Source organism: Accipiter gentilis, chromosome 26 (genome assembly GCF_929443795.1).
Source record: "Accipiter gentilis chromosome 26, bAccGen1.1, whole genome shotgun sequence".
Classification (NCBI taxonomy): domain Eukaryota; kingdom Metazoa; phylum Chordata; class Aves; order Accipitriformes; family Accipitridae; genus Astur; species Astur gentilis.
The window spans coordinates 8,073,231-8,143,487 of record NC_064905.1 but is presented as its reverse complement, the minus strand read 5'-3'; positions in this window follow the sequence as shown (position 1 = coordinate 8,143,487).

Genomic DNA, 70,257 nt, shown 5'->3' with positions numbered 1-70,257 from the left:
TCTGGCTCCTTCTCCCACAAGGAAGGTGCTAGCCCTGAAAGATCTTGCTGGTATTCACTATCCCTCTGCAGCCTATCCACAGGCACAACAGCTTTGGGGATCTCTGCTTTCCCAGAGACTCAGCATGTCACGGTGCTCGCTCTCGGCAGAAGCTTTTTTCTGAAAAGGCAAACTTACGGCTCCTTCTCCCACAAGGAAGGTGCTAGCCCTGAAAGATCTTGCTGGTATTCACTATCCCTCTGCAGCCTATCCACAGGCACAACAGCTTTGGGGATCTCTGCTTTCCCAGAGACTCAGCATGTCACGGTGCTCGTTCTCGGCAGAAGCTTTTTTCTGAGAAGGCAAAAGTGTGGCTCCTTCTCCCACAAGGAAGGTGCTAGCCCTGAAAGATCTTGCTGGTATTCACTATCCCTCTGCAGCCTATCCACAGGCACAACAGCTTTGGGGATCTCTGCTTTCCCAGAGACTCAGCATGTCACGGTGCTCGTTCTCGGCAGAAGCTTTTTTCTGAGAAGGCAAATGTGTGGCTCCTTCTCCCACAAGGAAGGTGCTAGCCCTGAAAGATCTTGCTGGTATTCACTATCCCTCTGCAGCCTATCCACAGGCACAACAGCTTTGGGGATCTCTGCTTTCCCAGAGACTCAGCATGTCACGGTGCTCGCTCTCGGCAGAAGCTTTTTTCTGAAAAGGCAAACTTACGGCTCCTTCTCCCACAAGGAAGGTGCTAGCCCTGAAAGATCTTGCTGGTATTCACTATCCCTCTGCAGCCTATCCACAGGCACAACAGCTTTGGGGATCTCTGCTTTCCCAGAGACTCAGCATGTCACGGTGCTCGTTCTCGGCAGAAGCTTTTTTCTGAAAAGGCAAACGTCTGGCTCCTTCTCCCACAAGGAAGGTGCTAGCCCTGAAAGATCTTGCTGGTATTCACTATCCCTCTGCAGCCTATCCACAGGCACAACAGCTTTGGGGATCTCTGCTTTCCCAGAGACTCAGCATTTCATGGTGCTCTTTCTAGGCAGAAACTTTTTCTGAAAAGGCAAACGTCTGGCTCCTTCTACCGAAAGAAAAGTGCCAGCCCTGAAGATTTTGTGGTCTTCACCGCCCCCTCCAGCCTATCCACAGGCACAACAGCACTGGGGATCTCTGCTTCCCCAGAGACTCAGCATGTCACGGTGCTCGTTCTCGGCAGAAGCTTTTTTCTGAGAAGGCAAAAGTGTGGCTCCTTCTCCCACAAGGAAGGTGCTAGCCCTGAAAGATCTTGCTGGTATTCACTATCCCTCTGCAGCCTATCCACAGGCACAACAGCTTTGGGGATCTCTGCTTTCCCAGAGACTCAGCATGTCACGGTGCTTGCTCTCGGCAGAAGCTTTTTTCTGAAAAGGCAAACTTACGGCTCCTTCTCCCACAAGGAAGGTGCCAGCCCTGAAAGATCTTGCTGGTATTCACTATCCCTCTGCAGCCTATCCACAGGCACAACAGCTTTGGGGATCTCTGCTTTCCCAGAGACTCAGCATGTCACGGTGCTCGTTCTCGGCAGAAGCTTTTTCTGAGAAGGCAAACGTCTGGCTCCTTCTCCCACAAGGAAGGTGCTATCCCTGAAAGATCTTGCTGGTATTCACTATCCCTCTGCAGCCTATCCACAGGCACAACAGCTTTGGGGATCTCTGCTTTCCCAGAGACTCAGCATGTCACGGTGCTCGTTCTCGGCAGAAGCTTTTTTCTGAGAAGGCAAAAGTGTGGCTCCTTCTCCCACAAGGAAGGTGCTAGCCCTGAAAGATCTTGCTGGTATTCACTATCCCTCTGCAGCCTATCCACAGGCACAACAGCTTTGGGGATCTCTGCTTTCCCAGAGACTCAGCATGTCACGGTGCTCGCTCTCGGCAGAAGCTTTTTTCTGAGAAGGCAAAAGTGTGGCTCCTTCTCCCACAAGGAAGGTGCTAGCCCTGAAAGATCTTGCTTGTATTCACTATCCCTCTGCAGCCTATCCACAGGCACAACAGCTTTGGGGATCTCTGCTTTCCCAGAGACTCAGCATGTCACGGTGCTCGCACTCGGCAGAAGCTTTTTTCTGAAAAGGCAAAAGTGTGGCTCCTTCTCCCACAAGGAAGGTGCTAGCCCTGAAAGATCTTGCTGGTATTCACTATCCCTCTGCAGCCTATCCACAGGCACAACAGCTTTGGGGATCTCTGCTTTCCCAGAGACTCAGCATGTCACGGTGCTCGCTCTCGGCAGAAGCTTTTTTCTGAAAAGGCAAACTTACGGCTCCTTCTCCCACAAGGAAGGTGCCAGCCCTGAAAGATCTTGCTGGTATTCACTATCCCTCTGCAGCCTATCCACAGGCACAACAGCTTTGGGGATCTCTGCTTTCCCAGAGACTCAGCATGTCACGGTGCTCGTTCTCGGCAGAAGCTTTTTTCTGAGAAGGCAAAAGTGTGGCTCCTTCTCCCACAAGGAAGGTGCTAGCCCTGAAAGATCTTGCTGGTATTCACTATCCCTCTGCAGCCTATCCACAGGCACAACAGCTTTGGGGATCTCTGCTTTCCCAGAGACTCAGCATGTCACGGTGCTCGCTCTCGGCAGAAGCTTTTTTCTGAGAAGGCAAAAGTGTGGCTCCTTCTCCCACAAGGAAGGTGCTAGCCCTGAAAGATCTTGCTGGTATTCACTATCCCTCTGCAGCCTATCCACAGGCACAACAGCTTTGGGGATCTCTGCTTTCCCAGAGACTCAGCATGTCACGGTGCTCGTTCTCGGCAGAAGCTTTTTCTGAGAAGGTAAACTTACGGCTCCTTCTCCCACAAGGAAGGTGCTAGCCCTGAAAGATCTTGCTGGTATTCACTATCCCTCTGCAGCCTATCCACAGGCACAACAGCATTGGGGATCTCTGCTTTCCCAGAGACTCAGCATGTCACGGTGCTCGTTCTCGGCAGAAGCTTTTTCTGAGAAGGCAAACGTCTGGCTCCTTCTCCCACAAGGAAGGTGCTAGCCCTGAAAGATCTTGCTGGTATTCACTATCCCTCTGCAGCCTATCCACAGGCACAACAGCTTTGGGGATCTCTGCTTTCCCAGAGACTCAGCATGTCACGGTGCTCGCTCTCGGCAGAAGCTTTTTTCTGAAAAGGCAAACTTACGGCTCCTTCTCCCACAAGGAAGGTGCTAGCCCTGAAAGATCTTGCTGGTATTCACTATCCCTCTGCAGCCTATCCACAGGCACAACAGCTTTGGGGATCTCTGCTTTCCCAGAGACTCAGCATGTCACGGTGCTCGTTCTCGGCAGAAGCTTTTTTCTGAGAAGGCAAAAGTGTGGCTCCTTCTCCCACAAGGAAGGTGCTAGCCCTGAAAGATCTTGCTGGTATTCACTATCCCTCTGCAGCCTATCCACAGGCACAACAGCTTTGGGGATCTCTGCTTTCCCAGAGACTCAGCATGTCACGGTGCTCGTTCTCGGCAGAAGCTTTTTTCTGAAAAGGCAAAAGTGTGGCTCCTTCTCCCACAAGGAAGGTGCTAGCCCTGAAAGATCTTGCTGGTATTCACTATCCCTCTGCAGCCTATCCACAGGCACAACAGCTTTGGGGATCTCTGCTTTCCCAGAGACTCAGCATGTCACGGTGCTCGTTCTCGGCAGAAGCTTTTTTCTGAAAAGGCAAACGTCTGGCTCCTTCTCCCACAAGGAAGGTGCTATCCCTGAAAGATCTTGCTGGTATTCACTATCCCTCTGCAGCCTATCCACAGGCACAACAGCTTTGGGGATCTCTGCTTTCCCAGAGACTCAGCATTTCATGGTGCTCTTTCTAGGCAGAAACTTTTTCTGAAAAGGCAAACGTCTGGCTCCTTCTACCGAAAGAAAAGTGCCAGCCCTGAAGATTTTGTGGTCTTCACCGCCCCCTCCAGCCTATCCACAGGCACAACAGCACTGGGGATCTCTGCTTCCCCAGAGACTCAGCATGTCACGGTGCTCGTTCTCGGCAGAAGCTTTTTTCTGAGAAGGCAAAAGTGTGGCTCCTTCTCCCACAAGGAAGGTGCTAGCCCTGAAAGATCTTGCTGGTATTCACTATCCCTCTGCAGCCTATCCACAGGCACAACAGCTTTGGGGATCTCTGCTTTCCCAGAGACTCAGCATGTCACGGTGCTCGTTCTCGGCAGAAGCTTTTTCTGAGAAGGTAAACTTACGGCTCCTTCTCCCACAAGGAAGGTGCTAGCCCTGAAAGATCTTGCTGGTATTCACTATCCCTCTGCAGCCTATCCACAGGCACAACAGCATTGGGGATCTCTGCTTTCCCAGAGACTCAGCATGTCACGTTGCTCGTTCTCGGCAGAAGCTTTTTCTGAGTAGGCAAACGTCTGGCTCCTTCTCCCACAAGGAAGGTGCTAGCCCTGAAAGATCTTGCTGGTATTCACTATCCCTCTGCAGCCTATCCACAGGCACAACAGCTTTGGGGATCTCTGCTTTCCCAGAGACTCAGCATGTCACGGTGCTCGCTCTCGGCAGAAGCTTTTTTCTGAAAAGGCAAACTTACGGCTCCTTCTCCCACAAGGAAGGTGCTAGCCCTGAAAGATCTTGCTGGTATTCACTATCCCTCTGCAGCCTATCCACAGGCACAACAGCTTTGGGGATCTCTGCTTTCCCAGAGACTCAGCATGTCACGGTGCTCGTTCTCGGCAGAAGCTTTTTTCTGAGAAGGCAAAAGTGTGGCTCCTTCTCCCACAAGGAAGGTGCTAGCCCTGAAAGATCTTGCTGGTATTCACTATCCCTCTGCAGCCTATCCACAGGCACAACAGCTTTGGGGATCTCTGCTTTCCCAGAGACTCAGCATGTCACGGTGCTCGTTCTCGGCAGAAGCTTTTTTCTGAAAAGGCAAAAGTGTGGCTCCTTCTCCCACAAGGAAGGTGCTAGCCCTGAAAGATCTTGCTGGTATTCACTATCCCTCTGCAGCCTATCCACAGGCACAACAGCTTTGGGGATCTCTGCTTTCCCAGAGACTCAGCATGTCACGGTGCTCGTTCTCGGCAGAAGCTTTTTTCTGAAAAGGCAAACGTCTGGCTCCTTCTCCCACAAGGAAGGTGCTATCCCTGAAAGATCTTGCTGGTATTCACTATCCCTCTGCAGCCTATCCACAGGCACAACAGCTTTGGGGATCTCTGCTTTCCCAGAGACTCAGCATTTCATGGTGCTCTTTCTAGGCAGAAACTTTTTCTGAAAAGGCAAACGTCTGGCTCCTTCTACCGAAAGAAAAGTGCCAGCCCTGAAGATTTTGTGGTCTTCACCGCCCCCTCCAGCCTATCCACAGGCACAACAGCACTGGGGATCTCTGCTTCCCCAGAGACTCAGCATGTCACGGTGCTCGTTCTCGGCAGAAGCTTTTTTCTGAGAAGGCAAAAGTGTGGCTCCTTCTCCCACAAGGAAGGTGCTAGCCCTGAAAGATCTTGCTGGTATTCACTATCCCTCTGCAGCCTATCCACAGGCACAACAGCTTTGGGGATCTCTGCTTTCCCAGAGACTCAGCATGTCACGGTGCTTGCTCTCGGCAGAAGCTTTTTTCTGAAAAGGCAAACTTACGGCTCCTTCTCCCACAAGGAAGGTGCCAGCCCTGAAAGATCTTGCTGGTATTCACTATCCCTCTGCAGCCTATCCACAGGCACAACAGCTTTGGGGATCTCTGCTTTCCCAGAGACTCAGCATGTCACGGTGCTCGTTCTCGGCAGAAGCTTTTTCTGAGAAGGTAAACTTACGGCTCCTTCTCCCACAAGGAAGGTGCTAGCCCTGAAAGATCTTGCTGGTATTCACTATCCCTCTGCAGCCTATCCACAGGCACAACAGCATTGGGGATCTCTGCTTTCCCAGAGACTCAGCATGTCACGGTGCTCGTTCTCGGCAGAAGCTTTTTCTGAGAAGGCAAACGTCTGGCTCCTTCTCCCACAAGGAAGGTGCTAGCCCTGAAAGATCTTGCTGGTATTCACTATCCCTCTGCAGCCTATCCACAGGCACAACAGCTTTGGGGATCTCTGCTTTCCCAGAGACTCAGCATGTCACGGTGCTCGCTCTCGGCAGAAGCTTTTTTCTGAAAAGGCAAACTTACGGCTCCTTCTCCCACAAGGAAGGTGCTAGCCCTGAAAGATCTTGCTGGTATTCACTATCCCTCTGCAGCCTATCCACAGGCACAACAGCTTTGGGGATCTCTGCTTTCCCAGAGACTCAGCATGTCACGGTGCTCGTTCTCGGCAGAAGCTTTTTTCTGAGAAGGCAAAAGTGTGGCTCCTTCTCCCACAAGGAAGGTGCTAGCCCTGAAAGATCTTGCTGGTATTCACTATCCCTCTGCAGCCTATCCACAGGCACAACAGCTTTGGGGATCTCTGCTTTCCCAGAGACTCAGCATGTCACGGTGCTCGCTCTCGGCAGAAGCTTTTTTCTGAAAAGGCAAACTTACGGCTCCTTCTCCCACAAGGAAGGTGCTAGCCCTGAAAGATCTTGCTGGTATTCACTATCCCTCTGCAGCCTATCCACAGGCACAACAGCTTTGGGGATCTCTGCTTTCCCAGAGACTCAGCATGTCACGGTGCTCGTTCTCGGCAGAAGCTTTTTTCTGAAAAGGCAAACGTCTGGCTCCTTCTCCCACAAGGAAGGTGCTATCCCTGAAAGATCTTGCTGGTATTCACTATCCCTCTGCAGCCTATCCACAGGCACAACAGCTTTGGGGATCTCTGCTTTCCCAGAGACTCAGCATTTCATGGTGCTCTTTCTAGGCAGAAACTTTTTCTGAAAAGGCAAACGTCTGGCTCCTTCTACCGAAAGAAAAGTGCCAGCCCTGAAGATTTTGTGGTCTTCACCGCCCCCTCCAGCCTATCCACAGGCACAACAGCACTGGGGATCTCTGCTTCCCCAGAGACTCAGCATGTCACGGTGCTCGTTCTCGGCAGAAGCTTTTTTCTGAGAAGGCAAAAGTGTGGCTCCTTCTCCCACAAGGAAGGTGCTAGCCCTGAAAGATCTTGCTGGTATTCACTATCCCTCTGCAGCCTATCCACAGGCACAACAGCTTTGGGGATCTCTGCTTTCCCAGAGACTCAGCATGTCACGGTGCTTGCTCTCGGCAGAAGCTTTTTTCTGAAAAGGCAAACTTACGGCTCCTTCTCCCACAAGGAAGGTGCCAGCCCTGAAAGATCTTGCTGGTATTCACTATCCCTCTGCAGCCTATCCACAGGCACAACAGCTTTGGGGATCTCTGCTTTCCCAGAGACTCAGCATGTCACGGTGCTCGTTCTCGGCAGAAGCTTTTTCTGAGAAGGCAAACGTCTGGCTCCTTCTCCCACAAGGAAGGTGCTATCCCTGAAAGATCTTGCTGGTATTCACTATCCCTCTGCAGCCTATCCACAGGCACAACAGCTTTGGGGATCTCTGCTTTCCCAGAGACTCAGCATGTCACGGTGCTCGTTCTCGGCAGAAGCTTTTTTCTGAGAAGGCAAAAGTGTGGCTCCTTCTCCCACAAGGAAGGTGCTAGCCCTGAAAGATCTTGCTGGTATTCACTATCCCTCTGCAGCCTATCCACAGGCACAACAGCTTTGGGGATCTCTGCTTTCCCAGAGACTCAGCATGTCACGGTGCTCGCTCTCGGCAGAAGCTTTTTTCTGAGAAGGCAAAAGTGTGGCTCCTTCTCCCACAAGGAAGGTGCTAGCCCTGAAAGATCTTGCTGGTATTCACTATCCCTCTGCAGCCTATCCACAGGCACAACAGCTTTGGGGATCTCTGCTTTCCCAGAGACTCAGCATGTCACGGTGCTCGCTCTCGGCAGAAGCTTTTTTCTGAAAAGGCAAACTTACGGCTCCTTCTCCCACAAGGAAGGTGCCAGCCCTGAAAGATCTTGCTGGTATTCACTATCCCTCTGCAGCCTATCCACAGGCACAACAGCTTTGGGGATCTCTGCTTTCCCAGAGACTCAGCATGTCACGGTGCTCGTTCTCGGCAGAAGCTTTTTCTGAGAAGGTAAACTTACGGCTCCTTCTCCCACAAGGAAGGTGCTAGCCCTGAAAGATCTTGCTGGTATTCACTATCCCTCTGCAGCCTATCCACAGGCACAACAGCATTGGGGATCTCTGCTTTCCCAGAGACTCAGCATGTCACGGTGCTCGTTCTCGGCAGAAGCTTTTTCTGAGAAGGCAAACGTCTGGCTCCTTCTCCCACAAGGAAGGTGCTAGCCCTGAAAGATCTTGCTGGTATTCACTATCCCTCTGCAGCCTATCCACAGGCACAACAGCTTTGGGGATCTCTGCTTTCCCAGAGACTCAGCATGTCACGGTGCTCGCTCTCGGCAGAAGCTTTTTTCTGAAAAGGCAAACTTACGGCTCCTTCTCCCACAAGGAAGGTGCTAGCCCTGAAAGATCTTGCTGGTATTCACTATCCCTCTGCAGCCTATCCACAGGCACAACAGCTTTGGGGATCTCTGCTTTCCCAGAGACTCAGCATGTCACGGTGCTCGTTCTCGGCAGAAGCTTTTTTCTGAGAAGGCAAAAGTGTGGCTCCTTCTCCCACAAGGAAGGTGCTAGCCCTGAAAGATCTTGCTGGTATTCACTATCCCTCTGCAGCCTATCCACAGGCACAACAGCTTTGGGGATCTCTGCTTTCCCAGAGACTCAGCATGTCACGGTGCTCGTTCTCGGCAGAAGCTTTTTTCTGAAAAGGCAAAAGTGTGGCTCCTTCTCCCACAAGGAAGGTGCTAGCCCTGAAAGATCTTGCTGGTATTCACTATCCCTCTGCAGCCTATCCACAGGCACAACAGCTTTGGGGATCTCTGCTTTCCCAGAGACTCAGCATGTCACGGTGCTCGTTCTCGGCAGAAGCTTTTTTCTGAAAAGGCAAACGTCTGGCTCCTTCTCCCACAAGGAAGGTGCTATCCCTGAAAGATCTTGCTGGTATTCACTATCCCTCTGCAGCCTATCCACAGGCACAACAGCTTTGGGGATCTCTGCTTTCCCAGAGACTCAGCATTTCATGGTGCTCTTTCTAGGCAGAAACTTTTTCTGAAAAGGCAAACGTCTGGCTCCTTCTACCGAAAGAAAAGTGCCAGCCCTGAAGATTTTGTGGTCTTCACCGCCCCCTCCAGCCTATCCACAGGCACAACAGCACTGGGGATCTCTGCTTCCCCAGAGACTCAGCATGTCACGGTGCTCGTTCTCGGCAGAAGCTTTTTTCTGAGAAGGCAAAAGTGTGGCTCCTTCTCCCACAAGGAAGGTGCTAGCCCTGAAAGATCTTGCTGGTATTCACTATCCCTCTGCAGCCTATCCACAGGCACAACAGCTTTGGGGATCTCTGCTTTCCCAGAGACTCAGCATGTCACGGTGCTTGCTCTCGGCAGAAGCTTTTTTCTGAAAAGGCAAACTTACGGCTCCTTCTCCCACAAGGAAGGTGCCAGCCCTGAAAGATCTTGCTGGTATTCACTATCCCTCTGCAGCCTATCCACAGGCACAACAGCTTTGGGGATCTCTGCTTTCCCAGAGACTCAGCATGTCACGGTGCTCGTTCTCGGCAGAAGCTTTTTCTGAGAAGGTAAACTTACGGCTCCTTCTCCCACAAGGAAGGTGCTAGCCCTGAAAGATCTTGCTGGTATTCACTATCCCTCTGCAGCCTATCCACAGGCACAACAGCTTTGGGGATCTCTGCTTTCCCAGAGACTCAGCATGTCACGGTGCTCATTCTCGGCAGAAGCTTTTTCTGAGAAGGCAAACGTCTGGCTCCTTCTCCCACAAGGAAGGTGCTAGCCCTGAAAGATCTTGCTGGTATTCACTATCCCTCTGCAGCCTATCCACAGGCACAACAGCTTTGGGGATCTCTGCTTTCCCAGAGACTCAGCATGTCACGGTGCTCGCTCTCGGCAGAAGCTTTTTTCTGAAAAGGCAAACTTACGGCTCCTTCTCCCACAAGGAAGGTGCTAGCCCTGAAAGATCTTGCTGGTATTCACTATCCCTCTGCAGCCTATCCACAGGCACAACAGCTTTGGGGATCTCTGCTTTCCCAGAGACTCAGCATGTCACGGTGCTCGTTCTCGGCAGAAGCTTTTTTCTGAGAAGGCAAAAGTGTGGCTCCTTCTCCCACAAGGAAGGTGCTAGCCCTGAAAGATCTTGCTGGTATTCACTATCCCTCTGCAGCCTATCCACAGGCACAACAGCTTTGGGGATCTCTGCTTTCCCAGAGACTCAGCATGTCACGGTGCTCGTTCTCGGCAGAAGCTTTTTTCTGAGAAGGCAAATGTGTGGCTCCTTCTCCCACAAGGAAGGTGCTAGCCCTGAAAGGTCTTGCTGGTATTCACTATCCCTCTGCAGCCTATCCACAGGCACAACAGCTTTGGGGATCTCTGCTTTCCCAGAGACTCAGCATGTCACGGTGCTCGCTCTCGGCAGAAGCTTTTTTCTGAAAAGGCAAACTTACGGCTCCTTCTCCCACAAGGAAGGTGCTAGCCCTGAAAGATCTTGCTGGTATTCACTATCCCTCTGCAGCCTATCCACAGGCACAACAGCTTTGGGGATCTCTGCTTTCCCAGAGACTCAGCATGTCACAGTGCTCGTTCTCGGCAGAAGCTTTTTTCTGAAAAGGCAAACGTCTGGCTCCTTCTCCCACAAGGAAGGTGCTAGCCCTGAAAGATCTTGCTGGTATTCACTATCCCTCTGCAGCCTATCCACAGGCACAACAGCTTTGGGGATCTCTGCTTTCCCAGAGACTCAGCATTTCATGGTGCTCTTTCTAGGCAGAAACTTTTTCTGAAAAGGCAAACGTCTGGCTCCTTCTACCGAAAGAAAAGTGCCAGCCCTGAAGATTTTGTGGTCTTCACCGCCCCCTCCAGCCTATCCACAGGCACAACAGCACTGGGGATCTCTGCTTCCCCAGAGACTCAGCATGTCACGGTGCTCGTTCTCGGCAGAAGCTTTTTTCTGAGAAGGCAAAAGTGTGGCTCCTTCTCCCACAAGGAAGGTGCTAGCCCTGAAAGATCTTGCTGGTATTCACTATCCCTCTGCAGCCTATCCACAGGCACAACAGCTTTGGGGATCTCTGCTTTCCCAGAGACTCAGCATGTCACGGTGCTTGCTCTCGGCAGAAGCTTTTTTCTGAAAAGGCAAACTTACGGCTCCTTCTCCCACAAGGAAGGTGCCAGCCCTGAAAGATCTTGCTGGTATTCACTATCCCTCTGCAGCCTATCCACAGGCACAACAGCTTTGGGGATCTCTGCTTTCCCAGAGACTCAGCATGTCACGGTGCTCGTTCTCGGCAGAAGCTTTTTCTGAGAAGGCAAACGTCTGGCTCCTTCTCCCACAAGGAAGGTGCTATCCCTGAAAGATCTTGCTGGTATTCACTATCCCTCTGCAGCCTATCCACAGGCACAACAGCTTTGGGGATCTCTGCTTTCCCAGAGACTCAGCATGTCACGGTGCTCGTTCTCGGCAGAAGCTTTTTTCTGAGAAGGCAAAAGTGTGGCTCCTTCTCCCACAAGGAAGGTGCTAGCCCTGAAAGATCTTGCTGGTATTCACTATCCCTCTGCAGCCTATCCACAGGCACAACAGCTTTGGGGATCTCTGCTTTCCCAGAGACTCAGCATGTCACGGTGCTCGCTCTCGGCAGAAGCTTTTTTCTGAGAAGGCAAAAGTGTGGCTCCTTCTCCCACAAGGAAGGTGCTAGCCCTGAAAGATCTTGCTTGTATTCACTATCCCTCTGCAGCCTATCCACAGGCACAACAGCTTTGGGGATCTCTGCTTTCCCAGAGACTCAGCAAGTCACGGTGCTCGCACTCGGCAGAAGCTTTTTTCTGAAAAGGCAAAAGTGTGGCTCCTTCTCCCACAAGGAAGGTGCTAGCCCTGAAAGATCTTGCTGGTATTCACTATCCCTCTGCAGCCTATCCACAGGCACAACAGCTTTGGGGATCTCTGCTTTCCCAGAGACTCAGCATGTCACGGTGCTCGCTCTCGGCAGAAGCTTTTTTCTGAAAAGGCAAAAGTGTGGCTCCTTCTCCCACAAGGAAGGTGCTAGCCCTGAAAGATCTTGCTGGTATTCACTATCCCTCTGCAGCCTATCCACAGGCACAACAGCTTTGGGGATCTCTGCTTTCCCAGAGACTCAGCATGTCACGGTGCTCGCTCTCGGCAGAAGCTTTTTTCTGAAAAGGCAAACTTACGGCTCCTTCTCCCACAAGGAAGGTGCCAGCCCTGAAAGATCTTGCTGGTATTCACTATCCCTCTGCAGCCTATCCACAGGCACAACAGCTTTGGGGATCTCTGCTTTCCCAGAGACTCAGCATGTCACGGTGCTCGCTCTCGGCAGAAGCTTTTTCTGAGAAGGCAAACGTCTGGCTCCTTCTCCCACAAGGAAGGTGCTATCCCTGAAAGATCTTGCTGGTATTCACTATCCCTCTGCAGCCTATCCACAGGCACAACAGCTTTGGGGATCTCTGCTTTCCCAGAGACTCAGCATGTCACGGTGCTCGCTCTCGGCAGAAGCTTTTTTCTGAGAAGGCAAAAGTGTGGCTCCTTCTCCCACAAGGAAGGTGCTAGCCCTGAAAGATCTTGCTTGTATTCACTATCCCTCTGCAGCCTATCCACAGGCACAACAGCTTTGGGGATCTCTGCTTTCCCAGAGACTCAGCATGTCACGGTGCTCGCACTCGGCAGAAGCTTTTTTCTGAAAAGGCAAAAGTGTGGCTCCTTCTCCCACAAGGAAGGTGCTAGCCCTGAAAGATCTTGCTGGTATTCACTATCCCTCTGCAGCCTATCCACAGGCACAACAGCTTTGGGGATCTCTGCTTTCCCAGAGACTCAGCATGTCACGGTGCTCGCTCTCGGCAGAAGCTTTTTTCTGAAAAGGCAAAAGTGTGGCTCCTTCTCCCACAAGGAAGGTGCTAGCCCTGAAAGATCTTGCTGGTATTCACTATCCCTCTGCAGCCTATCCACAGGCACAACAGCTTTGGGGATCTCTGCTTTCCCAGAGACTCAGCATGTCACGGTGCTCGCTCTCGGCAGAAGCTTTTTTCTGAAAAGGCAAACTTACGGCTCCTTCTCCCACAAGGAAGGTGCCAGCCCTGAAAGATCTTGCTGGTATTCACTATCCCTCTGCAGCCTATCCACAGGCACAACAGCTTTGGGGATCTCTGCTTTCCCAGAGACTCAGCATGTCACGGTGCTCGCTCTCGGCAGAAGCTTTTTTCTGAAAAGGCAAAAGTGTGGCTCCTTCTCCCACAAGGAAGGTGCTATCCCTGAAAGATCTTGCTGGTATTCACTATCCCTCTGCAGCCTATCCACAGGCACAACAGCTTTGGGGATCTCTGCTTTCCCAGAGACTCAGCATGTCACGGTGCTCGCTCTCGGCTGAAGCTTTTTTCTGAAAAGGCAAACTTACGGCTCCTTCTCCCACAAGGAAGGTGCTAGCCCTGAAAGATCTTGCTGGTATTCACTATCCCTCTGCAGCCTATCCACAGGCACAACAGCTTTGGGGATCTCTGCTTTCCCAGAGACTCAGCATTTCATGGTGCTCTTTCTAGGCAGAAACTTTTTCTGAAAAGGCAAACGTCTGGCTCCTTCAACCGAAAGAAAAGTGCCAGCCCTGAAGATTTTGTGGTCTTCACCGCCCCCTCCAGCCTATCCACAGGCACAACAGCACTGGGGATCTCTGCTTCCCCAGAGACTCAGCATGTCACGGTGCTCGTTCTCGGCAGAAGCTTTTTTCTGAGAAGGCAAAAGTGTGGCTCCTTCTCCCACAAGGAAGGTGCTAGCCCTGAAAGATCTTGCTGGTATTCACTATCCCTCTGCAGCCTATCCACAGGCACAACAGCTTTGGGGATCTCTGCTTTCCCAGAGACTCAGCATGTCACGGTGCTCGTTCTCGGCAGAAGCTTTTTTCTGAGAAGGCAAAAGTGTGGCTCCTTCTCCCACAAGGAAGGTGCTAGCCCTGAAAGATCTTGCTGGTATTCACTATCCCTCTGCAGCCTATCCACAGGCACAACAGCTTTGGGGATCTCTGCTTTCCCAGAGACTCAGCATGTCACGGTGCTCGCTCTCGGCAGAAGCTTTTTTCTGAGAAGGCAAAAGTGTGGCTCCTTCTCCCACAAGGAAGGTGCTAGCCCTGAAAGATCTTGCTGGTATTCACTATCCCTCTGCAGCCTATCCACAGGCACAACAGCTTTGGGGATCTCTGCTTTCCCAGAGACTCAGCATGTCACGGTGCTCGTTCTCGGCAGAAGCTTTTTTCTGAGAAGGCAAAAGTGTGGCTCCTTCTCCCACAAGGAAGGTGCTAGCCCTGAAAGATCTTGCTGGTATTCACTATCCCTCTGCAGCCTATCCACAGGCACAACAGCTTTGGGGATCTCTGCTTTCACAGAGACTCAGCATGTCACGGTGCTCGTTCTCGGCAGAAGCTTTTTTCTGAGAAGGCAAATGTGTGGCTCCTTCTCCCACATGGAAGGTGCTAGCCCTGAAAGATCTTGCTGGTATTCACTATCCCTCTGCAGCCTATCCACAGGCACAACAGCTTTGGGGATCTCTGCTTTCCCAGAGACTCAGCATGTCACGGTGCTCGCTCTCGGCAGAAGCTTTTTTCTGAAAAGGCAAACTTACGGCTCCTTCTCCCACAAGGAAGGTGCTAGCCCTGAAAGATCTTGCTGGTATTCACTATCCCTCTGCAGCCTATCCACAGGCACAACAGCTTTGGGGATCTCTGCTTTCCCAGAGACTCAGCATGTCACGGTGCTCGTTCTCGGCAGAAGCTTTTTTCTGAAAAGGCAAACGTCTGGCTCCTTCTCCCACAAGGAAGGTGCTAGCCCTGAAAGATCTTGCTGGTATTCACTATCCCTCTGCAGCCTATCCACAGGCACAACAGCTTTGGGGATCTCTGCTTTCCCAGAGACTCAGCATTTCATGGTGCTCTTTCTAGGCAGAAACTTTTTCTGAAAAGGCAAACGTCTGGCTCCTTCTACCGAAAGAAAAGTGCCAGCCCTGAAGATTTTGTGGTCTTCACCGCCCCCTCCAGCCTATCCACAGGCACAACAGCACTGGGGATCTCTGCTTCCCCAGAGACTCAGCATGTCACGGTGCTCGTTCTCGGCAGAAGCTTTTTTCTGAGAAGGCAAAAGTGTGGCTCCTTCTCCCACAAGGAAGGTGCTAGCCCTGAAAGATCTTGCTGGTATTCACTATCCCTCTGCAGCCTATCCACAGGCACAACAGCTTTGGGGATCTCTGCTTTCCCAGAGACTCAGCATGTCACGGTGCTTGCTCTCGGCAGAAGCTTTTTTCTGAAAAGGCAAACTTACGGCTCCTTCTCCCACAAGGAAGGTGCCAGCCCTGAAAGATCTTGCTGGTATTCACTATCCCTCTGCAGCCTATCCACAGGCACAACAGCTTTGGGGATCTCTGCTTTCCCAGAGACTCAGCATGTCACGGTGCTCGTTCTCGGCAGAAGCTTTTTCTGAGAAGGCAAACGTCTGGCTCCTTCTCCCACAAGGAAGGTGCTATCCCTGAAAGATCTTGCTGGTATTCACTATCCCTCTGCAGCCTATCCACAGGCACAACAGCTTTGGGGATCTCTGCTTTCCCAGAGACTCAGCATGTCACGGTGCTCGCTCTCGGCAGAAGCTTTTTTCTGAGAAGGCAAAAGTGTGGCTCCTTCTCCCACAAGGAAGGTGCTAGCCCTGAAAGATCTTGCTTGTATTCACTATCCCTCTGCAGCCTATCCACAGGCACAACAGCTTTGGGGATCTCTGCTTTCCCAGAGACTCAGCATGTCACGGTGCTCGCACTCGGCAGAAGCTTTTTTCTGAAAAGGCAAAAGTGTGGCTCCTTCTCCCACAAGGAAGGTGCTAGCCCTGAAAGATCTTGCTGGTATTCACTATCCCTCTGCAGCCTATCCACAGGCACAACAGCTTTGGGGATCTCTGCTTTCCCAGAGACTCAGCATGTCACGGTGCTCGCTCTCGGCAGAAGCTTTTTTCTGAAAAGGCAAAAGTGTGGCTCCTTCTCCCACAAGGAAGGTGCTAGCCCTGAAAGATCTTGCTGGTATTCACTATCCCTCTGCAGCCTATCCACAGGCACAACAGCTTTGGGGATCTCTGCTTTCCCAGAGACTCAGCATGTCACGGTGCTCGCTCTCGGCAGAAGCTTTTTTCTGAAAAGGCAAACTTACGGCTCCTTCTCCCACAAGGAAGGTGCCAGCCCTGAAAGATCTTGCTGGTATTCACTATCCCTCTGCAGCCTATCCACAGGCACAACAGCTTTGGGGATCTCTGCTTTCCCAGAGACTCAGCATGTCACGGTGCTCGCTCTCGGCAGAAGCTTTTTCTGAGAAGGCAAACGTCTGGCTCCTTCTCCCACAAGGAAGGTGCTATCCCTGAAAGATCTTGCTGGTATTCACTATCCCTCTGCAGCCTATCCACAGGCACAACAGCTTTGGGGATCTCTGCTTTCCCAGAGACTCAGCATGTCACGGTGCTCGTTCTCGGCAGAAGCTTTTTTCTGAGAAGGCAAAAGTGTGGCTCCTTCTCCCACAAGGAAGGTGCTAGCCCTGAAAGATCTTGCTGGTATTCACTATCCCTCTGCAGCCTATCCACAGGCACAACAGCTTTGGGGATCTCTGCTTTCCCAGAGACTCAGCATGTCACGGTGCTCGCTCTCGGCAGAAGCTTTTTTCTGAGAAGGCAAAAGTGTGGCTCCTTCTCCCACAAGGAAGGTGCTAGCCCTGAAAGATCTTGCTTGTATTCACTATCCCTCTGCAGCCTATCCACAGGCACAACAGCTTTGGGGATCTCTGCTTTCCCAGAGACTCAGCATGTCACGGTGCTCGCACTCGGCAGAAGCTTTTTTCTGAAAAGGCAAAAGTGTGGCTCCTTCTCCCACAAGGAAGGTGCTAGCCCTGAAAGATCTTGCTGGTATTCACTATCCCTCTGCAGCCTATCCACAGGCACAACAGCTTTGGGGATCTCTGCTTTCCCAGAGACTCAGCATGTCACGGTGCTCGCTCTCGGCAGAAGCTTTTTTCTGAAAAGGCAAAAGTGTGGCTCCTTCTCCCACAAGGAAGGTGCTAGCCCTGAAAGATCTTGCTGGTATTCACTATCCCTCTGCAGCCTATCCACAGGCACAACAGCTTTGGGGATCTCTGCTTTCCCAGAGACTCAGCATGTCACGGTGCTCGCTCTCGGCAGAAGCTTTTTTCTGAAAAGGCAAACTTACGGCTCCTTCTCCCACAAGGAAGGTGCCAGCCCTGAAAGATCTTGCTGGTATTCACTATCCCTCTGCAGCCTATCCACAGGCACAACAGCTTTGGGGATCTCTGCTTTCCCAGAGACTCAGCATGTCACGGTGCTCGCTCTCGGCAGAAGCTTTTTTCTGAAAAGGCAAAAGTGTGGCTCCTTCTCCCACAAGGAAGGTGCTATCCCTGAAAGATCTTGCTGGTATTCACTATCCCTCTGCAGCCTATCCACAGGCACAACAGCTTTGGGGATCTCTGCTTTCCCAGAGACTCAGCATGTCACGGTGCTCGCTCTCGGCTGAAGCTTTTTTCTGAAAAGGCAAACTTACGGCTCCTTCTCCCACAAGGAAGGTGCTAGCCCTGAAAGATCTTGCTGGTATTCACTATCCCTCTGCAGCCTATCCACAGGCACAACAGCTTTGGGGATCTCTGCTTTCCCAGAGACTCAGCATTTCATGGTGCTCTTTCTAGGCAGAAACTTTTTCTGAAAAGGCAAACGTCTGGCTCCTTCAACCGAAAGAAAAGTGCCAGCCCTGAAGATTTTGTGGTCTTCACCGCCCCCTCCAGCCTATCCACAGGCACAACAGCACTGGGGATCTCTGCTTCCCCAGAGACTCAGCATGTCACGGTGCTCGTTCTCGGCAGAAGCTTTTTTCTGAGAAGGCAAAAGTGTGGCTCCTTCTCCCACAAGGAAGGTGCTAGCCCTGAAAGATCTTGCTGGTATTCACTATCCCTCTGCAGCCTATCCACAGGCACAACAGCTTTGGGGATCTCTGCTTTCCCAGAGACTCAGCATGTCACGGTGCTCGTTCTCGGCAGAAGCTTTTTTCTGAGAAGGCAAAAGTGTGGCTCCTTCTCCCACAAGGAAGGTGCTAGCCCTGAAAGATCTTGCTGGTATTCACTATCCCTCTGCAGCCTATCCACAGGCACAACAGCTTTGGGGATCTCTGCTTTCCCAGAGACTCAGCATGTCACGGTGCTCGCTCTCGGCAGAAGCTTTTTTCTGAGAAGGCAAAAGTGTGGCTCCTTCTCCCACAAGGAAGGTGCTAGCCCTGAAAGATCTTGCTGGTATTCACTATCCCTCTGCAGCCTATCCACAGGCACAACAGCTTTGGGGATCTCTGCTTTCCCAGAGACTCAGCATGTCACGGTGCTCGTTCTCGGCAGAAGCTTTTTTCTGAGAAGGCAAAAGTGTGGCTCCTTCTCCCACAAGGAAGGTGCTAGCCCTGAAAGATCTTGCTGGTATTCACTATCCCTCTGCAGCCTATCCACAGGCACAACAGCTTTGGGGATCTCTGCTTTCCCAGAGACTCAGCTTGTCAGGGTGCTCGTTCTCGGCAGAAGCTTTTTTCTGAGAAGGCAAATGTGTGGCTCCTTCTCCCACAAGGAAGGTGCTAGCCCTGAAAGATCTTGCTGGTATTCACTATCCCTCTGCAGCCTATCCACAGGCACAACAGCTTTGGGGATCTCTGCTTTCCCAGAGACTCAGCATGTCACGGTGCTCGCTCTCGGCAGAAGCTTTTTTCTGAAAAGGCAAACTTACGGCTCCTTCTCCCACAAGGAAGGTGCTAGCCCTGAAAGATCTTGCTGGTATTCACTATCCCTCTGCAGCCTATCCACAGGCACAACAGCTTTGGGGATCTCTGCTTTCCCAGAGACTCAGCATGTCACGGTGCTCGTTCTCGGCAGAAGCTTTTTTCTGAAAAGGCAAACGTCTGGCTCCTTCTCCCACAAGGAAGGTGCTATCCCTGAAAGATCTTGCTGGTATTCACTATCCCTCTGCAGCCTATCCACAGGCACAACAGCTTTGGGGATCTCTGCTTTCCCAGAGACTCAGCATTTCATGGTGCTCTTTCTAGGCAGAAACTTTTTCTGAAAAGGCAAACGTCTGGCTCCTTCTACCGAAAGAAAAGTGCCAGCCCTGAAGATTTTGTGGTCTTCACCGCCCCCTCCAGCCTATCCACAGGCACAACAGCACTGGGGATCTCTGCTTCCCCAGAGACTCAGCATGTCACGGTGCTCGCTCTCGGCAGAAGCTTTTTTCTGAGAAGGCAAAAGTGTGGCTCCTTCTCCCACAAGGAAGGTGCTAGCCCTGAAAGATCTTGCTGGTATTCACTATCCCTCTGCAGCCTATCCACAGGCACAACAGCTTTGGGGATCTCTGCTTTCCCAGAGACTCAGCATGTCACGGTGCTTGCTCTCGGCAGAAGCTTTTTTCTGAAAAGGCAAACTTACGGCTCCTTCTCCCACAAGGAAGGTGCCAGCCCTGAAAGATCTTGCTGGTATTCACTATCCCTCTGCAGCCTATCCACAGGCACAACAGCTTTGGGGATCTCTGCTTTCCCAGAGACTCAGCATGTCACGGTGCTCGTTCTCGGCAGAAGCTTTTTCTGAGAAGGCAAACGTCTGGCTCCTTCTCCCACAAGGAAGGTGCTATCCCTGAAAGATCTTGCTGGTATTCACTATCCCTCTGCAGCCTATCCACAGGCACAACAGCTTTGGGGATCTCTGCTTTCCCAGAGACTCAGCATGTCACGGTGCTCGTTCTCGGCAGAAGCTTTTTTCTGAGAAGGCAAAAGTGTGGCTCCTTCTCCCACAAGGAAGGTGCTAGCCCTGAAAGATCTTGCTGGTATTCACTATCCCTCTGCAGTCTATCCACAGGCACAACAGCTTTGGGGATCTCTGCTTTCCCAGAGACTCAGCATGTCACGGTGCTCGTTCTCGGCAGAAGCTTTTTTCTGAAAAGGCAAAAGTGTGGCTCCTTCTCCCACAAGGAAGGTGCTAGCCCTGAAAGATCTTGCTGGTATTCACTATCCCTCTGCAGCCTATCCACAGGCACAACAGCTTTGGGGATCTCTGCTTTCCCAGAGACTCAGCATGTCACGGTGCTCGTTCTCGGCAGAAGCTTTTTTCTGAAAAGGCAAACGTCTGGCTCCTTCTCCCACAAGGAAGGTGCTATCCCTGAAAGATCTTGCTGGTATTCACTATCCCTCTGCAGCCTATCCACAGGCACAACAGCTTTGGGGATCTCTGCTTTCCCAGAGACTCAGCATTTCATGGTGCTCTTTCTAGGCAGAAACTTTTTCTGAAAAGGCAAACGTCTGGCTCCTTCTACCGAAAGAAAAGTGCCAGCCCTGAAGATTTTGTGGTCTTCACCGCCCCCTCCAGCCTATCCACAGGCACAACAGCACTGGGGATCTCTGCTTCCCCAGAGACTCAGCATGTCACGGTGCTCGTTCTCGGCAGAAGCTTTTTTCTGAGAAGGCAAAAGTGTGGCTCCTTCTCCCACAAGGAAGGTGCTAGCCCTGAAAGATCTTGCTGGTATTCACTATCCCTCTGCAGCCTATCCACAGGCACAACAGCTTTGGGGATCTCTGCTTTCCCAGAGACTCAGCATGTCACGGTGCTTGCTCTCGGCAGAAGCTTTTTTCTGAAAAGGCAAACTTACGGCTCCTTCTCCCACAAGGAAGGTGCCAGCCCTGAAAGATCTTGCTGGTATTCACTATCCCTCTGCAGCCTATCCACAGGCACAACAGCTTTGGGGATCTCTGCTTTCCCAGAGACTCAGCATGTCACGGTGCTCGTTCTCGGCAGAAGCTTTTTCTGAGAAGGTAAACTTACGGCTCCTTCTCCCACAAGGAAGGTGCTAGCCCTGAAAGATCTTGCTGGTATTCACTATCCCTCTGCAGCCTATCCACAGGCACAACAGCATTGGGGATCTCTGCTTTCCCAGAGACTCAGCATGTCACGGTGCTCATTCTCGGCAGAAGCTTTTTCTGAGAAGGCAAACGTCTGGCTCCTTCTCCCACAAGGAAGGTGCTAGCCCTGAAAGATCTTGCTGGTATTCACTATCCCTCTGCAGCCTATCCACAGGCACAACAGCTTTGGGGATCTCTGCTTTCCCAGAGACTCAGCATGTCACGGTGCTCGCTCTCGGCAGAAGCTTTTTTCTGAAAAGGCAAACTTACGGCTCCTTCTCCCACAAGGAAGGTGCTAGCCCTGAAAGATCTTGCTGGTATTCACTATCCCTCTGCAGCCTATCCACAGGCACAACAGCTTTGGGGATCTCTGCTTTCCCAGAGACTCAGCATGTCACGGTGCTCGTTCTCGGCAGAAGCTTTTTTCTGAGAAGGCAAAAGTGTGGCTCCTTCTCCCACAAGGAAGGTGCTAGCCCTGAAAGATCTTGCTGGTATTCACTATCCCTCTGCAGCCTATCCACAGGCACAACAGCTTTGGGGATCTCTGCTTTCCCAGAGACTCAGCATGTCACGGTGCTCGTTCTCGGCAGAAGCTTTTTTCTGAGAAGGCAAATGTGTGGCTCCTTCTCCCACAAGGAAGGTGCTAGCCCTGAAAGATCTTGCTGGTATTCACTATCCCTCTGCAGCCTATCCACAGGCACAACAGCTTTGGGGATCTCTGCTTTCCCAGAGACTCAGCATGTCACGGTGCTCGCTCTCGGCAGAAGCTTTTTTCTGAAAAGGCAAACTTACGGCTCCTTCTCCCACAAGGAAGGTGCTAGCCCTGAAAGATCTTGCTGGTATTCACTATCCCTCTGCAGCCTATCCACAGGCACAACAGCTTTGGGGATCTCTGCTTTCCCAGAGACTCAGCATGTCACGGTGCTCGCTCTCGGCAGAAGCTTTTTTCTGAGAAGGCAAAAGTGTGGCTCCTTCTCCCACAAGGAAGGTGCTAGCCCTGAAAGATCTTGCTGGTATTCACTATCCCTCTGCAGCCTATCCACAGGCACAACAGCTTTGGGGATCTCTGCTTTCCCAGAGACTCAGCATGTCACGGTGCTCGTTCTCGGCAGAAGCTTTTTTCTGAGAAGGCAAAAGTGTGGCTCCTTCTCCCACAAGGAAGGTGCTAGCCCTGAAAGATCTTGCTGGTATTCACTATCCCTCTGCAGCCTATCCACAGGCACAACAGCTTTGGGGATCTCTGCTTTCCCAGAGACTCAGCATGTCACGGTGCTCGTTCTCGGCAGAAGCTTTTTTCTGAGAAGGCAAATGTGTGGCTCCTTCTCCCACAAGGAAGGTGCTAGCCCTGAAAGATCTTGCTGGTATTCACTATCCCTCTGCAGCCTATCCACAGGCACAACAGCTTTGGGGATCTCTGCTTTCCCAGAGACTCAGCATGTCACGGTGCTCGCTCTCGGCAGAAGCTTTTTTCTGAAAAGGCAAACTTACGGCTCCTTCTCCCACAAGGAAGGTGCTAGCCCTGAAAGATCTTGCTGGTATTCACTATCCCTCTGCAGCCTATCCACAGGCACAACAGCTTTGGGGATCTCTGCTTTCCCAGAGACTCAGCATGTCACGGTGCTCGTTCTCGGCAGAAGCTTTTTTCTGAGAAGGCAAAAGTGTGGCTCCTTCTCCCACAAGGAAGGTGCTAGCCCTGAAAGATCTTGCTGGTATTCACTATCCCTCTGCAGCCTATCCACAGGCACAACAGCTTTGGGGATCTCTGCTTTCCCAGAGACTCAGCATGTCACGGTGCTCGCTCTCGGCAGAAGCTTTTTTCTGAGAAGGCAAAAGTGTGGCTCCTTCTCCCACAAGGAAGGTGCTAGCCCTGAAAGATCTTGCTTGTATTCACTATCCCTCTGCAGCCTATCCACAGGCACAACAGCTTTGGGGATCTCTGCTTTCCCAGAGACTCAGCATGTCACGGTGCTCGCACTCGGCAGAAGCTTTTTTCTGAAAAGGCAAAAGTGTGGCTCCTTCTCCCACAAGGAAGGTGCTAGCCCTGAAAGATCTTGCTGGTATTCACTATCCCTCTGCAGCCTATCCACAGGCACAACAGCTTTGGGGATCTCTGCTTTCCCAGAGACTCAGCATGTCACGGTGCTCGCTCTCGGCAGAAGCTTTTTTCTGAAAAGGCAAAAGTGTGGCTCCTTCTCCCACAAGGAAGGTGCTAGCCCTGAAAGATCTTGCTGGTATTCACTATCCCTCTGCAGCCTATCCACAGGCACAACAGCTTTGGGGATCTCTGCTTTCCCAGAGACTCAGCATGTCACGGTGCTCGCTCTCGGCAGAAGCTTTTTTCTGAAAAGGCAAACTTACGGCTCCTTCTCCCACAAGGAAGGTGCCAGCCCTGAAAGATCTTGCTGGTATTCACTATCCCTCTGCAGCCTATCCACAGGCACAACAGCTTTGGGGATCTCTGCTTTCCCAGAGACTCAGCATGTCACGGTGCTCGCTCTCGGCAGAAGCTTTTTTCTGAAAAGGCAAAAGTGTGGCTCCTTCTCCCACAAGGAAGGTGCTATCCCTGAAAGATCTTGCTGGTATTCACTATCCCTCTGCAGCCTATCCACAGGCACAACAGCTTTGGGGATCTCTATTTTCCCAGAGACTCAGCATGTCACGGTGCTCGCTCTCGGCTGAAGCTTTTTTCTGAAAAGGCAAACTTACGGCTCCTTCTCCCACAAGGAAGGTGCTAGCCCTGAAAGATCTTGCTGGTATTCACTATCCCTCTGCAGCCTATCCACAGGCACAACAGCTTTGGGGATCTCTGCTTTCCCAGAGACTCAGCATTTCATGGTGCTCTTTCTAGGCAGAAACTTTTTCTGAAAAGGCAAACGTCTGGCTCCTTCAACCGAAAGAAAAGTGCCAGCCCTGAAGATTTTGTGGTCTTCACCGCCCCCTCCAGCCTATCCACAGGCACAACAGCACTGGGGATCTCTGCTTCCCCAGAGACTCAGCATGTCACGGTGCTCGTTCTCGGCAGAAGCTTTTTTCTGAGAAGGCAAAAGTGTGGCTCCTTCTCCCACAAGGAAGGTGCTAGCCCTGAAAGATCTTGCTGGTATTCACTATCCCTCTGCAGCCTATCCACAGGCACAACAGCTTTGGGGATCTCTGCTTTCCCAGAGACTCAGCATGTCACGGTGCTCGTTCTCGGCAGAAGCTTTTTTCTGAGAAGGCAAAAGTGTGGCTCCTTCTCCCACAAGGAAGGTGCTAGCCCTGAAAGATCTTGCTGGTATTCACTATCCCTCTGCAGCCTATCCACAGGCACAACAGCTTTGGGGATCTCTGCTTTCCCAGAGACTCAGCATGTCACGGTGCTCGCTCTCGGCAGAAGCTTTTTTCTGAGAAGGCAAAAGTGTGGCTCCTTCTCCCACAAGGAAGGTGCTAGCCCTGAAAGATCTTGCTGGTATTCACTATCCCTCTGCAGCCTATCCACAGGCACAACAGCTTTGGGGATCTCTGCTTTCCCAGAGACTCAGCATGTCACGGTGCTCGTTCTCGGCAGAAGCTTTTTTCTGAGAAGGCAAAAGTGTGGCTCCTTCTCCCACAAGGAAGGTGCTAGCCCTGAAAGATCTTGCTGGTATTCACTATCCCTCTGCAGCCTATCCACAGGCACAACAGCTTTGGGGATCTCTGCTTTCCCAGAGACTCAGCATGTCACGGTGCTCGTTCTCGGCAGAAGCTTTTTTCTGAGAAGGCAAATGTGTGGCTCCTTCTCCCACAAGGAAGGTGCTAGCCCTGAAAGATCTTGCTGGTATTCACTATCCCTCTGCAGCCTATCCACAGGCACAACAGCTTTGGGGATCTCTGCTTTCCCAGAGACTCAGCATGTCACGGTGCTCGCTCTCGGCAGAAGCTTTTTTCTGAAAAGGCAAACTTACGGCTCCTTCTCCCACAGGGAAGGTGCTAGCCCTGAAAGATCTTGCTGGTATTCACTATCCCTCTGCAGCCTATCCACAGGCACAACAGCTTTGGGGATCTCTGCTTTCCCAGAGACTCAGCATGTCACGGTGCTCGTTCTCGGCAGAAGCTTTTTTCTGAAAAGGCAAACGTCTGGCTCCTTCTCCCACAAGGAAGGTGCTATCCCTGAAAGATCTTGCTGGTATTCACTATCCCTCTGCAGCCTATCCACAGGCACAACAGCTTTGGGGATCTCTGCTTTCCCAGAGACTCAGCATTTCATGGTGCTCTTTCTAGGCAGAAACTTTTTCTGAAAAGGCAAACGTCTGGCTCCTTCTACCGAAAGAAAAGTGCCAGCCCTGAAGATTTTGTGGTCTTCACCGCCCCCTCCAGCCTATCCACAGGCACAACAGCACTGGGGATCTCTGCTTCCCCAGAGACTCAGCATGTCACGGTGCTCGCTCTCGGCAGAAGCTTTTTTCTGAGAAGGCAAAAGTGTGGCTCCTTCTCCCACAAGGAAGGTGCTAGCCCTGAAAGATCTTGCTGGTATTCACTATCCCTCTGCAGCCTATCCACAGGCACAACAGCTTTGGGGATCTCTGCTTTCCCAGAGACTCAGCATGTCACGGTGCTTGCTCTCGGCAGAAGCTTTTTTCTGAAAAGGCAAACTTACGGCTCCTTCTCCCACAAGGAAGGTGCCAGCCCTGAAAGATCTTGCTGGTATTCACTATCCCTCTGCAGCCTATCCACAGGCACAACAGCTTTGGGGATCTCTGCTTTCCCAGAGACTCAGCATGTCACGGTGCTCGTTCTCGGCAGAAGCTTTTTCTGAGAAGGCAAACGTCTGGCTCCTTCTCCCACAAGGAAGGTGCTATCCCTGAAAGATCTTGCTGGTATTCACTATCCCTCTGCAGCCTATCCACAGGCACAACAGCTTTGGGGATCTCTGCTTTCCCAGAGACTCAGCATGTCACGGTGCTCGTTCTCGGCAGAAGCTTTTTTCTGAGAAGGCAAAAGTGTGGCTCCTTCTCCCACAAGGAAGGTGCTAGCCCTGAAAGATCTTGCTGGTATTCACTATCCCTCTGCAGCCTATCCACAGGCACAACAGCTTTGGGGATCTCTGCTTTCCCAGAGACTCAGCATGTCACGGTGCTCGCTCTCGGCAGAAGCTTTTTTCTGAGAAGGCAAAAGTGTGGCTCCTTCTCCCACAAGGAAGGTGCTAGCCCTGAAAGATCTTGCTTGTATTCACTATCCCTCTGCAGCCTATCCACAGGCACAACAGCTTTGGGGATCTCTGCTTTCCCAGAGACTCAGCATGTCACGGTGCTCGCTCTCGGCAGAAGCTTTTTTCTGAAAAGGCAAAAGTGTGGCTCCTTCTCCCACAAGGAAGGTGCTAGCCCTGAAAGATCTTGCTGGTATTCACTATCCCTCTGCAGCCTATCCACAGGCACAACAGCTTTGGGGATCTCTGCTTTCCCAGAGACTCAGCATGTCACGGTGCTCGCTCTCGGCAGAAGCTTTTTTCTGAAAAGGCAAAAGTGTGGCTCCTTCTCCCACAAGGAAGGTGCTAGCCCTGAAAGATCTTGCTGGTATTCACTATCCCTCTGCAGCCTATCCACAGGCACAACAGCTTTGGGGATCTCTGCTTTCCCAGAGACTCAGCATTTCATGGTGCTCTTTCTAGGCAGAAACTTTTTCTGAAAAGGCAAACGTCTGGCTCCTTCTACCGAAAGAAAAGTGCCAGCCCTGAAGATTTTGTGGTCTTCACCGCCCCCTCCAGCCTATCCACAGGCACAACAGCACTGGGGATCTCTGCTTCCCCAGAGACTCAGCATGTCACGGTGCTCGCTCTCGGCAGAAGCTTTTTTCTGAAAAGGCAAACTTACGGCTCCTTCTCCCACAAGGAAGGTGCCAGCCCTGAAATATCTTGCTGGTCTTCACTATCCCTCTGCAGCCTATCCACAGGCACAACAGCTTTGGGGATCTCTGCTTTCCCAGAGACTCAGCATGTCACGGTGCTTGCTCTCGGCAGAAGCTTTTTTCTGAAAAGGCAAACTTACGGCTCCTTCTCCCACAAGGAAGGTGCCAGCCCTGAAAGATCTTGCTGGTATTCACTATCCCTCTGCAGCCTATCCACAGGCACAACAGCTTTGGGGATCTCTGCTTTCCCAGAGACTCAGCATGTCACGGTGCTCGCTCTCGGCTGAAGCTTTTTTCTGAAAAGGCAAACTTACGGCTCCTTCTCCCACAAGGAAGGTGCTAGCCCTGAAAGATCTTGCTGGTATTCACTATCCCTCTGCAGCCTATCCACAGGCACAACAGCTTTGGGGATCTCTGCTTTCCCAGAGACTCAGCATTTCATGGTGCTCTTTCTAGGCAGAAACTTTTTCTGAAAATGCAAACGTCTGGCTCCTTCAACCGAAAGAAAAGTGCCAGCCCTGAAGATTTTGTGGTCTTCACCGCCCCCTCCAGCCTATCCACAGGCACAACAGCACTGGGGATCTCTGCTTCCCCAGAGACTCAGCATGTCACGGTGCTCGTTCTCGGCAGAAGCTTTTTTCTGAGAAGGCAAAAGTGTGGCTCCTTCTCCCACAAGGAAGGTGCTAGCCCTGAAAGATCTTGCTGGTATTCACTATCCCTCTGCAGCCTATCCACAGGCACAACAGCTTTGGGGATCTCTGCTTTCCCAGAGACTCAGCATGTCACGGTGCTCGTTCTCGGCAGAAGCTTTTTTCTGAGAAGGCAAAAGTGTGGCTCCTTCTCCCACAAGGAAGGTGCTAGCCCTGAAAGATCTTGCTGGTATTCACTATCCCTCTGCAGCCTATCCACAGGCACAACAGCTTTGGGGATCTCTGCTTTCCCAGAGACTCAGCATGTCACGGTGCTCGCTCTCGGCAGAAGCTTTTTTCTGAGAAGGCAAAAGTGTGGCTCCTTCTCCCACAAGGAAGGTGCTAGCCCTGAAAGATCTTGCTGGTATTCACTATCCCTCTGCAGCCTATCCACAGGCACAACAGCTTTGGGGATCTCTGCTTTCCCAGAGACTCAGCATGTCACGGTGCTCGTTCTCGGCAGAAGCTTTTTTCTGAGAAGGCAAAAGTATGGCTCCTTCTCCCACAAGGAAGGTGCTAGCCCTGAAAGATCTTGCTGGTATTCACTATCCCTCTGCAGCCTATCCACAGGCACAACAGCTTTGGGGATCTCTGCTTTCCCAGAGACTCAGCATGTCACGGTGCTCGCTCTCGGCAGAAGCTTTTTTCTGAGAAGGCAAAAGTGTGGCTCCTTCTCCCACAAGGAAGGTGCTAGCCCTGAAAGATCTTGCTGGTATTCACTATCCCTCTGCAGCCTATCCACAGGCACAACAGCTTTGGGGATCTCTGCTTTCCCAGAGACTCAGCATGTCACGGTGCTTGCTCTCGGCAGAAGCTTTTTTCTGAAAAGGCAAACTTACGGCTCCTTCTCCCACAAGGAAGGTGCCAGCCCTGAAAGATCTTGCTGGTATTCACTATCCCTCTGCAGCCTATCCACAGGCACAACAGCTTTGGGGATCTCTGCTTTCCCAGAGACTCAGCATGTCACGGTGCTCGTTCTCCGCAGAAGCTTTTTCTGAGAAGGCAAAAGTGTGGCTCCTTCTCCCACAAGGAAGGTGCTATCCCTGAAAGATCTTGCTGGATTCACTATCCCTCTGCAGCCTATCCACAGGCACAACAGCTTTGGGGATCTCTGCTTTCCCAGAGACTCAGCATGTCACGGTGCTCGCTCTCGGCAGAAGCTTTTTTCTGAAAAGGCAAACTTACGGCTCCTTCTCCCACAAGGAAGGTGCTAGCCCTGAAAGATCTTGCTGGTATTCACTATCCCTCTGCAGCCTATCCACAGGCACAACAGCTTTGGGGATCTCTGCTTTCCCAGAGACTCAGCATGTCACGGTGCTCGTTCTCGGCAGAAGCTTTTTTCTGAGAAGGCAAAAGTGTGGCTCCTTCTCCCACAAGGAAGGTGCTAGCCCTGAAAGATCTTGCTGGTATTCACTATCCCTCTGCAGCCTATCCACAGGCACAACAGCTTTGGGGATCTCTGCTTTCCCAGAGACTCAGCATGTCACGGTGCTCGCTCTCGGCAGAAGCTTTTTTCTGAAAAGGCAAACTTACGGCTCCTTCTCCCACAAGGAAGGTGCCAGCCCTGAAATATCTTGCTGGTCTTCACTATCCCCCTGCAGCCTATCTTTAGGCACAACAGCATTGGGGATCTCTGCTTTCCCAGAGACTCAGCATGTCACGGTGCTCGTTCTCGGCAGAAGCTTTTTCTGAGAAGGCAAACGTCTGGCTCCTTCTCCCACAAGGAAGGTGCTAGCCCTGAAAGATCTTGCTGGTATTCACTATCCCTCTGCAGCCTATCCACAGGCACAACAGCTTTGGGGATCTCTGCTTTCCCAGAGACTCAGCATGTCACGGTGCTCGTTCTCGGCAGAAGCTTTTTTCTGAGAAGGCAAAAGTGTGGCTCCTTCTCCCACAAGGAAGGTGCTAGCCCTGAAAGATCTTGCTGGTATTCACTATCCCTCTGCAGCCTATCCACAGGCACAACAGCTTTGGGGATCTCTGCTTTCCCAGAGACTCAGCATGTCACGGTGCTCGCTCTCGGCAGAAGCTTTTTTCTGAAAAGGCAAAAGTGTGGCTCCTTCTCCCACAAGGAAGGTGCTAGCCCTGAAAGATCTTGCTGGTATTCACTATCCCTCTGCAGCCTATCCACAGGCACAACAGCTTTGGGGATCTCTGCTTTCCCAGAGACTCAGCATGTCACGGTGCTTGCTCTCGGCAGAAGCTTTTTTCTGAAAAGGCAAACTTACGGCTCCTTCTCCCACAAGGAAGGTGCCAGCCCTGAAAGATCTTGCTGGTATTCACTATCCCTCTGCAGCCTATCCACAGGCACAACAGCTTTGGGGATCTCTGCTTTCCCAGAGACTCAGCATGTCACGGTGCTCGCTCTCGGCAGAAGCTTTTTTCTGAGAAGGCAAAAGTGTGGCTCCTTCTCCCACAAGGAAGGTGCTAGCCCTGAAAGATCTTGCTGGTATTCACTATCCCTCTGCAGCCTATCCACAGGCACAACAGCTTTGGGGATCTCTGCTTTCCCAGAGACTCAGCATGTCACGGTGCTCGTTCTCGGCAGAAGCTTTTTCTGAGAAGGCAAAAGTGTGGCTCCTTCTCCCACAAGGAAGGTGCTAGCCCTGAAAGATCTTGCTGGTATTCACTATCCCTCTGCAGCCTATCCACAGGCACAACAGCTTTGGGGATCTCTGCTTTCCCAGAGACTCAGCATGTCACGGTGCTCGCTCTCGGCAGAAGCTTTTTTCTGAAAAGGCAAACTTACGGCTCCTTCTCCCACAAGGAAGGTGCTAGCCCTGAAAGATCTTGCTGGTATTCACTATCCCTCTGCAGCCTATCCACAGGCACAACAGCTTTGGGGATCTCTGCTTTCCCAGAGACTCAGCATGTCACGGTGCTCGTTCTCCGCAGAAGCTTTTTCTGAGAAGGCAAAAGTGTGGCTCCTTCTCCCACAAGGAAGGTGCTATCCCTGAAAGATCTTGCTGGATTCACTATCCCTCTGCAGCCTATCCACAGGCACAACAGCTTTGGGGATCTCTGCTTTCCCAGAGACTCAGCATGTCACGGTGCTCGCTCTCGGCAGAAGCTTTTTTCTGAAAAGGCAAACTTACGGCTCCTTCTCCCACAGGGAAGGTGCTAGCCCTGAAAGATCTTGCTGGTATTCACTATCCCTCTGCAGCCTATCCACAGGCACAACAGCTTTGGGGATCTCTGCTTTCCCAGAGACTCAGCATGTCACGGTGCTCGTTCTCGGCAGAAGCTTTTTTCTGAGAAGGCAAAAGTGTGGCTCCTTCTCCCACAAGGAAGGTGCTAGCCCTGAAAGATCTTGCTGGTATTCACTATCCCTCTGCAGCCTATCCACAGGCACAACAGCTTTGGGGATCTCTGCTTTCCCAGAGACTCAGCATGTCACGGTGCTCGCTCTCGGCAGAAGCTTTTTTCTGAAAAGGCAAACTTACGGCTCCTTCTCCCACAAGGAAGGTGCCAGCCCTGAAATATCTTGCTGGTCTTCACTATCCCCCTGCAGCCTATCTTTAGGCACCACAGCATTGGGGATCTCTGCTTTCCCAGAGACTCAGCATGTCACGGTGCTCGTTCTCGGCAGAAGCTTTTTCTGAGAAGGCAAACGTCTGGCTCCTTCTCCCACAAGGAAGGTGCTAGCCCTGAAAGATCTTGCTGGTATTCACTATCCCTCTGCAGCCTATCCACAGGCACAACAGCTTTGGGGATCTCTGCTTTCCCAGAGACTCAGCATGTCACGGTGCTCGTTCTCGGCAGAAGCTTTTTTCTGAGAAGGCAAAAGTGTGGCTCCTTCTCCCACAAGGAAGGTGCTAGCCCTGAAAGATCTTGCTGGTATTCACTATCCCTCTGCAGCCTATCCACAGGCACAACAGCTTTGGGGATCTCTGCTTTCCCAGAGACTCAGCATGTCACGGTGCTCGCTCTCGGCAGAAGCTTTTTTCTGAAAAGGCAAAAGTGTGGCTCCTTCTCCCACAAGGAAGGTGCTAGCCCTGAAAGATCTTGCTGGTATTCACTATCCCTCTGCAGCCTATCCACAGGCACAACAGCTTTGGGGATCTCTGCTTTCCCAGAGACTCAGCATGTCACGGTGCTCGTTCTCGGCAGAAGCTTTTTTCTGAAAAGGCAAAAGTGTGGCTCCTTCTCCCACAAGGAAGGTGCTAGCCCTGAAAGATCTTGCTGGTATTCACTATCCCTCTGCAGCCTATCCACAGGCACAACAGCTTTGGGGATCTCTGCTTTCCCAGAGACTCAGCATGTCACGGTGCTTGCTCTCGGCAGAAGCTTTTTTCTGAAAAGGCAAACTTACGGCTCCTTCTCCCACAAGGAAGGTGCCAGCCCTGAAAGATCTTGCTGGTATTCACTATCCCTCTGCAGCCTATCCACAGGCACAACAGCTTTGGGGATCTCTGCTTTCCCAGAGACTCAGCATGTCACGGTGCTCGTTCTCGGCAGAAGCTTTTTTCTGAGAAGGCAAAAGTGTGGCTCCTTCTCCCACAAGGAAGGTGCTAGCCCTGAAAGATCTTGCTGGTATTCACTATCCCTCTGCAGCCTATCCACAGGCACAACAGCTTTGGGGATCTCTGCTTTCCCAGAGACTCAGCATGTCACGGTGCTCGTTCTCGGCAGAAGCTTTTTCTGAGAAGGCAAAAGTGTGGCTCCTTCTCCCACAAGGAAGGTGCTAGCCCTGAAAGATCTTGCTGGTATTCACTATCCCTCTGCAGCCTATCCACAGGCACAACAGCTTTGGGGATCTCTGCTTTCCCAGAGACTCAGCATGTCACGGTGCTCGCTCTCGGCAGAAGCTTTTTTCTGAAAAGGCAAACTTACGGCTCCTTCTCCCACAAGGAAGGTGCTAGCCCTGAAAGATCTTGCTGGTATTCACTATCCCTCTGCAGCCTATCCACAGGCACAACAGCTTTGGGGATCTCTGCTTTCCCAGAGACTCAGCATGTCACGGTGCTCGCTCTCGGCAGAAGCTTTTTTCTGAAAAGGCAAACTTACGGCTCCTACTCCCACAGGGAAGGTGCCAGCCCTGAAAGATCTTGCTGGTCTTCACTATCCCCCTGCAGCCTATCTTTAGGCACCACAGCATTGGGGATCTCTGCTTTCCCAGAGACTCAGCATGTCACGGTGCTCGTTCTCGGCAGAAGCTTTTTCTGAGAAGGCAAACGTCTGGCTCCTTCTCCCACAAGGAAGGTGCTAGCCCTTGAAGATCTTGCTGGTATTTACTATCCCTGTGCAGCCTGTCCACAGGCACAACAGCATTGGGGATCTCTGCTTTCCCAGAGACTCAGCATTTCATGGTGCTCTTTCTAGGCAGAAACTTTTTCTGAAAAGGCAAACGTCTGGCTCCTTCTACCGAAAGAAAAGTGCCAGCCCTGAAGATTTTGTGGTCTTCACCGCCCCCTCCAGCCTATCCACAGGCACAACAGCACTGGGGATCTCTGCTTCCCCAGAGACTCAGCATGTCACGGTGCTCGTTCTCGGCAGAAGCTTTTTCTGAGAAGGCAAACTTACGGCTCCTTCTCCCACAAGGAAGGTGCCAGCCCTGAAAGATCTTGCTGGTATTCACTATCCCACTGCAGCCTATCTTTAGCCGCAACAGCATTGGGGATCTCTGCTTTCCCAGAGACTCAGCATGTCACGGTGCTCGTTCTCGGCAGAAGCTTTTTTCTGAGAAGGCAAACTTACGGCTCCTTCTCCCACAAGGAAGGTGCTAGCCCTGAAAGATCTTGCTGGTATTCACTATCCCTCTGCAGCCTATCCACAGGCACAACAGCTTTGGGCATCTCTGCTTTCCCAGAGACTCAGCATGTCACGGTGCTCGCTCTCGGCAGAAGCTTTTTTCTGAAAAGGCAAACTTACGGCTCCTTCTCCCACAAGGAAGGTGCCAGCCCTGAAAGATCTTGCTGGTATTCACTATCCCTCTGCAGCCTATCCACAGGCACAACAGCTTTGGGGATCTCTGCTTTCCCAGAGACTCAGCATGTCACGGTGCTCGCTCTCGGCAGAAGCTTTTTTCTGAGAAGGCAAAAGTGTGGCTCCTTCTCCCACAAGGAAGGTGCTAGCCCTGAAAGATCTTGCTGGTATTCACTATCCCTCTGCAGCCTATCCACAGGCACAACAGCTTTGGGGATCTCTGCTTTCCCAGAGACTCAGCATGTCACGGTGCTCGTTCTCGGCAGAAGCTTTTTTCTGAAAAGGCAAAAGTGTGGCTCCTTCTCCCACAAGGAAGGTGCTAGCCCTGAAAGATCTTGCTGGTATTCACTATCCCTCTGCAGCCTATCCACAGGCACAACAGCTTTGGGGATCTCTGCTTTCACAGAGACTCAGCATGTCACGGTGCTTGCTCTCGGCAGAAGCTTTTTTCTGAAAAGGCAAACTTACGGCTCCTTCTCCCACAAGGAAGGTGCCAGCCCTGAAAGATCTTGCTGGTATTCACTATCCCTCTGCAGCCTATCCACAGGCACAACAGCTTTGGGGATCTCTGCTTTCCCAGAGACTCAGCATGTCACGGTGCTCGTTCTCGGCAGAAGCTTTTTTCTGAGAAGGCAAAAGTGTGGCTCCTTCTCCCACAAGGAAGGTGCTAGCCCTGAAAGATCTTGCTGGTATTCACTATCCCTCTGCAGCCTATCCACAGGCACAACAGCTTTGGGGATCTCTGCTTTCCCAGAGACTCAGCATGTCACGGTGCTTGCTCTCGGCAGAAGCTTTTTTCTGAAAAGGCAAACTTACGGCTCCTTCTCCCACAAGGAAGGTGCCAGCCCTGAAAGATCTTGCTGGTATTCACTATCCCTCTGCAGCCTATCCACAGGCACAACAGCTTTGGGGATCTCTGCTTTCCCAGAGACTCAGCATGTCACGGTGCTCGTTCTCGGCAGAAGCTTTTTTCTGAGAAGGCAAAAGTGTGGCTCCTTCTCCCACAAGGAAGGTGCTAGCCCTGAAAGATCTTGCTGGTATTCACTATCCCTCTGCAGCCTATCCACAGGCACAACAGCTTTGGGGATCTCTGCTTTCCCAGAGACTCAGCATGTCACGGTGCTCGTTCTCGGCAGAAGCTTTTTCTGAGAAGGCAAAAGTGTGGCTCCTTCTCCCACAAGGAAGGTGCTAGCCCTGAAAGATCTTGCTGGTATTCACTATCCCTCTGCAGCCTATCCACAGGCACAACAGCTTTGGGGATCTCTGCTTTCCCAGAGACTCAGCATGTCACGGTGCTCGCTCTCGGCAGAAGCTTTTTTCTGAAAAGGCAAAAGTGTGGCTCCTTCTCCCACAAGGAAGGTGCTAGCCCTGAAAGATCTTGCTGGTATTCACTATCCCTCTGCAGCCTATCCACAGGCACAACAGCTTTGGGGATCTCTGCTTTCCCAGAGACTCAGCATGTCACGGTGCTCGTTCTCGGCAGAAGCTTTTTTCTGAAAAGGCAAAAGTGTGGCTCCTTCTCCCACAAGGAAGGTGCTAGCCCTGAAAGATCTTGCTGGTATTCACTATCCCTCTGCAGCCTATCCACAGGCACAACAGCTTTGGGGATCTCTGCTTTCACAGAGACTCAGCATGTCACGGTGCTTGCTCTCGGCAGAAGCTTTTTTCTGAAAAGGCAAACTTACGGCTCCTTCTCCCACAAGGAAGGTGCCAGCCCTGAAAGATCTTGCTGGTATTCACTATCCCTCTGCAGCCTATCCACAGGCACAACAGCTTTGGGGATCTCTGCTTTCCCAGAGACTCAGCTTGTCACGGTGCTCGCTCTCGGCAGAAGCTTTTTTCTGAGAAGGCAAAAGTGTGGCTCCTTCTCCCACAAGGAAGGTGCTAGCCCTGAAAGATCTTGCTGGTATTCACTATCCCTCTGCAGCCTATCCACAGGCACAACAGCTTTGGGGATCTCTGCTTTCCCAGAGACTCAGCATGTCACGGTGCTCGTTCTCGGCAGAAGCTTTTTTCTGAAAAGGCAAAAGTGTGGCTCCTTCTCCCACAAGGAAGGTGCTAGCCCTGAAAGATCTTGCTGGTATTCACTATCCCTCTGCAGCCTATCCACAGGCACAACAGCTTTGGGGATCTCTGCTTTCACAGAGACTCAGCATGTCACGGTGCTCGCTCTCGGCAGAAGCTTTTTTCTGAAAAGGCAAACTTACGGCTCCTTCTCCCACAAGGAAGGTGCCAGCCCTGAAAGATCTTGCTGGTATTCACTATCCCTCTGCAGCCTATCCACAGGCACAACAGCTTTGGGGATCTCTGCTTTCCCAGAGACTCAGCATGTCACGGTGCTCGTTCTCGGCAGAAGCTTTTTTCTGAGAAGGCAAAAGTGTGGCTCCTTCTCCCACAAGGAAGGTGCTAGCCCTGAAAGATCTTGCTGGTATTCACTATCCCTCTGCAGCCTATCCACAGGCACAACAGCTTTGGGGATCTCTGCTTTCCCAGAGACTCAGCATGTCACGGTGCTTGCTCTCGGCAGAAGCTTTTTTCTGAAAAGGCAAACTTACGGCTCCTTCTCCCACAAGGAAGGTGCCAGCCCTGAAAGATCTTGCTGGTATTCACTATCCCTCTGCAGCCTATCCACAGGCACAACAGCTTTGGGGATCTCTGCTTTCCCAGAGACTCAGCATGTCACGGTGCTCGTTCTCGGCAGAAGCTTTTTTCTGAGAAGGCAAAAGTGTGGCTCCTTCTCCCACAAGGAAGGTGCTAGCCCTGAAAGATCTTGCTGGTATTCACTATCCCTCTGCAGCCTATCCACAGGCACAACAGCTTTGGGGATCTCTGCTTTCCCAGAGACTCAGCATGTCACGGTGCTCGCTCTCGGCAGAAGCTTTTTTCTGAAAAGGCAAACTTACGGCTCCTTCTCCCACAAGGAAGGTGCTAGCCCTGAAAGATCTTGCTGGTATTCACTATCCCTCTGCAGCCTATCCACAGGCACAACAGCTTTGGGGATCTCTGCTTTCCCAGAGACTCAGCATGTCACGGTGCTCGCTCTCGGCAGAAGCTTTTTTCTGAAAAGGCAAACTTACGGCTCCTTCTCCCACAGGGAAGGTGCTAGCCCTGAAAGATCTTGCTGGTATTCACTATCCCTCTGCAGCCTATCCACAGGCACAACAGCTTTGGGGATCTCTGCTTTCCCAGAGACTCAGCATGTCACGGTGCTCGCTCTCGGCAGAAGCTTTTTTCTGAAAAGGCAAACTTACGGCTCCTTCTCCCACAGGGAAGGTGCCAGCCCTGAAAGATCTTGCTGGTCTTCACTATCCCCCTGCAGCCTATCTTTAGGCACCACAGCATTGGGGATCTCTGCTTTCCCAGAGACTCAGCATGTCACGGTGCTCGTTCTCGGCAGAAGCTTTTTCTGAGAAGGCAAACGTCTGGCTCCTTCTCCCACAAGGAAGGTGCTAGCCCTTGAAGATCTTGCTGGTATTTACTATCCCTGTGCAGCCTGTCCACAGGCACAACAGCATTGGGGATCTCTGCTTTCCCAGAGACTCAGCATTTCATGGTGCTCTTTCTAGGCAGAAACTTTTTCTGAAAAGGCAAACGTCTGGCTCCTTCTACCGAAAGAAAAGTGCCAGCCCTGAAGATTTTGTGGTCTTCACCGCCCCCTCCAGCCTATCCACAGGCACAACAGCACTGGGGATCTCTGCTTCCCCAGAGACTCAGCATGTCACGGTGCTCGTTCTCGGCAGAAGCTTTTTCTGAGAAGGCAAACTTACGGCTCCTTCTCCCACAAGGAAGGTGCCAGCCCTGAAAGATCTTGCTGGTCTTCACTATCCCCCTGCAGCCTATCTTTAGCCGCAACAGCATTGGGGATCTCTGCTTTCCCAGAGACTCAGCATGTCACGGTGCTCGTTCTCGGCAGAAGCTTTTTTCTGAGAAGGCAAACTTACGGCTCCTTCTCCCACAAGGAAGGTGCTAGCCCTGAAAGATCTTGCTGGTATTCACTATCCCTCTGCAGCCTATCCACAGGCACAACAGCTTTGGGGATCTCTGCTTTCCCAGAGACTCAGCATGTCACGGTGCTCGCTCTCGGCAGAAGCTTTTTTCTGAGAAGGCAAAAGTGTGGCTCCTTCTCCCACAAGGAAGGTGCTAGCCCTGAAAGATCTTGCTGGTATTCACTATCCCTCTGCAGCCTATCCACAGGCACAACAGCTTTGGGGATCTCTGCTTTCCCAGAGACTCAGCATGTCACGGTGCTCGTTCTCGGCAGAAGCTTTTTTCTGAGAAGGCAAAAGTGTGGCTCCTTCTCCCACAAGGAAGGTGCTAGCCCTGAAAGATCTTGCTGGTATTCACTATCCCTCTGCAGCCTATCCACAGGCACAACAGCTTTGGGGATCTCTGCTTTCCCAGAGACTCAGCATGTCACGGTGCTCGTTCTCGGCAGAAGCTTTTTTCTGAAAAGGCAAAAGTGTGGCTCCTTCTCCCACAAGGAAGGTGCTAGCCCTGAAAGATCTTGCTGGTATTCACTATCCCTCTGCAGCCTATCCACAGGCACAACAGCTTTGGGGATCTCTGCTTTCCCAGAGACTCAGCATGTCACGGTGCTCGTTCTCGGCAGAAGCTTTTTTCTGAAAAGGCAAAAGTGTGGCTCCTTCTCCCACAAGGAAGGTGCAAGCCCTGAAAGATCTTGCTGGTATTCACTATCCCTCTGCAGCCTATCCACAGGCACAACAGCTTTGGGGATCTCTGCTTTCCCAGAGACTCAGCATGTCACGGTGCTTGCTCTCGGCAGAAGCTTTTTTCTGAAAAGGCAAACTTACGGCTCCTTCTCCCACAAGGAAGGTGCCAGCCCTGAAAGATCTTGCTGGTATTCACTATCCCTCTGCAGCCTATCCACAGGCACAACAGCTTTGGGGATCTCTGCTTTCCCAGAGACTCAGCATGTCACGGTGCTCGTTCTCGGCAGAAGCTTTTTTCTGAGAAGGCAAAAGTGTGGCTCCTTCTCCCACAAGGAAGGTGCTAGCCCTGAAAGATCTTGCTGGTATTCACTATCCCTCTGCAGCCTATCCACAGGCACAACAGCTTTGGGGATCTCTGCTTTCCCAGAGACTCAGCATGTCACGGTGCTCGTTCTCGGCAGAAGCTTTTTCTGAGAAGGCAAAAGTGTGGCTCCTTCTCCCACAAGGAAGGTGCTAGCCCTGAAAGATCTTGCTGGTATTCACTATCCCTCTGCAGCCTATCCACAGGCACAACAGCTTTGGGGATCTCTGCTTTCCCAGAGACTCAGCATGTCACGGTGCTCGCTCTCGGCAGAAGCTTTTTTCTGAAAAGGCAAACTTACGGCTCCTTCTCCCACAAGGAAGGTGCTAGCCCTGAAAGATCTTGCTGGTATTCACTATCCCTCTGCAGCCTATCCACAGGCACAACAGCTTTGGGGATCTCTGCTTTCCCAGAGACTCAGCATGTCACGGTGCTCGCTCTCGGCAGAAGCTTTTTTCTGAAAAGGCAAACTTACGGCTCCTTCTCCCACAGGGAAGGTGCCAGCCCTGAAAGATCTTGCTGGTCTTCACTATCCCCCTGCAGCCTATCTTTAGGCACCACAGCATTGGGGATCTCTGCTTTCCCAGAGACTCAGCATGTCACGGTGCTCGTTCTCGGCAGAAGCTTTTTCTGAGAAGGCAAACGTCTGGCTCCTTCTCCCACAAGGAAGGTGCTAGCCCGTGAAGATCTTGCTGGTATTTACTATCCCTGTGCAGCCTGTCCACAGGCACAACAGCATTGGGGATCTCTGCTTTCCCAGAGACTCAGCATTTCATGGTGCTCTTTCTAGGCAGAAACTTTTTCTGAAAAGGCAAACGTCTGGCTCCTTCTACCGAAAGAAAAGTGCCAGCCCTGAAGATTTTGTGGTCTTCACCGCCCCCTCCAGCCTATCCACAGGCACAACAGCACTGGGGATCTCTGCTTCCCCAGAGACTCAGCATGTCACGGTGCTCGTTCTCGGCAGAAGCTTTTTCTGAGAAGGCAAACTTACGGCTCCTTCTCCCACAAGGAAGGTGCCAGCCCTGAAAGATCTTGCTGGTCTTCACTATCCCCCTGCAGCCTATCTTTAGCCGCAACAGCATTGGGGATCTCTGCTTTCCCAGAGACTCAGCATGTCACGGTGCTCGTTCTCGGCAGAAGCTTTTTTCTGAGAAGGCAAACTTACGGCTCCTTCTCCCACAAGGAAGGTGCTAGCCCTGAAAGATCTTGCTGGTATTCACTATCCCTCTGCAGCCTATCCACAGGCACAACAGCTTTGGGGATCTCTGCTTTCCCAGAGACTCAGCATGTCACGGTGCTCGCTCTCGGCAGAAGCTTTTTTCTGAAAAGGCAAACTTACGGCTCCTTCTCCCACAAGGAAGGTGCCAGCCCTGAAAATTTATGCAGGTCTTCACTATCCCTCTGCAGCCTATCTTTAGCCGCAACAGCATTGGGGATCTCTGCTTTCCCAGAGACTCAGCATGTCACGGTGCTCGCTCTCGGCAGAAGCTTTTTTCTGAGAAGGCAAACTTACGGCTCCTTCTCCCACAAGGAAGGTGCCAGCCCTGAAATATCTTGCTGGTCTTCACTATCCCCCTGCAGCCTATCTTTAGCCGCAACAGCATTGGGGATCTCTGCTTTCCCAGAGACTCAGCATGTCACGGTGTTCATTCTCGGCAGAAGCTTTTTCTGAGAAGACAAAAGTGTGGCTCCTTCTCCCACAAGGAAGGTGCTAGCCCTGAAAGATCTTGCTGGTATTCACTATCCCTCTGCAGCCTATCCACAGGCACAACAGCTTTGTGGATCTCTGCTTTCCCAGAGACTCAGCATGTCACGGTGCTCGCTCTCGGCAGAAGCTTTTTTCTGAAAAGGCAAAAGTGTGGCTCCTTCTCCCACAAGGAAGGTGCTAGCCCTGAAAGATCTTGCTGGTATTCACTATCCCTCTGCAGCCTATCCACAGGCACAACAGCTTTGGGGATCTCTGCTTTCCCAGAGACTCAGCATGTCACGGTGCTCGCTCTCGGCAGAAGCTTTTTTTCTGAAAAGGCAAAAGTGTGGCTCCTTCTCCCACAAGGAAGGTGCTAGCCCTGAAAGATCTTGCTGGTATTCACTATCCCTCTGCAGCCTATCCACAGGCACAACAGCTTTGGGGATCTCTGCTTTTCCCAGAGACTCAGCATGTCACGGTGCTCGTTCTCGGCAGAAGCTTTTTTCTGAGAAGGCAAAAGTGTGGCTCCTTCTCCCACAAGGAAGGTGCTATCCCTGAAAGATCTTGCTGGTATTCACTATCCCTCTGCAGCCTATCCACAGGCACAACAGCTTTGGGGATCTCTGCTTTCCCAGAGACTCAGCATGTCACGGTGCTCGCTCTCGGCAGAAGCTTTTTTCTGAAAAGGCAAACTTACGGCTCCTTCTCCCACAAGGAAGGTGCCAGCCCTGAAAGATCTTGCTGGTATTCACTATCCCTCTGCAGCCTATCCACAGGCACAACAGCTTTGGGGATCTCTGCTTTCCCAGAGACTCAGCATGTCACGGTGCTCGCTCTCGGCAGAAGCTTTTTTCTGAGAAGGCAAAAGTGTGGTTCCTTCTCCCACAAGGAAGGTGCCAGCCCTGAAATATCTTGCTGGTCTTCACTATCCCCCTGCAGCCTATCCACAGGCACAACAGCATTGGGGATCTCTGCTTTCCCAGAGACTCAGCATGTCACGGTGCTCATTCTCGGCAGAAGCTTTTTCTGAGAAGGCAAAAGTATGGCTCCTTCTCCCACAAGGAAGGTGCTATCCCTGAAAGATCTTGCTGGTATTCACTATCCCTCTGCAGCCTATCCACAGGCACAACAGCTTTGGGGATCTCTGCTTTCCCAGAGACTCAGCATTTCATGGTGCTCTTTCTAGGCAGAAACTTTTTCTGAAAAGGCAAACGTCTGGCTCCTTCTACCGAAAGAAAAGTGCCAGCCCTGAAGATTTTGTGGTCTTCACCGCCCCCTCCAGCCTATCCACAGGCACAACAGCACTGGGGATCTCTGCTTCCCCAGAGACTCAGCATGTCACGGTGCTCGCTCTCGGCAGAAGCTTTTTTCTGAGAAGGCAAAAGTGTGGCTCCTTCTCCCACAAGGAAGGTGCTAGCCCTGAAAGATCTTGCTGGTATTCACTATCCCTCTGCAGCCTATCCACAGGCACAACAGCTTTGGGGATCTCTGCTTTCCCAGAGACTCAGCATGTCACGGTGCTTGCTCTCGGCAGAAGCTTTTTTCTGAAAAGGCAAACTTACGGCTCCTTCTCCCACAAGGAAGGTGCCAGCCCTGAAAGATCTTGCTGGTATTCACTATCCCTCTGCAGCCTATCCACAGGCACAACAGCACTGGGGATCTCTGCTTCCCCAGAGACTCAGCATGTCACGGTGCTCGTTCTCGGCAGAAGCTTTTTTCTGAGAAGGCAAAAGTGTGGCTCCTTCTCCCACAAGGAAGGTGCTATCCCTGAAAGATCTTGCTGGTATTCACTATCCCTCTGCAGCCTATCCACAGGCACAACAGCTTTGGGGATCTCTGCTTTCCCAGAGACTCAGCATGTCACGGTGCTCGCTCTCGGCAGAAGCTTTTTTCTGAGAAGGCAAAAGTGTGGCTCCTTCTCCCACAAGGAAGGTGCTAGCCCTGAAAGATCTAGCTGGTATTCACTATCCCTCTGCAGCCTATCCACAGGCACAACAGCTTTGGGGATCTCTGCTTTCCCAGAGACTCAGCATGTCACGGTGCTCGCACTCGGCAGAAGCTTTTTTCTGAAAAGGCAAAAGTGTGGCTCCTTCTCCCACAAGGAAGGTGCTAGCCCTGAAAGATCTTGCTGGTATTCACTATCCCTCTGCAGCCTATCCACAGGCACAACAGCTTTGGGGATCTCTGCTTTCCCAGAGACTCAGCATGTCACGGTGCTCGCTCTCGGCAGAAGCTTTTTTCTGAAAAGGCAAAAGTGTGGCTCCTTCTCCCACAAGGAAGGTGCTAGCCCTGAAAGATCTTGCTGGTATTCACTATCCCTCTGCAGCCTATCCACAGGCACAACAGCTTTGGGGATCTCTGCTTTCCCAGAGACTCAGCATTTCATGGTGCTCTTTCTAGGCAGAAACTTTTTCTGAAAAGGCAAACGTCTGGCTCCTTCTACCGAAAGAAAAGTGCCAGCCCTGAAGATTTTGTGGTCTTCACCGCCCCCTCCAGCCTATCCACAGGCACAACAGCACTGGGGATCTCTGCTTCCCCAGAGACTCAGCATGTCACGGTGCTCGCTCTCGGCAGAAGCTTTTTTCTGAAAAGGCAAACTTACGGCTCCTTCTCCCACAAGGAAGGTGCCAGCCCTGAAATATCTTGCTGTTTTTCACTATCCCTCTGCAGCCTATCCACAGGCACAACAGCTTTGGGGATCTCTGCTTTCCCAGAGACTCAGCATGTCACGGTGCTCGCTCTCGGCAGAAGCTTTTTTCTGAAAAGGCAAACTTACGGCTCCTTCTCCCACAAGGAAGGTGCCAGCCCTGAAAGATCTTGCTGGTATTCACTATCCCTCTGCAGCCTATCCACAGGCACAACAGCTTTTGGGATCTCTGCTTTCCCAGAGACTCAGCATGTCACGGTGCTCGTTCTCGGCAGAAGCTTTTTCTGAGAAGGCAAAAGTGTGGCTCCTTCTCCCACAAGGAAGGTGCTATCCCTGAAAGATCTTGCTGGTATTCACTATCCCTCTGCAGCCTATCCACAGGCACAACAGCTTTGGGGATCTCTGCTTTCCCAGAGACTCAGCATGTCACGGTGCTCGCTCTCGGCAGAAGCTTTTTTCTGAAAAGGCAAACTTACGGCTCCTTCTCCCACAAGGAAGGTGCTAGCCCTGAAAGATCTTGCTGGTATTCACTATCCCTCTGCAGCCTATCCACAGGCACAACAGCTTTGGGGATCTCTGCTTTCCCAGAGACTCAGCATTTCATGGTGCTCTTTCTAGGCAGAAACTTTTTCTGAAAAGGCAAACGTCTGGCTCCTTCAACCGAAAGAAAAGTGCCAGCCCTGAAGATTTTGTGGTCTTCACCGCCCCCTCCAGCCTATCCACAGGCACAACAGCACTGGGGATCTCTGCTTCCCCAGAGACTCAGCATGTCACGGTGCTCGTTCTCGGCAGAAGCTTTTTTCTGAGAAGGCAAAAGTGTGGCTCCTTCTCCCACAAGGAAGGTGCTAGCCCTGAAAGATCTTGCTGGTATTCACTATCCCTCTGCAGCCTATCCACAGGCACAACAGCTTTGGGGATCTCTGCTTTCCCAGAGACTCAGCATGTCACGGTGCTCGTTCTCGGCAGAAGCTTTTTTCTGAGAAGGCAAAAGTGTGGCTCCTTCTCCCACAAGGAAGGTGCTAGCCCTGAAAGATCTTGCTGGTATTCACTATCCCTCTGCAGCCTATCCACAGGCACAACAGCTTTGGGGATCTCTGCTTTCCCAGAGACTCAGCATGTCACGGTGCTCGTTCTCGGCAGAAGCTTTTTTCTGAGAAGGCAAAAGTATGGCTCCTTCTCCCACAAGGAAGGTGCTAGCCCTGAAAGATCTTGCTGGTATTCACTATCCCTCTGCAGCCTATCCACAGGCACAACAGCTTTGGGGATCTCTGCTTTCCCAGAGACTCAGCATGTCACGGTGCTCGCTCTCGGCAGAAGCTTTTTTCTGAGAAGGCAAAAGTGTGGCTCCTTCTCCCACAAGGAAGGTGCTATCCCTGAAAGATCTTGCTGGTATTCACTATCCCTCTGCAGCCTATCCACAGGCACAACAGCTTTGGGGATCTCTGCTTTCCCAGAGACTCAGCATGTCACGGTGCTCGTTCTCGGCAGAAGCTTTTTTCTGAGAAGGCAAACGTCTGGCTCCTTCTCCCACAAGGAAGGTGCTAGCCCTGAAAGATCTTGCTGGTATTCACTATCCCTCTGCAGCCTATCCACAGGCACAACAGCTTTGGGGATCTCTGCTTTCCCAGAGACTCAGCATTTCATGGTGCTCTTTCTAGGCAGAAACTTTTTCTGAGAAGGCAAACGTCTGGCTCCTTCTACCGAAAGAAAAGTGCCAGCCCTGAAGATTTTGTGGTCTTCACCGCCCCCTCCAGCCTATCCACAGGCACAACAGCACTGGGGATCTCTGCTTCCCCAGAGACTCAGCATGTCACGGTGCTCGCTCTCGGCAGAAGCTTTTTTCTGAAAAGGCAAACTTACGGCTCCTTCTCCCACAAGGAAGGTGCCAGCCCTGAAAGAAACTGCTAATCTTCAGTATCCCTCTGCAGCCTATCCACAGGCACAACAGCACTGGGGATCTCTGCTTTCCCAGAGACTCAGCAGGTCACGGTGCTCGCTCTCGGCAGAAGCTTTTTTCTGAAAAGGCAAACTTACGGCTCCTTCTCCCACAGGGAAGGTGCCAGCCCTGAAAACTAATGCAGTTTTTCACTATCCGCCTGCAGCTTATCCACAGCCATAACAGCACTGGGGATCTCTGCTTTCCCAGAGACTCAGCATGTCACGGTGCTCGTTCTCGGCAGAAGCTTTTTCTGAGAAGGCAAACGTCTGGCTCCTTCTCCCACAAGGAAGGTGCTAGCCCTGAAAGATCTTGCTGGTATTCACTATCCCTCTGCAGCCTATCCACAGGCACAACAGCTTTGGGGATCTCTGCTTTCCCAGAGACTCAGCATGTCACGGTGCTCGTTCTCGGCTGAAGCTTTTTTCTGAAAAGGCAAACTTACGGCTCCTTCTCCCACAGGGAAGGTGCCAGCCCTGAAATCTAATGCAGTTTTTCACTATCCCTCTGCAGCCTATCCACAGGCACAACAGCTTTGGGGATCTCTGCTTTCCCAGAGACTCAGCATGTCACGGTGCTCGCTCTCGGCAGAAGCTTTTTTCTGAAAAAGAAAACTTTCGGCTCCTTCTCCCACAGGGAAGGTGCCAGCCCTGAAAACTAATGCAGTTTTTCACTATCCCTCTGCAGCCTATCCACAGGCACAACAGCTTTGGGGATCTCTGCTTTCCCAGAGACTCAGCATGTCACGGTGCTCGCTCTCGGCAGAAGCTTTTTTCTGAAAAGGCAAACTTACGGCTCCTTCTCCCACAAGGAAGGTGCCAGCCCTGAAAGAAACTGCTAATCTTCAGTATCCCTCTGCAGCCTATCCACAGGCACAACAGCACTGGGGATCTCTGCTTTCCCAGAGACTCAGCATGTCACGGTGCTCGCTCTCGGCAGAAGCTTTTTTCTGAAAAGGCAAACTTACGGCTCCTTCTCCCACAAGGAAGGTGCCAGCCCTGAAAGAAACTGCTAATCTTCAGTATCCCTCTGCAGCCTATCCACAGGCACAACAGCACTGGGGATCTCTGCTTTCCCAGAGACTCAGCATGTCACGGTGCTCGCTCTCGGCAGAAGCTTTTTTCTGAAAAGGCAAACTTACGGCTCCTTCTCCCACAGGGAAGGTGCCAGCCCTGAAAACTAATGCAGTTTTTCACTATCCGCCTGCAGCTTATCCACAGCCATAACAGCACTGGGGATCTCTGCTTTCCCAGAGACTCAGCATGTCACGGTGCTCGTTCTCGGCAGAAGCTTTTTCTGAGAAGGCAAACGTCTGGCTCCTTCTCCCACAAGGAAGGTGCTAGCCCTGAAAGATCTTGCTGGTATTCACTATCCCTCTGCAGTCTATCCACAGGCACAACAGCTTTGGGGATCTCTGCTTTCCCAGAGACTCAGCATGTCACGGTGCTCGCTCTCGGCAGAAGCTTTTTTCTGAAAAGGCAAACTTACGGCTCCTTCTCCCACAGGGAAGGTGCCAGCCCTGAAAACTAATGCAGTTTTTCACTATCCCTCTGCAGCCTAACCACAGGCACAACAGCTTTGGGGATCTCTGCTTTCCCAGAGACTCAGCATGTCACGGTGCTCGCTCTCGGCAGAAGCTTTTTTCTGAAAAAGAAAACTTTCGGCTCCTTCTCCCACAGGGAAGGTGCCAGCCCTGAAAACTAATGCAGTTTTTCACTATCCCTCTGCAGCCTATCCACAGGCACAACAGCTTTGGGGATCTCTGCTTTCCCAGAGACTCAGCATGTCACGGTGCTCACTCTCGCCAGAGCCTTTTTCTGAAAAGGCAAACTTACGGCTCCTTCTCCCACAAGGAAGGTGCCAGCCCTGAAAGATATTGCTGGTATTCACTATCCCTCTGCAGCCTATCTTTAGCCGCAACAGCACTGGGGATCTCTGCATTCCCAGAGACTCAGCATGTCACGGTGCTCGTTCTCGGCAGAAGCTTTTTTCTGAAAAGGCAAACTTACGGCTCCTTCTCCCACAGGGAAGGTGCCAGCCCTGAAATCTAATGCAGTTTTTCACTATCCCTCTGCAGCCTATCCACAGGCACAACAGCTTTGGGGATCTCTGCTTTCCCAGAGACTCAGCATGTCACGGTGCTCGCTCTCGGCAGAAGCTTTTTTCTGAAAAAGAAAACTTTCGGCTCCTTCTCCCACAGGGAAGGTGCCAGCCCTGAAAACTAATGCAGTTTTTCACTATCCCTCTGCAGCCTATCCACAGGCACAACAGCTTTGGGGATCTCTGCTTTCCCAGAGACTCAGCATGTCACGGTGCTCGCTCTCGGCAGAAGCTTTTTTCTGAAAAAGAAAACTTTCGGCTCCTTCTCCCACAGGGAAGGTGCCAGCCCTGAAAACTAATGCAGTTTTTCACTATCCCTCTGCAGCCTATCCACAGGCACAACAGCTTTTGGGATCTCTGCTTTCCCAGAGACTCAGCATGTCACGGTGCTCGCTCTCGGCAGAAGCTTTTTTCTGAAAAGGCAAACTTACGGCTCCTTCTCCCACAAGGAAGGTGCCAGCCCTGAAAGAAACTGCTAATCTTCAGTATCCCTCTGCAGCCTATCCACAGGCACAACAGCACTGGGGATCTCTGCTTTCCCAGAGACTCAGCAGGTCACGGTGCTCGCTCTCGGTAGAAGCTTTTTTCTGAAAAGGCAAACTTACGGCTCCTTCTCCCACAAGGAAGGTGCCAGCCCTGAAAGAAACTGCTAATCTTCAGTATCCCTCTGCAGCCTATCCACAGGCACAACAGCACTGGGGATCTCTGCTTTCCCAGAGACTCAGCAGGTCACGGTGCTCGCTCTCGGCAGAAGCTTTTTTCTGAAAAGGCAAACTTACGGCTCCTTCTCCCACAGGGAAGGTGCCAGCCCTGAAAACTAATGCAGTATTTCACTATCCGCCTGCAGCTTATCCACAGCCATAACAGCACTGGGGATCTCTGCTTTCCCAGAGACTCAGCATGTCACGGTGCTCGTTCTCGGCAGAAGCTTTTTCTGAGAAGGCAAACGTCTGGCTCCTTCTCCCACAAGGAAGGTGCTAGCCCTGAAAGATCTTGCTGGTATTCACTATCCCTCTGCAGCCTATCCACAGGCACAACAGCTTTGGGGATCTCTGCTTTCCCAGAGACTCAGCATGTCACGGTGCTCGTTCTCGGCTGAAGCTTTTTTCTGAAAAGGCAAACTTACGGCTCCTTCTCCCACAGGGAAGGTGCCAGCCCTGAAATCTAATGCAGTTTTTCACTATCCCTCTGCAGCCTATCCACAGGCACAACAGCTTTGGGGATCTCTGCTTTCCCAGAGACTCAGCATGTCACGGTGCTCGCTCTCGGCAGAAGCTTTTTTCTGAAAAGGCAAACTTACGGCTCCTTCTCCCACAAGGAAGGTGCCAGCCCTGAAAGAAACTGCTAATCTTCAGTATCCCTCTGCAGCCTATCCACAGGCACAACAGCACTGGGGATCTCTGCTTTCCCAGAGACTCAGCATGTCACGGTGCTCGCTCTCGGCAGAAGCTTTTTTCTGAAAAGGCAAACTTACGGCTCCTTCTCCCACAAGGAAGGTGCCAGCCCTGAAAGAAACTGCTAATCTTCAGTATCCCTCTGCAGCCTATCCACAGGCACAACAGCACTGGGGATCTCTGCTTTCCCAGAGACTCAGCATGTCACGGTGCTCGCTCTCGGCAGAAGCTTTTTTCTGAAAAGGCAAACTTACGGCTCCTTCTCCCACAGGGAAGGTGCCAGCCCTGAAAACTAATGCAGTTTTTCACTATCCGCCTGCAGCTTATCCACAGCCATAACAGCACTGGGGATCTCTGCTTTCCCAGAGACTCAGCATGTCACGGTGCTCGTTCTCGGCAGAAGCTTTTTCTGAGAAGGCAAACGTCTGGCTCCTTCTCCCACAAGGAAGGTGCTAGCCCTGAAAGATCTTGCTGGTATTCACTATCCCTCTGCAGTCTATCCACAGGCACAACAGCTTTGGGGATCTCTGCTTTCCCAGAGACTCAGCATGTCACGGTGCTCGCTCTCGGCAGAAGCTTTTTTCTGAAAAGGCAAACTTACGGCTCCTTCTCCCACAGGGAAGGTGCCAGCCCTGAAAACTAATGCAGTTTTTCACTATCCCACTGCAGCCTAACCACAGGCACAACAGCTTTGGGGATCTCTGCTTTCCCAGAGACTCAGCATGTCACGGTGCTCGCTCTCGGCAGAAGCTTTTTTCTGAAAAAGAAAACTTTCGGCTCCTTCTCCCACAGGGAAGGTGCCAGCCCTGAAAACTAATGCAGTTTTTCACTATCCCTCTGCAGCCTATCCACAGGCACAACAGCTTTGGGGATCTCTGCTTTCCCAGAGACTCAGCATGTCACGGTGCTCGCTCTCGCCAGAGCCTTTTTCTGAAAAGGCAAACTTACGGCTCCTTCTCCCACAAGGAAGGTGCCAGCCCTGAAAGAAACTGCTAATCTTCAGTATCCCTCTGCAGCCTATCCACAGGCACAACAGCACTGGGGATCTCTGCTTTCCCAGAGACTCAGCATGTCACGGTGCTCGCTCTCGGCAGAAGCTTTTTTCTGAGAAGGCAAACGTCTGGCTCCTTCTCCCACAAGGAAGGTGCTAGCCCTGAAAGATCTTGCTGGTATTCACTATCCCTCTGCAGCCTATCCACAGGCACAACAGCACTGGGGATCTCTGCTTTCCCAGAGACTCAGCAGGTCACGGTGCTCGCTCTCGGTAGAAGCTTTTTTCTGAAAAGGCAAACTTACGGCTCCTTCTCCCACAAGGAAGGTGCCAGCCCTGAAAGAAACTGCTAATCTTCAGTATCCCTCTGCAGCCTATCCACAGGCACAACAGCACTGGGGATCTCTGCTTTCCCAGAGACTCAGCATGTCACGGTGCTCGCTCTCGGCAGAAGCTTTTTTCTGAAAAGGCAAACTTACGGCTCCTTCTCCCACAGGGAAGGTGCCAGCCCTGAAAACTAATGCAGTTTTTCACTATCCCTCTGCAGCCTATCCACAGGCACAACAGCTTTGGGGATCTCTGCTTTCCCAGAGACTCAGCATGTCACGGTGCTCGCTCTCGGCAGAAGCTTTTTTCTGGAAAAGAAAACTTTCGGCTCCTTCTCCCACAGGGAAGGTGCCAGCCCTGAAAACTAATGCAGTTTTTCACTATCCCTCTGCAGCCTATCCACAGGCACAACAGCTTTGGGGATCTCTGCTTTCCCAGAGACTCAGCATGTCACGGTGCTCGCTCTCGGCAGAAGCTTTTTTCTGAAAAGGCAAACTTACGGCTCCTTCTCCCACAAGGAAGGTGCCAGCCCTGAAAGAAACTGCTAATCTTCACTATCCCTCTGCAGCCTATCCACAGGCACAACAGCTTTGGGGATCTCTGCTTTCCCAGAGACTCAGCATGTCACGGTGCTCGCTCTCGGCAGAAGCTTTTTTCTGAAAAGGCAAACTTACGGCTCCTTCTCCCACAAGGAAGGTGCCAGCCCTGAAAGAAACTGCTAATCTTCAGTATCCCTCTGCAGCCTATCCACAGGCACAACAGCACTGGGGATCTCTGCTTTCCCAGAGACTCAGCAGGTCACGGTGCTCGCTCTCGGTAGAAGCTTTTTTCTGAAAAGGCAAACTTACGGCTCCTTCTCCCACAAGGAAGGTGCCAGCCCTGAAAGAAACTGCTAATCTTCAGTATCCCTCTGCAGCCTATCCACAGGCACAACAGCACTGGGGATCTCTGCTTTCCCAGAGACTCAGCAGGTCACGGTGCTCGCTCTCGGCAGAAGCTTTTTTCTGAAAAGGCAAACTTACGGCTCCTTCTCCCACAGGGAAGGTGCCAGCCCTGAAAACTAATGCAGTATTTCACTATCCGCCTGCAGCTTATCCACAGCCATAACAGCACTGGGGATCTCTGCTTTCCCAGAGACTCAGCATGTCACGGTGCTCGTTCTCGGCAGAAGCTTTTTCTGAGAAGGCAAACGTCTGGTTCCTTCTCCCACAAGGAAGGTGCTAGCCCTGAAAGATCTTGCTGGTATTCACTATCCCTCTGCAGCCTATCCACAGGCACAACAGCTTTGGGGATCTCTGCTTTCCCAGAGACTCAGCATGTCACGGTGCTCGTTCTCGGCTGAAGCTTTTTTCTGAAAAGGCAAACTTACGGCTCCTTCTCCCACAGGGAAGGTGCCAGCCCTGAAATCTAATGCAGTTTTTCACTATCCCTCTGCAGCCTATCCACAGGCACAACAGCTTTGGGGATCTCTGCTTTCCCAGAGACTCAGCATGTCACGGTGCTCGCTCTCGGCAGAAGCTTTTTTCTGAAAAAGAAAACTTTCGGCTCCTTCTCCCACAGGGAAGGTGCCAGCCCTGAAAACTAATGCAGTTTTTCACTATCCCTCTGCAGCCTATCCACAGGCACAACAGCTTTGGGGATCTCTGCTTTCCCAGAGACTCAGCATGTCACGGTGCTCGCTCTCGGCAGAAGCTTTTTTCTGAAAAGGCAAACTTACCGCTCCTTCTCCCACAAGGAAGGTGCCAGCCCTGAAAGAAACTGCTAATCTTCAGTATCCCTCTGCAGCCTATCCACAGGCACAACAGCACTGGGGATCTCTGCTTTCCCAGAGACTCAGCATGTCACGGTGCTCGCTCTCGGCAGAAGCTTTTTTCTGAAAAGGCAAACTTACGGCTCCTTCTCCCACAAGGAAGGTGCCAGCCCTGAAATAAACTGCTAATCTTCAGTAACCCTCTGCAGCCTATCCACAGGCACAACAGCACTGGGGATCTCTGCTTTCCCAGAGACTCAGCATGTCACGGTGCTCACTCTCGCCAGAGCCTTTTTCTGAAAAGGCAAACTTACGGCTCCTTCTCCCTCAAGGAAGGTGCCAGCCCTGAAAGATATTGCTGGTATTCACTATCCCTCTGCAGCCTATCTTTAGCCGCAACAGCACTGGGGATCTCTGCATTCCCAGAGACTCAGCATGTCACGGTGCTCGTTCTCGGCAGAAGCTTTTTCTGAGAAGGCAAACGTCTGGCTCCTTCTCCCACAAGGAAGGTGCTAGCCCTGAAAGATCTTGCTGGTATTCACTATCCCTCTGCAGCCTATCCACAGGCACAACAGCTTTGGGGATCTCTGCTTTCCCAGAGACTCAGCATGTCACGGTGCTCGTTCTCGGCTGAAGCTTTTTTCTGAAAAGGCAAACTTACGGCTCCTTCTCCCACAGGGAAGGTGCCAGCCCTGAAATCTAATGCAGTTTTTCACTATCCCTCTGCAGCCTATCCACAGGCACAACAGCTTTGGGGATCTCTGCTTTCCCAGAGACTCAGCATGTCACGGTGCTCGCTCTCGGCAGAAGCTTTTTTCTGAAAAGGCAAACTTACGGCTCCTTCTCCCACAAGGAAGGTGCCAGCCCTGAAAGAAACTGCTAATCTTCAGTATCCCTCTGCAGCCTATCCACAGGCACAACAGCACTGGGGATCTCTGCTTTCCCAGAGACTCAGCATGTCACGGTGCTCGCTCTCGGCAGAAGCTTTTTTCTGAGAAGGCAAACGTCTGGCTCCTTCTCCCACAAGGAAGGTGCTAGCCCTGAAAGATCTTGCTGGTATTCACTATCCCTCTGCAGCCTATCCACAGGCACAACAGCTTTGGGGATCTCTGCTTTCCCAGAGACTCAGCATGTCACGGTGCTCGCTCTCGGCAGAAGCTTTTTTCTGAAAAGGCAAACTTACGGCTCCTTCTCCCACAAGGAAGGTGCCAGCCCTGAAAGAATCTGCTAATCTTCAGTATCCCTCTGCAGCCTATCCACAGGCACAACAGCACTGGGGATCTCTGCTTTCCCAGAGACTCAGCAGGTCACGGTGCTCGCTCTCGGTAGAAGCTTTTTTCTGAAAAGGCAAACTTACGGCTCCTTCTCCCACAAGGAAGGTGCCAGCCCTGAAAGAAACTGCTGATCTTCAGTATCCCTCTGCAGCCTATCCACAGGCACAACAGCACTGGGGATCTCTGCTTTCCCAGAGACTCAGCATGTCACGGTGCTCGCTCTCGGCAGAAGCTTTTTTCTGAAAAGGCAAACTTACGGCTCCTTCTCCCACAAGGAAGGTGCCAGCCCTGAAAGAAACTGCTAATCTTCAGTATCCCTCTGCAGCCTATCCACAGGCACAACAGCACTGGGGATCTCTGCTTTCCCAGAGACTCAGCATGTCACGGTGCTCGCTCTCGGCAGAAGCTTTTTTCTGAAAAGGCAAACTTACGGCTCCTTCTCCCACAAGGAAGGTGCCAGCCCTGAAAGAAACTGCTAATCTTCAGTATCCCTCTGCAGCCTATCCACAGGCACAACAGCACTGGGGATCTCTGCTTTCCCAGAGACTCAGCATGTCACGGTGCTCGCTCTCGGCAGAAGCTTTTTTCTGAAAAGGCAAACTTACGGCTCCTTCTCCCACAGGGAAGGTGCCAGCCCTGAAAACTAATGGAGTTTTTCACTATCCGCCTGCAGCTTATCCACAGCCATAACAGCACTGGGGATCTCTGCTTTCCCAGAGACTCAGCATGTCACGGTGCTCGTTCTCGGCAGAAGCTTTTTCTGAGAAGGCAAACGTCTGGCTCCTTCTCCCACAAGGAAGGTGCTAGCCCTGAAAGATCTTGCTGGTATTCACTATCCCTCTGCAGTCTATCCACAGGCACAACAGCTTTGGGGATCTCTGCTTTCCCAGAGACTCAGCATGTCACGGTGCTCGCTCTCGGCAGAAGCTTTTTTCTGAAAAGGCAAACTTACGGCTCCTTCTCCCACAGGGAAGGTGCCAGCCCTGAAAACTAATGCAGTTTTTCACTATCCCTCTGCAGCCTAACCACAGGCACAACAGCTTTGGGGATCTCTGCTTTCCCAGAGACTCAGCATGTCACGGTGCTCGTTCTCGGCAGAAGCTTTTTTCTGAAAAAGAAAACTTTCGGCTCCTTCTCCCACAGGGAAGGTGCCAGCCCTGAAAACTAATGCAGTTTTTCACTATCCCTCTGCAGCCTATCCACAGGCACAACAGCTTTGGGGATCTCTGCTTTCCCAGAGACTCAGCAGGTCACGGTGCTCGCTCTCGGTAGAAGCTTTTTTCTGAAAAGGCAAACTTACGGCTCCTTCTCCCACAAGGAAGGTGCCAGCCCTGAAAGAAACTGCTAATCTTCAGTATCCCTCTGCAGCCTATCCACAGGCACAACAGCACTGGGGATCTCTGCTTTCCCAGAGACTCAGCAGGTCACGGTGCTCGCTCTCGGCAGAAGCTTTTTTCTGAAAAGGCAAACTTACGGCTCCTTCTCCCACAGGGAAGGTGCCAGCCCTGAAAACTAATGCAGTTTTTCACTATCCCTCTGCAGCCTATCCACAGCCATAACAGCACTGGGGATCTCTGCTTTCCCAGAGACTCAGCATGTCACGGTCCTCGTTCTCGGCAGAAGCTTTTTCTGAGAAGGCAAACGTCTGGCTCCTTCTCCCACAAGGAAGGTGCTAGCCCTGAAAGATCTTGCTGGTATTCACTATCCCTCTGCAGCCTATCCACAGGCACAACAGCTTTGGGGATCTCTGCTTTCCCAGAGACTCAGCATGTCACGGTGCTCGTTCTCGGCTGAAGCTTTTTTCTGAAAAGGCAAACTTACGGCTCCTTCTCCCACAGGGAAGGTGCCAGCCCTGAAATCTAATGCAGTTTTTCACTATCCCTCTGCAGCCTATCCACAGGCACAACAGCTTTGGGGATCTCTGCTTTCCCAGAGACTCAGCATGTCACGGTGCTCGCTCTCGGCATAAGCTTTTTTCTGAAAAAGAAAACTTTCGGCTCCTTCTCCCACAGGGAAGGTGCCAGCCCTGAAAACTAATGCAGTTTTTCACTATCCCTCTGCAGCCTATCCACAGGCACAACAGCTTTGGGGATCTCTGCTTTCCCAGAGACTCAGCATGTCACGGTGCTCGCTCTCGGCAGAAGCTTTTTTCTGGAAAAGAAAACTTTCGGCTCCTTCTCCCACAGGGAAGGTGCCAGCCCTGAAAACTAATTCAGTTTTTCACTATCCCTCTGCAGCCTATCCACAGGCACAACAGCTTTGGGGATCTCTGCTTTCCCAGAGACTCAGCATGTCACGGTGCTCGCTCTCGGCAGAAGCTTTTTTCTGAAAAGGCAAACTTACGGCTCCTTCTCCCACAAGGAAGGTGCCAGCCCTGAAAGAAACTGCTAATCTTCAGTATCCCTCTGCAGCCTATCCACAGGCACAACAGCACTGGGGATCTCTGCTTTCCCAGAGACTCAGCAGGTCACGGTGCTCGCTCTCGGTAGAAGCTTTTTTCTGAAAAGGCAAACTTACGGCTCCTTCTCCCACAAGGAAGGTGCCAGCCCTGAAAGAAACTGCTAATCTTCAGTATCCCTCTGCAGCCTATCCACAGGCACAACAGCACTGGGGATCTCTGCTTTCCCAGAGACTCAGCATGTCACGGTGCTCGTTCTCGGCAGAAGCTTTTTTCTGAAAAGGCAAACTTACGGCTCCTTCTCCCACAGGGAAGGTGCCAGCCCTGAAAACTAATGCAGTATTTCACTATCCGCCTGCAGCTTATCCACAGCCATAACAGCACTGGGGATCTCTGCTTTCCCAGAGACTCAGCATGTCACGGTGCTCGTTCTCGGCAGAAGCTTTTTCTGAGAAGGCAAACGTCTGGCTCCTTCTCCCACAAGGAAGGTGCTAGCCCTGAAAGATCTTGCTGGTATTCACTATCCCTCTGCAGCCTATCCACAGGCACAACAGCTTTGGGGATCTCTGCTTTCCCAGAGACTCAGCATGTCACGGTGCTCGTTCTCGGCAGAAGCTTTTTTCTGAAAAGGCAAACTTACCGCTCCTTCTCCCACAAGGAAGGTGCCAGCCCTGAAAGAAACTGCTAATCTTCAGTATCCCTCTGCAGCCTATCCACAGGCACAACAGCACTGGGGATCTCTGCTTTCCCAGAGACTCAGCATGTCACGGTGCTCGCTCTCGGCAGAAGCTTTTTTCTGAAAAGGCAAACTTACGGCTCCTTCTCCCACAGGGAAGGTGCCAGCCCTGAAAACTAATGCAGTTTTTCACTATCCGCCTGCAGCTTATCCACAGCCATAACAGCACTGGGGATCTCTGCTTTCCCAGAGACTCAGCATGTCACGGTGCTCGTTCTCGGCAGAAGCTTTTTCTGAGAAGGCAAACGTCTGGCTCCTTCTCCCACAAGGAAGGTGCTAGCCCTGAAAGATCTTGCTGGTATTCACTATCCCTCTGCAGCCTATCCACAGGCACAACAGCTTTGGGGATCTCTGCTTTCCCAGAGACTCAGCATGTCACGGTGCTCGCTCTCGGCAGAAGCTTTTTTCTGAAAAGGCAAACTTACGGCTCCTTCTCCCACAGGGAAGGTGCCAGCCCTGAAAACTAATGCAGTTTTTCACTATCCCTCTGCAGCCTAACCACAGGCACAACAGCTTTGGGGATCTCTGCTTTCCCAGAGACTCAGCATGTCACGGTGCTCGCTCTCGGCAGAAGCTTTTTTCTGAAAAAGAAAACTTTCGGCTCCTTCTCCCACAGGGAAGGTGCCAGCCCTGAAAACTAATGCAGTTTTTCACTATCCCTCTGCAGCCTATCCACAGGCACAACAGCTTTGGGGATCTCTGCTTTCCCAGAGACTCAGCATGTCACGGTGCTCACTCTCGCCAGAGCCTTTTTCTGAAAAGGCAAACTTACGGCACCTTCTCCCACAAGGAAGGTGCCAGCCCTGAAAGATATTGCTGGTATTCACTATCCCTCTGCAGCCTATCTTTAGCCGCAACAGCACTGGGGATCTCTGCATTCCCAGAGACTCAGCATGTCACGGTGCTCGTTCTCGGCAGAAGCTTTTTTCTGAAAAGGCAAACTTACGGCTCCTTCTCCCACAGGGAAGGTGCCAGCCCTGAAATCTAATGCAGTTTTTCACTATCCCTCTGCAGCCTATCCACAGGCACAACAGCTTTGGGGATCTCTGCTTTCCCAGAGACTCAGCATGTCACGGTGCTCGCTCTCGGCAGAAGCTTTTTTCTGAAAAAGAAAACTTTCGGCTCCTTCTCCCACAGGGAAGGTGCCAGCCCTGAAAACTAATGCAGTTTTTCACTATCCCTCTGCAGCCTATCCACAGGCACAACAGCTTTGGGGATCTCTGCTTTCCCAGAGACTCAGCATGTCACGGTGCTCGCTCTCGGCAGAAGCTTTTTTCTGAAAAGGCAAACTTACGGCTCCTTCTCCCACAAGGAAGGTGCCAGCCCTGAAAGAAACTGCTAATCTTCAGTATCCCTCTGCAGCCTATCCACAGGCACAACAGCACTGGGGATCTCTGCTTTCCCAGAGACTCAGCATGTCACGGTGCTCGCTCTCGGCAGAAGCTTTTTTCTGAGAAGGCAAACGTCTGGCTCCTTCTCCCACAAGGAAGGTGCTAGCCCTGAAAGATCTTGCTGGTATTCACTATCCCTCTGCAGCCTATCCACAGGCACAACAGCTTTGGGGATCTCTGCTTTCCCAGAGACTCAGCATGTCACGGTGCTCGTTCTCGGCAGAAGCTTTTTTCTGAAAAGGCAAACTTACGGCTCCTTCTCCCACAAGGAAGGTGCCAGCCCTGAAAGAATCTGCTAATCTTCAGTATCCCTCTGCAGCCTATCCACAGGCACAACAGCACTGGGGATCTCTGCTTTCCCAGAGACTCAGCATGTCACGGTGCTCGCTCTCGGCAGAAGCTTTTTTCTGAAAAGGCAAACTTACGGCTCCTTCTCCCACAGGGAAGGTGCCAGCCCTGAAAACTAATGCAGTTTTTCACTATCCGCCTGCAGCTTATCCACAGCCATAACAGCACTGGGGATCTCTGCTTTCCCAGAGACTCAGCATGTCACGGTGCTCGTTCTCGGCAGAAGCTTTTTCTGAGAAGGCAAACGTCTGGCTCCTTCTCCCACAAGGAAGGTGCTAGCCCTGAAAGATCTTGCTGGTATTCACTATCCCTCTGCAGTCTATCCACAGGCACAACAGCTTTGGGGATCTCTGCTTTCCCAGAGACTCAGCATGTCACGGTGCTCGCTCTCGGCAGAAGCTTTTTTCTGAAAAGGCAAACTTACGGCTCCTTCTCCCACAGGGAAGGTGCCAGCCCTGAAAACTAATGCAGTTTTTCACTATCCCTCTGCAGCCTAACCACAGGCACAACAGCTTTGGGGATCTCTGCTTTCCCAGAGACTCAGCATGTCACGGTGCTCGCTCTCGGCAGAAGCTTTTTTCTGAAAAAGAAAACTTTCGGCTCCTTCTCCCACAGGGAAGGTGCCAGCCCTGAAAACTAATGCAGTTTTTCACTATCCCTCTGCAGCCTATCCACAGGCACAACAGCTTTGGGGATCTCTGCTTTCCCAGAGACTCAGCATGTCACGGTGCTCGCTCTCGCCAGAGCCTTTTTCTGAAAAGGCAAACTTACGGCTCCTTCTCCCACAAGGAAGGTGCCAGCCCTGAAAGAAACTGCTAATCTTCAGTATCCCTCTGCAGCCTATCCACAGGCACAACAGCACTGGGGATCTCTGCTTTCCCAGAGACTCAGCATGTCACGGTGCTCGCTCTCGGCAGAAGCTTTTTTCTGAGAAGGCAAACGTCTGGCTCCTTCTCCCACAAGGAAGGTGCTAGCCCTGAAAGATCTTGCTGGTATTCACTATCCCTCTGCAGCCTATCCACAGGCACAACAGCACTGGGGATCTCTGCTTTCCCAGAGACTCAGCAGGTCACGGTGCTCGCTCTCGGTAGAAGCTTTTTTCTGAAAAGGCAAACTTACGGCTCCTTCTCCCACAAGGAAGGTGCCAGCCCTGAAAGAAACTGCTAATCTTCAGTATCCCTCTGCAGCCTATCCACAGGCACAACAGCACTGGGGATCTCTGCTTTCCCAGAGACTCAGCAGGTCACGGTGCTCGCTCTCGGCAGAAGCTTTTTTCTGAAAAGGCAAACTTACGGCTCCTTCTCCCACAGGGAAGGTGCCAGCCCTGAAAACTAATGCAGTTTTTCACTATCCCTCTGCAGCCTATCCACAGGCACAACAGCTTTGGGGATCTCTGCTTTCCCAGAGACTCAGCATGTCACGGTGCTCGCTCTCGGCAGAAGCTTTTTTCTGGAAAAGAAAACTTTCGGCTCCTTCTCCCACAGGGAAGGTGCCAGCCCTGAAAACTAATGCAGTTTTTCACTATCCCTCTGCAGCCTATCCACAGGCACAACAGCTTTGGGGATCTCTGCTTTCCCAGAGACTCAGCATGTCACGGTGCTCGCTCTCGGCAGAAGCTTTTTTCTGAAAAGGCAAACTTACGGCTCCTTCTCCCACAAGGAAGGTGCCAGCCCTGAAAGAAACTGCTAATCTTCACTATCCCTCTGCAGCCTATCCACAGGCACAACAGCTTTGGGGATCTCTGCTTTCCCAGAGACTCAGCATGTCACGGTGCTCGCTCTCGGCAGAAGCTTTTTTCTGAAAAGGCAAACTTAAGGCTCCTTCTCCCACAAGGAAGGTGCCAGCCCTGAAAGAAACTGCTAATCTTCAGTATCCCTCTGCAGCCTATCCACAGGCACAACAGCACTGGGGATCTCTGCTTTCCCAGAGACTCAGCAGGTCACGGTGCTCGCTCTCGGTAGAAGCTTTTTTCTGAAAAGGCAAACTTACGGCTCCTTCTCCCACAAGGAAGGTGCCAGCCCTGAAAGAAACTGCTAATCTTCAGTATCCCTCTGCAGCCTATCCACAGGCACAACAGCACTGGGGATCTCTGCTTTCCCAGAGACTCAGCAGGTCACGGTGCTCGCTCTCGGCAGAAGCTTTTTTCTGAAAAGGCAAACTTACGGCTCCTTCTCCCACAGGGAAGGTGCCAGCCCTGAAAACTAATGCAGTATTTCACTATCCGCCTGCAGCTTATCCACAGCCATAACAGCACTGGGGATCTCTGCTTTCCCAGAGACTCAGCATGTCACGGTGCTCGTTCTCGGCAGAAGCTTTTTCTGAGAAGGCAAACGTCTGGCTCCTTCTCCCACAAGGAAGGTGCTAGCCCTGAAAGATCTTGCTGGTATTCACTATCCCTCTGCAGCCTATCCACAGGCACAACAGCTTTGGGGATCTCTGCTTTCCCAGAGACTCAGCATGTCACGGTGCTCGTTCTCGGCTGAAGCTTTTTTCTGAAAAGGCAAACTTACGGCTCCTTCTCCCACAGGGAAGGTGCCAGCCCTGAAATCTAATGCAGTTTTTCACTATCCCTCTGCAGCCTATCCACAGGCACAACAGCTTTGGGGATCTCTGCTTTCCCAGAGACTCAGCATGTCACGGTGCTCGCTCTCGGCAGAAGCTTTTTTCTGAAAAAGAAAACTTTCGGCTCCTTCTCCCACAGGGAAGGTGCCAGCCCTGAAAACTAATGCAGTTTTTCACTATCCCTCTGCAGCCTATCCACAGGCACAACAGCTTTGGGGATCTCTGCTTTCCCAGAGACTCAGCATGTCACGGTGCTCGCTCTCGGCAGAAGCTTTTTTCTGAAAAGGCAAACTTACCGCTCCTTCTCCCACAAGGAAGGTGCCAGCCCTGAAAGAAACTGCTAATCTTCAGTATCCCTCTGCAGCCTATCCACAGGCACAACAGCACTGGGGATCTCTGCTTTCCCAGAGACTCAGCATGTCACGGTGCTCGCTCTCGGCAGAAGCTTTTTTCTGAAAAGGCAAACTTACGGCTCCTTCTCCCACAAGGAAGGTGCCAGCCCTGAAATAAACTGCTAATCTTCAGTATCCCTCTGCAGCCTATCCACAGGCACAACAGCACTGGGGATCTCTGCTTTCCCAGAGACTCAGCATGTCACGGTGCTCACTCTCGCCAGAGCCTTTTTCTGAAAAGGCAAACTTACGGCTCCTTCTCCCTCAAGGAAGGTGCCAGCCCTGAAAGATATTGCTGGTATTCACTATCCCTCTGCAGCCTATCTTTAGCCGCAACAGCACTGGGGATCTCTGCATTCCCAGAGACTCAGCATGTCACGGTGCTCGTTCTCGGCAGAAGCTTTTTCTGAGAAGGCAAACGTCTGGCTCCTTCTCCCACAAGGAAGGTGCTAGCCCTGAAAGATCTTGCTGGTATTCACTATCCCTCTGCAGCCTATCCACAGGCACAACAGCTTTGGGGATCTCTGCTTTCCCAGAGACTCAGCATGTCACGGTGCTCGTTCTCGGCTGAAGCTTTTTTCTGAAAAGGCAAACTTACGGCTCCTTCTCCCACAGGGAAGGTGCCAGCCCTGAAATCTAATGCAGTTTTTCACTATCCCTCTGCAGCCTATCCACAGGCACAACAGCTTTGGGGATCTCTGCTTTCCCAGAGACTCAGCATGTCACGGTGCTCGCTCTCGGCAGAAGCTTTTTTCTGAAAAGGCAAACTTACGGCTCCTTCTCCCACAAGGAAGGTGCCAGCCCTGAAAGAAACTGCTAATCTTCAGTATCCCTCTGCAGCCTATCCACAGGCACAACAGCACTGGGGATCTCTGCTTTCCCAGAGACTCAGCATGTCACGGTGCTCGCTCTCGGCAGAAGCTTTTTTCTGAGAAGGCAAACGTCTGGCTCCTTCTCCCACAAGGAAGGTGCTAGCCCTGAAAGATCTTGCTGGTATTCACTATCCCTCTGCAGCCTATCCACAGGCACAACAGCTTTGGGGATCTCTGCTTTCCCAGAGACTCAGCATGTCACGGTGCTCGCTCTCGGCAGAAGCTTTTTTCTGAAAAGGCAAACTTACGGCTCCTTCTCCCACAAGGAAGGTGCCAGCCCTGAAAGAATCTGCTAATCTTCAGTATCCCTCTGCAGCCTATCCACAGGCACAACAGCACTGGGGATCTCTGCTTTCCCAGAGACTCAGCAGGTCACGGTGCTCGCTCTCGGTAGAAGCTTTTTTCTGAAAAGGCAAACTTACGGCTCCTTCTCCCACAAGGAAGGTGCCAGCCCTGAAAGAAACTGCTGATCTTCAGTATCCCTCTGCAGCCTATCCACAGGCACAACAGCACTGGGGATCTCTGCTTTCCCAGAGACTCAGCATGTCACGGTGCTCGCTCTCGGCAGAAGCTTTTTTCTGAAAAGGCAAACTTACGGCTCCTTCTCCCACAAGGAAGGTGCCAGCCCTGAAAGAAACTGCTAATCTTCAGTATCCCTCTGCAGCCTATCCACAGGCACAACAGCTTTGGGGATCTCTGCTTTCCCAGAGACTCAGCATGTCACGGTGCTGGTTCTCGGCAGAAGCTTTTTCTGAGAAGGCAAACGTCTGGCTCCTTCTCCCACAAGGAAGGTGCTAGCCCTGAAAGATCTTGCTGGTATTCACTATCCCTCTGCAGCCTATCCACAGGCACAACAGCTTTGGGGATCTCTGCTTTCCCAGAGACTCAGCAGGTCACGGTGCTCGCTCTCGGCAGAAGCTTTTTTCTGAAAAGGCAAACTTACGGCTCCTTCTCCCACAGGGAAGGTGCCAGCCCTGAAAACTAATGCAGTTTTTCACTATCCGCCTGCAGCTTATCCACAGCCATAACAGCACTGGGGATCTCTGCTTTCCCAGAGACTCAGCATGTCACGGTGCTCGTTCTCGGCTGAAGCTTTTTTCTGAAAAGGCAAACTTACGGCTCCTTCTCCCACAGGGAAGGTGCTAGCCCTGAAAGATCTTGCTGGTATTCACTATCCCTCTGCAGCCTATCCACAGGCACAACAGCTTTGGGGATCTCTGCTTTCCCAGAGACTCAGCATGTCACGGTGCTCGTTCTCGGCTGAAGCTTTTTTCTGAAAAGGCAAACTTACGGCTCCTTCTCCCACAGGGAAGGTGCCAGCCCTGAAATCTAATGCAGTTTTTCACTATCCCTCTGCAGCCTATCCACAGGCACAACAGCTTTGGGGATCTCTGCTTTCCCAGAGACTCAGCATGTCACGGTGCTCGTTCTCGGCTGAAGCTTTTTTTTGAAAAGGCAAACTTACGGCTCCTTCTCCCACAGGGAAGGTGCCAGCCCTGAAATCTAATGCAGTTTTTCACTATCCCTCTGCAGCCTATCCACAGGCACAACAGCTTTGGGGATCTCTGCTTTCCCAGAGACTCAGCATGTCACGGTGCTCGCTCTCGGCAGAAGCTTTTTTCTGAAAAAGAAAACTTTCGGCTCCTTCTCCCACAGGGAAGGTGCCAGCCCTGAAAACTAATGCAGTTTTTCACTATCCCTCTGCAGCCTATCCACAGGCACAACAGCTTTGGGGATCTCTGCTTTCCCAGAGACTCAGCATGTCACGGTGCTCGCTCTCGGCAGAAGCTTTTTTCTGAAAAGGCAAACTTACGGCTCCTTCTCCCACAAGGAAGGTGCCAGCCCTGAAAGAAACTGCTAATCTTCAGTATCCCTCTGCAGCCTATCCACAGCCACAACAGCACTGGGGATCTCTGCTTTCCCAGAGACTCAGCATGTCACGGTGCTCGCTCTCGGCAGAAGCTTTTTTCTGAAAAGGCAAACTTATGGCTCCTTCTCCCACAAGGAAGGTGCCAGCCCTGAAAGAAACTGCTAATCTTCAGTATCCCTCTGCAGCCTATCCACAGGCACAACAGCACTGGGGATCTCTGCTTTCCCAGAGACTCAGCATGTCACGGTGCTCGCTCTCGGCAGAAGCTTTTTTCTGAAAAGGCAAACTTACGGCTCCTTCTCCCACAGGGAAGGTGCCAGCCCTGAAAACTAATGCAGTTTTTCACTATCCCTCTGCAGCCTATCCACAGGCACAACAGCTTTGGGGATCTCTGCTTTCCCAGAGACTCAGCATGTCACGGTGCTCGCTCTCGGCAGAAGCTTTTTTCTGAAAAGGCAAACTTACGGCTCCTTCTCCCACAAGGAAGGTGCCAGCCCTGAAAGAAACTGCTAATCTTCAGTATCCCTCTGCAGCCTATCCACAGGCACAACAGCACTGGGGATCTCTGCTTTCCCAGAGACTCAGCAGGTCACGGTGCTCGCTCTCGGTAGAAGCTTTTTTCTGAAAAGGCAAACTTACGGCTCCTTCTCTCACAAGGAAGGTGCCAGCCCTGAAAGAAACTGCTAATCTTCAGTATCCCTCTGCAGCCTATCCACAGGCACAACAGCACTGGGGATCTCTGCTTTCCCAGAGACTCAGCATGTCACGGTGCTCGTTCTCGGCAGAAGCTTTTTCTGAGAAGGCAAACGTCTGGCTCCTTCTCCCACAAGGAAGGTGCTAGCCCTGAAAGATCTTGCTGGTATTCACTATCCCTCTGCAGCCTATCCACAGGCACAACAGCTTTGGGGATCTCTGCTTTCCCAGAGACTCAGCATGTCACGGTGCTCGTTCTCGGCTGAAGCTTTTTTCTGAAAAGGCAAACTTACGGCTCCTTCTCCCACAGGGAAGGTGCCAGCCCTGAAATCTAATGCAGTTTTTCACTATCCCTCTGCAGCCTATCCACAGGCACAACAGCTTTGGGGATCTCTGCTTTCCCAGAGACTCAGCATGTCACGGTGCTCGCTCTCGGCAGAAGCTTTTTTCTGAAAAAGAAAACTTTCGGCTCCTTCTCCCACAGGGAAGGTGCCAGCCCTGAAAACTAATGCAGTTTTTCACTATCCCTCTGCAGCCTATCCACAGGCACAACAGCTTTGGGGATCTCTGCTTTCCCAGAGACTCAGCATGTCACGGTGCTCGCTCTCGGCAGAAGCTTTTTTCTGAAAAGGCAAACTTACGGCTCCTTCTCCCACAAGGAAGGTGCCAGCCCTGAAAGAAACTGCTAATCTTCAGTATCCCTCTGCAGCCTATCCACAGGCACAACAGCACTGGGGATCTCTGCTTTCCCAGAGACTCAGCATGTCACGGTGCTCGCTCTCGGCAGAAGCTTTTTTCTGAAAAGGCAAACTTACGGCTCCTTCTCCCACAGGGAAGGTGCCAGCCCTGAAAACTAATGGAGTTTTTCACTATCCGCCTGCAGCTTATCCACAGCCATAACAGCACTGGGGATCTCTGCTTTCCCAGAGACTCAGCATGTCACGGTGCTCGTTCTCGGCAGAAGCTTTTTCTGAGAAGGCAAACGTCTGGCTCCTTCTCCCACAAGGAAGGTGCTAGCCCTGAAAGATCTTGCTGGTATTCACTATCCCTCTGCAGTCTATCCACAGGCACAACAGCTTTGGGGATCTCTGCTTTCCCAGAGACTCAGCATGTCACGGTGCTCGCTCTCGGCAGAAGCTTTTTTCTGAAAAGGCAAACTTACGGCTCCTTCTCCCACAGGGAAGGTGCCAGCCCTGAAAACTAATGCAGTTTTTCACTATCCCTCTGCAGCCTAACCACAGGCACAACAGCTTTGGGGATCTCTGCTTTCCCAGAGACTCAGCATGTCACGGTGCTCGCTCTCGGCAGAAGCTTTTTTCTGAAAAAGAAAACTTTCGGCTCCTTCTCCCACAGGGAAGGTGCCAGCCCTGAAAACTAATGCAGTTTTTCACTATCCCTCTGCAGCCTATCCACAGGCACAACAGCTTTGGGGATCTCTGCTTTCCCAGAGACTCAGCAGGTCACGGTGCTCGCTCTCGGTAGAAGCTTTTTTCTGAAAAGGCAAACTTACGGCTCCTTCTCCCACAAGGAAGGTGCCAGCCCTGAAAGAAACTGCTAATCTTCAGTATCCCTCTGCAGCCTATCCACAGGCACAACAGCACTGGGGATCTCTGCTTTCCCAGAGACTCAGCATGTCACGGTGCTCGCTCTCGGCAGAAGCTTTTTTCTGAAAAGGCAAACTTACGGCTCCTTCTCCCACAGGGAAGGTGCCAGCCCTGAAAACTAATGCAGTTTTTCACTATCCCTCTGCAGCCTATCCACAGCCATAACAGCACTGGGGATCTCTGCTTTCCCAGAGACTCAGCATGTCACGGTCCTCGTTCTCGGCAGAAGCTTTTTCTGAGAAGGCAAACGTCTGGCTCCTTCTCCCACAAGGAAGGTGCTAGCCCTGAAAGATCTTGCTGGTATTCACTATCCCTCTGCAGCCTATCCACAGGCACAACAGCTTTGGGGATCTCTGCTTTCCCAGAGACTCAGCATGTCACGGTGCTCGTTCTCGGCTGAAGCTTTTTTCTGAAAAGGCAAACTTACGGCTCCTTCTCCCACAGGGAAGGTGCCAGCCCTGAAATCTAATGCAGTTTTTCACTATCCCTCTGCAGCCTATCCACAGGCACAACAGCTTTGGGGATCTCTGCTTTCCCAGAGACTCAGCATGTCACGGTGCTCGCTCTCGGCATAAGCTTTTTTCTGAAAAGGCAAACTTTCGGCTCCTTCTCCCACAGGGAAGGTGCCAGCCCTGAAAACTAATGCAGTTTTTCACTATCCCTCTGCAGCCTATCCACAGGCACAACAGCTTTGGGGATCTCTGCTTTCCCAGAGACTCAGCATGTCACGGTGCTCGCTCTCGGCAGAAGCTTTTTTCTGGAAAAGAAAACTTTCGGCTCCTTCTCCCACAGGGAAGGTGCCAGCCCTGAAAACTAATGCAGTTTTTCACTATCCCTCTGCAGCCTATCCACAGGCACAACAGCTTTGGGGATCTCTGCTTTCCCAGAGACTCAGCATGTCACGGTGCTCGCTCTCGGCAGAAGCTTTTTTCTGAAAAGGCAAACTTACGGCTCCTTCTCCCACAAGGAAGGTGCCAGCCCTGAAAGAAACTGCTAATCTTCAGTATCCCTCTGCAGCCTATCCACAGGCACAACAGCACTGGGGATCTCTGCTTTCCCAGAGACTCAGCAGGTCACGGTGCTCGCTCTCGGTAGAAGCTTTTTTCTGAAAAGGCAAACTTACGGCTCCTTCTCCCACAAGGAAGGTGCCAGCCCTGAAAGAAACTGCTAATCTTCAGTATCCCTCTGCAGCCTATCCACAGGCACAACAGCACTGGGGATCTCTGCTTTCCCAGAGACTCAGCAGGTCACGGTGCTCGCTCTCGGCAGAAGCTTTTTTCTGAAAAGGCAAACTTACGGCTCCTTCTCCCACAGGGAAGGTGCCAGCCCTGAAAACTAATGCAGTATTTCACTATCCGCCTGCAGCTTATCCACAGCCATAACAGCACTGGGGATCTCTGCTTTCCCAGAGACTCAGCATGTCACGGTGCTCGTTCTCGGCAGAAGCTTTTTCTGAGAAGGCAAACGTCTGGCTCCTTCTCCCACAAGGAAGGTGCTAGCCCTGAAAGATCTTGCTGGTATTCACTATCCCTCTGCAGCCTATCCACAGGCACAACAGCTTTGGGGATCTCTGCTTTCCCAGAGACTCAGCATGTCACGGTGCTCGTTCTCGGCAGAAGCTTTTTTCTGAAAAGGCAAACTTACCGCTCCTTCTCCCACAAGGAAGGTGCCAGCCCTGAAAGAAACTGCTAATCTTCAGTATCCCTCTGCAGCCTATCCACAGGCACAACAGCACTGGGGATCTCTGCTTTCCCAGAGACTCAGCATGTCACGGTGCTCGCTCTCGGCAGAAGCTTTTTTCTGAAAAGGCAAACTTACGGCTCCTTCTCCCACAGGGAAGGTGCCAGCCCTGAAAACTAATGCAGTTTTTCACTATCCGCCTGCAGCTTATCCACAGCCATAACAGCACTGGGGATCTCTGCTTTCCCAGAGACTCAGCATGTCACGGTGCTCGTTCTCGGCAGAAGCTTTTTCTGAGAAGGCAAACGTCTGGCTCCTTCTCCCACAAGGAAGGTGCTAGCCCTGAAAGATCTTGCTGGTATTCACTATCCCTCTGCAGTCTATCCACAGGCACAACAGCTTTGGGGATCTCTGCTTTCCCAGAGACTCAGCATGTCACGGTGCTCGCTCTCGGCAGAAGCTTTTTTCTGAAAAGGCAAACTTACGGCTCCTTCTCCCACAGGGAAGGTGCCAGCCCTGAAAACTAATGCAGTTTTTCACTATCCCTCTGCAGCCTAACCACAGGCACAACAGCTTTGGGGATCTCTGCTTTCCCAGAGACTCAGCATGTCACGGTGCTCGCTCTCGGCAGAAGCTTTTTTCTGAAAAAGAAAACTTTCGGCTCCTTCTCCCACAGGGAAGGTGCCAGCCCTGAAAACTAATGCAGTTTTTCACTATCCCTCTGCAGCCTATCCACAGGCACAACAGCTTTGGGGATCTCTGCTTTCCCAGAGACTCAGCATGTCACGGTGCTCACTCTCGCCAGAGCCTTTTTCTGAAAAGGCAAACTTACGGCTCCTTCTCCCACAAGGAAGGTGCCAGCCCTGAAAGATATTGCTGGTATTCACTATCCCTCTGCAGCCTATCTTTAGCCGCAACAGCACTGGGGATCTCTGCATTCCCAGAGACTCAGCATGTCACGGTGCTCGTTCTCGGCAGAAGCTTTTTTCTGAAAAGGCAAACTTACGGCTCCTTCTCCCACAGGGAAGGTGCCAGCCCTGAAATCTAATGCAGTTTTTCACTATCCCTCTGCAGCCTATCCACAGGCACAACAGCTTTGGGGATCTCTGCTTTCCCAGAGACTCAGCATGTCACGGTGCTCGCTCTCGGCAGAAGCTTTTTTCTGAAAAAGAAAACTTTCGGCTCCTTCTCCCACAGGGAAGGTGCCAGCCCTGAAAACTAATGCAGTTTTTCACTATCCCTCTGCAGCCTATCCACAGGCACAACAGCTTTGGGGATCTCTGCTTTCCCAGAGACTCAGCATGTCACGGTGCTCGCTCTCGGCAGAAGCTTTTTTCTGAAAAGGCAAACTTACGGCTCCTTCTCCCACAAGGAAGGTGCCAGCCCTGAAAGAAACTGCTAATCTTCAGTATCCCTCTGCAGCCTATCCACAGGCACAACAGCACTGGGGATCTCTGCTTTCCCAGAGACTCAGCATGTCACGGTGCTCGCTCTCGGCAGAAGCTTTTTTCTGAGAAGGCAAACGTCTGGCTCCTTCTCCCACAAGGAAGGTGCTAGCCCTGAAAGATCTTGCTGGTATTCACTATCCCTCTGCAGCCTATCCACAGGCACAACAGCTTTGGGGATCTCTGCTTTCCCAGAGACTCAGCATGTCACGGTGCTCGTTCTCGGCAGAAGCTTTTTTCTGAAAAGGCAAACTTACGGCTCCTTCTCCCACAAGGAAGGTGCCAGCCCTGAAAGAATCTGCTAATCTTCAGTATCCCTCTGCAGCCTATCCACAGGCACAACAGCACTGGGGATCTCTGCTTTCCCAGAGACTCAGCAGGTCACGGTGCTCGCTCTCGGCAGAAGCTTTTTTCTGAAAAGGCAAACTTACGGCTCCTTCTCCCACAGGGAAGGTGCCAGCCCTGAAAACTAATGCAGTTTTTCACTATCCGCCTGCAGCTTATCCACAGCCATAACAGCACTGGGGATCTCTGCTTTCCCAGAGACTCAGCATGTCACGGTGCTCGTTCTCGGCAGAAGCTTTTACTGAGAAGGCAAACGTCTGGCTCCTTCTCCCACAAGGAAGGTGCTAGCCCTGAAAGATCTTGCTGGTATTCACTATCCCTCTGCAGCCTATCCACAGGCACAACAGCTTTGGGGATCTCTGCTTTCCCAGAGACTCAGCATGTCACGGTGCTCGCTCTCGGCAGAAGCTTTTTTCTGAAAAGGCAAACTTACGGCTCCTTCTCCCACAGGGAAGGTGCCAGCCCTGAAAACTAATGCAGTTTTTCACTATCCCTCTGCAGCCTATCCACAGGCACAACAGCTTTGGGGATCTCTGCTTTCCCAGAGACTCAGCATGTCACCGTGCTCGTTCTCGGCAGAAGCTTTTTTCTGAAAAGGCAAACTTACGGCTCCTTCTCCCACAGGGAAGGTGCCAGCCCTGAAAACTAATGCAGTTTTTCACTATCCCTCTGCAGCCTATCCACAGGCACAACAGCTTTGGGGATCTCTGCTTTCCCAGAGACTCAGCATGTCACCGTGCTCGTTCTCGGCAGAAGCTTTTTTCTGAAAAGGCAAACTTACGGCTCCTTCTCCCACAAGGAAGGTGCCAGCCCTGAAAGAAACTGCTAATCTTCAGTATCCCTCTGCAGCCTATCCACAGGCACAACAGCACTGGGGATCTCTGCTTTCCCAGAGACTCAGCAGGTCACGGTGCTCGCTCTCGGTAGAAGCTTTTTTCTGAAAAGGCAAACTTACGGCTCCTTCTCCCACAAGGAAGGTGCCAGCCCTGAAAGATCTTGCTGGTATTCACTATCCCTCTGCAGCCTATCCACAGGCACAACAGCTTTGGGGATCTCTGCTTTCCCAGAGACTCAGCATGTCACGGTGCTCGCTCTCGGCAGAAGCTTTTTTCTGAAAAAGAAAACTTTCGGCTCCTTCTCCCACAGGGAAGGTGCCAGCCCTGAAAACTAATGCAGTTTTTCACTATCCCTCTGCAGCCTATCCACAGGCACAACAGCTTTGGGGATCTCTGCTTTCCCAGAGACTCAGCATGTCACGGTGCTCGCTCTCGGCAGAAGCTTTTTTCTGAAAAGGCAAACTTACGGCTCCTTCTCCCACAAGGAAGGTGCCAGCCCTGAAAGAAACTGCTAATCTTCAGTATCCCTCTGCAGCCTATCCACAGGCACAACAGCACTGGGGATCTCTGCTTTCCC